General features: G+C 51.2%; 1 protein-coding gene across 2 annotated transcripts; it reads left to right on the top strand.

Annotated features, from left to right (window-relative positions):
* Positions 1-13,770: 13,770 nt before the first annotated feature.
* Positions 13,771-44,771, top strand: LOC131590716 (immunoglobulin superfamily member 1-like). Of its 2 annotated transcripts, none has more exons than XM_058860988.1 (8): positions 13,771-13,877; positions 17,146-17,173; positions 23,229-23,531; positions 30,136-30,291; positions 30,322-30,465; positions 35,212-35,520; positions 41,667-41,768; positions 44,146-44,366. In XM_058860988.1, exons 1-8 carry the CDS (start codon positions 13,848-13,850, stop codon positions 44,223-44,225), a joined length of 1,152 nt encoding a protein of 383 aa, XP_058716971.1. In that variant the 5' UTR covers positions 13,771-13,847; the 3' UTR covers positions 44,226-44,366. The 2 variants fall into 2 exon arrangements, with proteins under 2 accessions (XP_058716971.1, XP_058716970.1); XM_058860987.1 differs by having other exon boundaries at positions 13,776-13,877; positions 35,212-35,524; positions 41,672-41,768; positions 44,146-44,771.
* The last annotated feature ends 24,662 nt before the right edge of the window (positions 44,772-69,433 follow it).

Raw genomic sequence — 69,433 nt, 5'->3', positions numbered from 1 at the left:
CCAGGGTTGGGATTTGGCCACCAAGGTCAGGTTTTGGCCACCAGGATCAGTTTTTGGCCACCAGGATCAGGTTTTGGCCACCATGGCCAACATTTGGCCACCAAGGTTGGTGTTTGGCCACCAAGATCCATCTTTGGCCACCAGGGTCAGTCTTTGGCCACCAGGATCAATCTTTGGCCACCAAGCTCCGTTTTTGGCTACCAAGCTCAGTCTTTGGCCACCACAGTCACCATTTGGCCACCAGGATCAGGTTTTGGCCACCAAGGTTGGTGTTTGGCCACCAAGCTCCGTCTTTGGCTACCAGGGTTGGGATTTGGCCACCACGGTCACCATTTGGCCACCAGGGCCAACATTTGGCCACCAAGCTCCGTTTTTGGCTACCAAGCTCAGTCTTTGGCCACCACAGTCACCATTTGGCCACCAAGGTTGGAATTTGGCCACCAGGGTTGGTGTTTGGCCACCAAGCTCCGTCTTTGGCTACCAGGGTCGGGATTTGGCCACCAGGATCAGTTTTTGGCCACCAGGATCAGTGTTTGGCCACCAGGCTCAGTTCTTGGCCACCAAGCTCCGTCTTTGGCCACCAGGGTCACCATTTGGCCACCAAGGTTGGTGTTTGGCCACCAAGCTCAGTCTTTGGCCACCAAGGTCGGTGTTTGGCCACCAGGATCAGGTTTTGGCCACCAGGGTCAGGTTTTGGCCACCAAGCTCCATCTTTGGCCACCAAGGTTGGTGTTTGGCCACCGTGACCAACATTTGGCCACCAGGATCAGTTCTTGGCCACCAAGGTTGGAATTTGGCCACCAAGCTCCGTCTTTGGCTACCAGGGCTGGGATTTGGCCACCAGGGTCACCATTTGGCCACCAGGATCAGTTCTTGGCCACCAAGGTCACCATTTGGCCACCAAGGTCGGTGTTTGGCCACCAAGTTCCGTCTTTGGCCACCAGGGCTGGAATTTGGCCACCAAGGTTGGTGTTTGGCCACCAGGGTCAGGTTTTGGCCACCAAGTTCCATATTTGGCTACCAGGGTTGGGATTTGGCTACCAGGATCAGTTTTTGGCCACCAAGGTCGGGTTTTGGCCACCAAGCTCCATCTTTGGCTACCAGGGTTGGGATTTGGCCACCATGGTCACCATTTGGCCACCAGGGCCAACATTTGGCCACCAAGCTCCGTTTTTGGCTACCAAGGTCACCATTTGGCCACCAGGGTCAGGTTTTGGCCACTAAGGTTGGGATTTGGCCACCAGGGTCAGTTCTTGGCCACCAATTTCAGTTTTTGGCCACCAAGCTCGGCGTTCAACCCCTCCCCGCCCCCACCATGACGTCACCGCCCCGCCCACTCCGTGACGTCACTGCCCCGCCCCCCATGACGTCACCGCCCCTCCCAAAAATTCGCTTTTTTTTTGTTGTTTTTTCCCCATTTTTGGGGCTTTTTGGGGGGGGGAGGGGCGAGGAAGAGGAGGGGGAGGGGAGACCCCACCCCCCAGCCCCTCCCCCACCCCGTGACGTCACCGCCCCACCCCGTGACGTCACCGATCCTCCCAAAATTCGCTTTTTTTGTTGTTTTTTTCCCCCATTTTTTGGGGCTTTTTCTTGTAAAAATTCGGGGGGGGTGGGGCGAGGAAGAGGAGGGGGGGAGGGGAGACCCCACCCCGTGACGTCATCGCCCCTCCCCCACCTCGTGACGTCACCGCCCCTCCCAAAATCCGCATTTTTTGTTGTTTTTTTCCCCATTTTTTGGGGTTTTTTTCTTGTAAAAATTCGGGGGGGTGGGGGGAGGGGGAAGGTGTGGGGGAGGGGCGAGGAAGAGGAGGGGTCTCCGCCCCTCCCCCACCCCTCCCCCAGCCCCTCCCCCACCCCCCCAGCCGTGTGGGGGGGGTGTAAATAAGCTGTAAATGCCCCTCCCCCACCCCAGCTGTAAATATGTTGATATTTGGGGGGGGAGGGGGAGGGGGGGAGGGGCCGCCCCTCCCCCACCCCTCCCCCCTCTCCCCTCCCCCACCCCCTTTTTATAAAGCGGCCTCGGAGCTTTGGCAGCGGCTCGGGAGTGATGGGGGAGGGGCTGGGGGGGGAGGGGAGGGTGGGGGAGGGGCGGGGGGGGAGGGGCAGCGCCTCAGTCTCGGGAGTGATGGGGGAGGGGCTGGGGGGGTGAGGGGAGGGTGGGGGAGGGGAGGGTGGGGGAGGGGGAGTTTGGGGGTGGGGTGGGGGAGGGGCCGCGCCTCAGTCTCAGGAGTGATGGGGGAGGGGAATTTGGGGGTGGGGGAGGGGCAGCGCCTCAGTCTCGGGAGTGATGGGGGAGGGGAGGGTGGGGGTGGGGGAGGGGCGATTTGGGGGTGGGGTGGGGGAGGGGCCGCGCCTCGGCCTCGGGGAGTTGGTGGGGGAGGGGAGGGTGGGGTAGGGGCGATTTGGGGGTGGGGGAGGGGCGATTTGGGGGTGGGGGAGGGGGAGTTTGATGGTGGGTTGGGGGAGGGGCAGCGCCTCAGTCTCGGGAATGATGGGGGAGGGGCTGGGGGGGGGAGGGAAGGGGAATTTGGGGTGTCCTGGGAGGGATTTTGGGGGTGGGGGAGGGGGAGTTTGATGGTGGGGTGGGGGAGGGGCTGGGGGGGAGGGGAATTTGGGGGTGGGGGAGGGGAGATTTGGGGGTGGGGGAGGGGCGATTTGGGGGTGGGGTGGGGGAGGGGCAGCGCCTCAGTCTCGGGAGTTGGTGGGGGAGGGGAGGGAGGGGGAGGGGGAATTTGGGGGGTGGGGGAGGGGTGGGGTGGGGGATGGGTGGGATTCAGTGGGGTGGGGGAGGGGTGGGGGAGTTTGGGGGGGTCCTGGGAGGGATTTGGGGGGTGGGGGAGGGGTGGGGTGGGGGAGGGGAGGAAGGGGGAGGGGGAATTTGGGGGGTGGGGGAGAGGTTGGGGGGTCCTGGAGGGGTTTGGGGGGTGGGGGAGGGGCGGGGGAGTTTGGGTGATTTGGGAGGTGGGGGAGGGGTTGGGGGGTCCTGGAGGGATTTGTGGGGTGGGGGAGGGGCGGGGGAGTTTGGGTGATTTTGGGGGGGTGGGGGAGGGGTTTTGGGGGTGGTGGGAGTGGGTGGGGGAGGGGAGGGTGGGGGAGGGGTTTGGGGGGATGGGGGAGGTGGAATTTGGGGGGTCCTGGGAGGGATTTGGGGGATTTTTGAGGGGTCCTGGGAGGAATTTGAGGGTTTTGGGGGGGTCCTGAGGAGGTTTTGGGTATTTTGGGGGGGTCTTTGGGGGGTTTGGGGGTTTTTGGGGGGTCCTCAGAAGGATTTGGGGGATCCTTGGAGGGGTTTGGGAGTTTTGGGGGGTCCTCAAAGGAATTTGGGGGTTTTTGGGGGGTCCTCAGAGAGTTTGGGGGGTCCTCAAAGGAATTTGGGGGGTCCTCGGACAGGTTTGGGGGTTTTGGGGGGTCCTGGGAGGAATTTGGGGGTTTTTGGGGGGTCCTTAGAGGGATTTGGGGGATCCTTGGAGAAGTTTGAGGGTTTTGGGGGGGGTCCTGAGGAGGTTTTGGGTATTTTGGGGGGGTCTTTGGGGGGGTCCTCAGAGAGTTTGGGGGGTGCTCAAAGAATTTGGGGGTTTTGGGGGGTCCTCAGAGGGATTTGGGGGTTTTTGGGGGGGTCCTGGGAGGGATTTGGGTATTTTGGGGGGTCCTCAGAAGGATTTGGGGTTTTTGGGGGGTCCTCAGGGAGTTTGGGGGGTCCTCAGAAGGATTTGGGGGGTCCTTGGAGGGGTTTGGGTGTTTGGGGGGGTCCTCAAAGGAATTTGGGGGTTTTTGGGGGGGTCCTCAGAGGGGTTTTGGGGGGTCCTGAGGAGGTTTTGGGTATTTTGGGGGGTCCTCAAAGGGGTTTTGGGGGGTCCTCAGAGAGGTTTGGGGGTTTCGGGGGAGTCCTCAAAGGGATTTGGGGGGTCCTCGGAGGGGTTTGGGGGTTTTTGGGGGGTCCTGAGGAGGTTTGGGGTATTTTGGGGGGGGATTTGGGGGTTTTGGGGGGATCCTCAGAGAGTTTGGGGGGTCCTCAGAAGGATTTGGGGGGTCCTTGGAGGGGTTTGGGTTTTTGGGGGGTCCTCAAAGGAATTTTGGGGGTTTTTGGGGGGTCCTGAGGAGGTTTTGGGAGTTTTGGGGGGGTCCTCAGAGGAATTTGGGGTTTTTGGGGGGGTCCTCAGAGGGATTTTGGGGTTTTTGGGGGGGTCCTGAGGAGGTGTTGGGTATTTTGGGGGGGTCCTCAGAGGGATTTTGGGGTTTTGGGGGGGTCCTGAGGAGGTTTTGGGCATTTTGGGGGGCGTCCTGGGAGGGATTTGGGGGTTTCTGGGGGGTCCTCAGAGAGTTTGGGGGGTCCTGGGAGGGATTTGGGGGGTCCTCAGAGGGGTTTGGGTGTTTGGGGGGTCCTCAGAGGGATTTTGGGGGTTTTTGGGGGGGTCCTGAGGAGGTTTGGGGTATTTTGGGGGGGTCCTCAGAGGGATTTTGGGGGTCCTTGGAGGAATTTGGGTGTTTTTTGGGGGGGTTCTCAGAGGGATTTGGGGTTTTTGGGGGGTCCTGAGGAGGTTTTGGGTATTTTTGGGGGGTCCTCAGAGGAATTTTGGGGCGTCCTCATCTGAATCTGGAACAGCAGAAGGTTCCAGAACAGCAGAAGGTTCTGGAACACCTGAGGGTTCTGGAGCACCTGAGGGTTCTGGAACAGCAGAAGGTTCTGGAGCTCCTGAAGGTTCCAGAACACCGGAAGGTTCCGGAACACCGGAGGGTTCTGGGTCACCTGAGGGTTCTGGAACAGTGGAAGGTTCCAGAACAACAGAAGGTTCTGGAAGAAGAGCGGATTCTGGAACAACAGAAGGTTCTGGAACACCGGAAGGTTCTGGAACACCTGAGGGTTCTGGAACAGCAGAAGGTTCTGGAGCTCCTGAAGGTTCTGGATCACCAGAAGGTTCTGGAACAGGAGAAGATTCTGGAACACCTGAAGTTTTTTGGAATTCGTCCATTTTTTGTGGATTTTTGGGAACATTTGTGGTTTTTTGGGATTGGGGCTGGATTTGGGGCACCGAGAGATGAATTTTGGGGCTGGGGGGAGTCGGGTGACCCAACCCCCACCCCACACCTGACCTGACCCAAAAAAAGCCCTAAAACCACCCAAAAAAAACGCCCTAAAACCACCCAAAAACCACCCTAAAACCACCCCAAAAACCGCCCTAAAACCACCCAAAAACCACCCAAAAAACCGCCCTAAAACCACCCAAAAAACCGCCCTAAAACAACCCAAAAACCGCCCTAAAACCTCCTTAAATCTACTCTAAAAACCACCCTAAAACTGCCCTAAACCCGACCTAAAACTGCCCTGAAACTGCCCTAAAACTGCCTTAAAAACTGCCCTAAAACCTCCTTAAATCTGCTCTAAAATACACCTTAAAACTGCCTTAAAACCCGACCTAAAACTGACCTAAAAACCGCCTTAGAAACCACCCTAAAACTGCTCTAAACCCGACCTAAAACTGCCCTAAAACCCGACCTAAAACTGCCTTAAAACCCGACCTAAAACTGCCTTAGAACCACCCTAAAACGGCCCTAAAAAGTGCCCTAAAACTGCCCTAAAACCCGACTTAAAACTGCCCAAAAAACTGCCCTAAAACCTCCTTAAATCTGCTCTAAAACTGCCCTAAAACCCGACCTAAAACCTGACCTAAAACTGACCTAAAACTGTCCTAAGATGGCCCTAAAAACCGCCTTAAAAACCACCCTAAAACCACCCTAAACCTGACCTAAAACCGCCCTAAAACCTCCTTAAATCTACTTTAAAAAACACCTTAAAACTGCCCTAAACCCGACCTAAAACTGCCTTAAAAACTGCCCTAAAACCTCCTTAAATCTGCTCCAAAAAACACCTTAAAACTGCCCTAAAACTGCCCTAAAAACCTGACCTAAAACTGCCCTAAAACCTCCTTAAAAACTGTCCTAAAACCACCTTAAAACTGCCCTAAAACCACCCTAAAACCTCCTTAAATCTGCTCTAAAAACCACCTTAAAAATGCCCTAAAACCACCTTAAAGCTGCCCTAAACCCGACCTAAAACTGCCCTAAAACCGCCCTAAAACTGCCTTAAAAACTGCCCTAAAACCACCCAAAAAACCGCCCTAAAACCACCCAAAAAACTGCCCTAAAACCTCCTTAAAACTGCCCTAAAACCACCCAAAAAACCGCCCTAAAACCACCCAAAAAACCGCCCTAAAACCACCCAAAAACCACCCTAAAACCACCCAAAAAACCGCCCTAAAACCTCCTTCATCTGCTCTAAAAACCACCTTAAAACTGCCCTAAAACCGCCCTAAAACCACCCAAAAAACTGCCCAAAAACCACCCAAAAACTGCCCTAAAACCACCCAAAAAACCGCCCTAAAACCACCCAAAAAACTGCCCTAAAACCACCCAAAAATAGCCATAAAAACCGCCCTAAAACTGCCCTAAAACCGCCCTAAAACCACCCTAAAACAGCCCTAAAACCACCCTAAAACTGCCCTAAAAACCGCCCTAAAACTGCCCTAAAACCGCCCTAAAACTGCCTTAAAAACTTCCCTAAAACCTCCTTAAATCTGCTCTAAAACCACCCTAAAACCCGACCTAAAACTGCCTTAAAACCTGACCTAAAACCACCCAAAAAACCGCCCTAAAACCTCCTTAAATCTGCTCTAAAAACCACCCTAAAACCCGACCTAAAACTGCCTTAAAACCTGACCTAAAACCACCCAAAAAACCGCCCTAAAACCTCCTTAAATCTGCTCTAAAAACCACCTTAAAACTGCCCTAAAACCACCCTAAAAACATCTTAAATTCACCCTAGAACTGTCTTAAAAACCGCCCTAAAACCCGACTTAAAACTGCCCTAAAAACTGCCCTAAAACGTCCTTAAATCTGCTCTAAAAACCACCTTAAAACTGCCTTAAAACCCGACCTAAAACTGACCTAAAACTGCCCTAAAAACCGCCTTAGAAACCACCCTAAAACTGCTCTAAACCCGACCTAAAACTGCCCTAAAACCCGACCTAAAACTGCCTTAAAACCCGACCTAAAACTGCCTTAAAACCACCCTAAAACCGCCCTAAAAAGTGCCCTAAAACTGCCCTAAAACCCGACTTAAAACTGCCCAAAAAACTGCCCTAAAACCTCCTTAAATCTGCTCTAAAACCGCCCTAAACCCGCCCTAAAACCTGGCCTAAAACTGACCTAAAACTGTCCTAAGATGGCCCTAAAAACCGCCTTAGAAACCACCCTAAAACTGCCCTAAAACTGCCCTAAAACCTCCTTAAATCTGCTCTAAAAACCACCCTAAAACCACCCTAAAAAAAATCTTAAATTCACCCTAAAACCGCCTTAAAAACCGCCCTAAACCTGACCTAAAAGTGCCCTGAAACCGACTTAAATCTGCTCTAAAAACCACCTTAAAACTGCCCTAAAACCACCTTAAAGCTGCCCTAAACCCGACCTAAAACTGCCCTAAAACCGCCCTAAAACCTCCTTAAATCTGCTCTAAAACCTCCCTAAAACTGCCCTAAAACCGACTTAAAACTGCCCAAAAAATGGCCCTAAAACCTCCTTAAATCTGCTCTAAAAACCACCCTAAAACTGCCCTAAAACCTGACCTAAAACTGCCCTAAAACCGACTTAAAACTGCCCAAAAAACTGCCCTAAAACATCCTTAAATCTGCTCTAAAACTGCCCTAAAACTGACTTTATGCCACCCTAAAACTGCCTTAAAACCCGACCTAAAACTGCCCTACAATGGCCCTAAAGACCACCTTAAAAAACGCCCTAAAACTGCCCTAAACCCGACCTAAAACTGCCCTAAAACCTCCTTAAATCTGCTCTAAAAACCAACCTTAAAACTGCCCTAAAACTGCCTTAAAAACTGTCCTAAAACCACCTTAAATCTGCTCTAAAAACCACCCTAAAACTGCCTTAAAAACTGCCCTAAAACCTCCTTAAATCTGCTCTAAAAACCACCCTAAAACTGACTTAAAACCCGACCTAAAACTGACCAAAAACCATCCTCAAACGGCCCTAAAAAGTGCCCTAAAACTGCCCTAAAACCCGACTTAAAACTGCCCAAAAAACTTCCCTAAAACCTCCTTAAATCTGCTCTAAAACTGCCCTAAAACCCGACCTAAAACTGCCTTAAAACCGCCCTAAAACCACCCAAAAAACTTCCCTAAAACCTCCTTAAATCTGCTCTAAAACCGCCCTAAAACTGCCCTAAAACCACCCTAAAAACATCTTAAATTCACCCTAGAACTGTCTTAAAAAACACCCTAAAACTGCCTAAAATGGCCTTAAAAACTGCCCTAAAACCTCCTTAAATCTGCTCTAAAACTGCCCTAAAAGTGACTTAAAGCCACCCTAAAACTACCCTAAACCCGCCCTAAAACTGCTGTAAAACCGCCCTAAAACTGCCCTAAAACCCGACTTAAAACTGCCCAAAAAACTGCCCTAAAACCTCCTTAAATCTGCTCTAAAAACCACCCTAAAACTGCCCTAAAACCTGACCTAAAACTGCCCTAAAACCTCCTTAAATCTGCTCTAAAACTGCCCTAAAACTGCCCTAAAACCTGACCTAAAACTGCCTTAAAACCCGACCTAAAACTGCCCTAAAACTGCCCTAAAATGGCCTTAAAACCACCTTAAAAAAATCTTAAATTCACCCTAAAACCGCCTTAAAAACCGCCCTAAACCCAACCTAAAACTGCCCTAAAACCTCCCTAAAACTGCCCTAAAATTCCCCTAAAACCACCCTAAAACCACCCTGAAACTGCCTTAAAAACCGCCTTAAAACTGCCCTAAACTCACCTTAAAACCGCCCTAAACCCGACCTAAAAGCCACCCTAAAACCACCCTAAAAACCGCCCTAAAACCGCCCTAAAATTCCCCTAAACTCACCCTAAAACTGCCTTAAAAACTGACCTAAAACCTCTTTAAAACCTGACCTAAAACCGCCCTAAACCCACCCTAAATTCACCTTAAAACCACCCTAAACCCGACCTAAAACCCAACCTACAATTGGGCCTAAAAACCACCCTAAAACTGACTTGAAACCACCCTAAAACCGCCCTAAAACTGCCCTAAAACCACGCTAAAACCAACCTAAAACCGTCCTAAAAACCTCCCTAAAAACTGTCTTAAAACCACCTTAAAACTGTCCAAAACTCACCCTAAAACCGCCTTAAAAACACATTAAAAACCACCTTAAAACCGCCCTAAAATTCCCCTAAACTCACCCTAAAACTGCCTTAAAAACTGACCTAAAACCGCCCTAAAACCTCTTTAAAACCTGACCTAAAACCTCCCTAAACCCACTCTAAACCTGCCCTAAAACCGCCCTAAAATTGCCTTAAAACCAGCCCTAAACTCACCCTAAACTCACTTTAAAATCGCCCTAAACCCGCCCTAAATGAGCCCTAAAACCCGACCTAAAACTGCCCTGAAACCGCCCTAAAATTGCCCTAAACCCGACCTAAAACCCGACCTAAAACCCGCCCTGAAACCGCCTTAAACTCACCCAAAAACCGCCCTAAAACCACCTTGAAACTGCCCTAAAACCCAACCTAAAACCTGACCTAAAACCACCCTAAAACCCCTTTAAAACCCAACCTAAAACCACCCTAAACCCAGTCTAAAACTGCCCTAAAACCGCCCAAAAACTGCCCTAAACTCACCCTAAACTCACATTAAAACCATCCTAAAACCACCCTAAAAACCTGACCTAAAACCCAACCTACACCTCGACCTAAAACCGGTCTCTAAACCATCCTAAAACCGTCCTAAAACCCGACCTAAAACTGCCCTAAAACCACCCCAAACCTGAACTAAACCCAAGCTAAAACCACCCTAAAATTGCCCTAAAACCACCCTAAAACACGAATTAAAACTGCCCTAAACTCACCCTAAACTCACCTCAAAACTGCCATAAACCCGACCTAAAACCCAACCTACAACTCGACCTAAAACCACCCTAAAACCAACCTAAAACCACCCTAAAACCTGACCTAAAACCGCCCTAAACCTGCCCTAAACCTGCCCTAAAAACCACCCTAAAACCAACTTAAAATCTCTTTAAAACCAGACCTAAAACCACCCTAAACCCACTCTAAAACTGCCCTAAAGCCGCCCTAAACTCACCCTAAAACCACCCTAAAAGTGCCCTAAAACTGCCCAGAAACCCAACTTTAAACTGCCCTAAACTCACCCTAAACTCACCTTAAAACTGCCCTAAAACCTGACCTAAAACCTGACCTAAAACCCAACCTACAACTCGACCTAAAAACCGCCCTAAAACCTCTTTAAAACCCGACTTAAACCACCCTAAACCCACCAAAAAACTGCCCTAAACCTGCCCTAAACCCGCCCTAAAACCCGACATTAAACTGCTCTAAACTGACCCAAAACTCACCTTAAAACTGCCCTAAAACTGCCCTAAACCCAACCTAAAACCCAACCTGCAACTGGACCTAAAATCGGTCCCTCAAACCGACTTAAAACCGCCTTAAAAACTGCCCTAAAACCACCCTAAAACCTGACCTAAAACTGCCCTAAAACCACCCAAAAACCCGACCTAAAACCCGACTTAAAACCTCCTTAAAACAGCCCTAAAGCTGCCCTGAAACCGCTCTAAACCCGACCTAAAAACCGCCTTAAAACTGGCCTAAACTCACCGTAAACTCACCTTAAAACCATCCTAAAACCACAACTAAAACCCAACCTACAACTCGACCTAAAACCCGACCTGAAACCACCCTGAAACCGCCCTAAAACCTGACCTAAAACCACCTTAAAACCGCCCTAAAACCCGACCTAAAACCACCTTAAAACCGCCCTAAAACCCGACCTAAAACCACCTTAAAACCGCCCTAAAACCTGACCTAAAACCGCCTTAAAACCGCCCTAAAACCTGACCTAAAACCACCTTAAAACCGCCATAAAACCTGACCTAAAACCACCTTAAAACCGCCCTAAAACCTGACCTAAAACCACCTTAAAACCGCCCTAAAACCTGACCTAAAACCACCTTAAAACCGCCATAAAACCTGACCTAAAACCACCTTAAAACCGCCCTAAAACCTGACCTAAAACCACCTTAAAACTGCCCTAAAACCTGACCTAAAACCACCTTAAAACCGCCCTAAAACCTGACCTAAAACTGCTCTAAAACCGCCTTAAAACCTGACCTAAAACCACCTTAAAACCGCCCTAAAACCTGACCTAAAACCGCTCTAAAACCGCCTTAAAAACCATCCTAAAACCATCCTAAATGCGCCCTAAAACCCGACCTAAACTCACCTTAAAACCACCCTAAAACTGCCCTAAAACCCGACCTAAACTCACCTTAAAACCACCCTAAACCTGCCCTAAAACCCGACCTAAACTCACCTTAAAACCACCCTAAACCTGCCCTAAAACCCAACCTAAACTCACCTTAAAACCACCCTAAAACTGCCCTAAAACCCGACCTAAACTCATCTTAAAACCACCCTAAACCTGACCTAAAACCCGACCTAAACTCATCTTAAAACCACCCTAAACCTGCCCTAAAACCCGACCTAAACTCACCTTAAAACCACCCTAAAACTGCCCTAAAACCCGACCTAAACTCACCTTAAAACCACCCTAAAACTGCCCTAAAACCCGACCTAAACTCACCTTAAAACCACCCTAAAACTGCCCTAAAACCCGACCTAAACTCATCTTAAAACCACCCTAAACCTGACCTAAAACCCGACCTAAACTCATCTTAAAACCACCCTAAACCTGCCCTAAAACCCGACCTAAACTCACCTTAAAACCACCCTAAAACTGCCCTAAAACCCGACCTAAACTCACCTTAAAACCACCCTAAAACTGCCCTAAAACCCGACCTAAAACCTCCTTAAAACTGCCCTGAAACCGCCCTAAAACCGACTTAAAACCACCCTAAAACTGCCCTAAAACCCGACCTAAACTCACCTTAAAACCACCCTAAAACTGCCCTAAAACCCGACCTAAACTCACCTTAAAACCTCCCTAAACCTGCCCTAAAACCCGACCTAAACTCACCTTAAGACCACCCTAAAACTGCCCTAAAACCCGACCTAAAACCTCCTTAAAACTGCCCTGAAACCGCCCTAAAACCGACTTAAAACCACCCTAAAACTGCCCTAAAACCCGACCTAAACTCACCTTAAAACCACCCTAAAACTGCCCTAAAACCCGACCTAAACTCATCTTAAAACCACCCTAAAACTGCCCTAAAACCCGACCTAAACTCACCTTAAAACCTCCCTAAACCTGACCTAAAACCCGACCTAAACTCACCTTAAAACCACCCTAAAACTGCCCTAAAACCCGACCTAAACTCACCTTAAGACCACCCTAAAACTGCCCTAAAACCCGACCTAAAACCTCCTTAAAACTGCCCTGAAACCACCCTAAAACCGACTTAAAACCGCCCTAAAACTGGACCTAAACCCCACTGTCCCCAACCCTGGTGCCACCCTCACCCTGGTGTCACCTTCATTGGTGTCACCTCCTTGGTGTCACCCTCACCTCAGTGTCCCCAGGCCTGGTGCCACCCTCACCCTGGTGCCACCTTCATTGGTGTCACCTTCTCAGTGTCCCCAACCCTGGTGTCACCTTCTCCTTGGTGCCACCCTCACCTTGGTGTCACCTTCATTGGTGTCACCTCCTTGGTGTCACCTTCACCTCAATGTCCCCAACCCTGGTGTCACCCTCACCCTGGTGCCACCTTCACTGGTGTCACCTCCTTGGCGCCACTCTGACCTTGGTGTCACCTTCTCAGTGTCCCCAACCCTGGTGCCACCCTCACCTTGGTGTCACTCTGACCTCAGTGTCCCCAACCCTGGTGCCACCTTCATCAGTGTCACCTTCTCAGTGTCCCCACCCCTGGTGTCACCTTCCCCTCGGTGTCACCTTCTCAGTGTCCCCAGCCCTGGTGCCACCCTCACCTCGGTGTCACCTCATTGTCCCCAACCCTGGTGTCACCTTCTCCTTGGTGCCACCCTCACCTTGGTGCCACCTTCATTGGTGTCACCTCCTTGGTGTCACCTTCACCTCAGTGTCCCCAACCCTGGTGTCACCTTCTCCTCGGTGTCACCTTTAGTGTCACCTCCTTGGTGTCACCCTCACCCTGGTGCCACCTTCATTGGTGTCACCTCCTTGGTGGCACCTTCATTGGTGTCACCTCCTGGGTGCCACCTTCACCTCAGTGTCCCCAACCCTGGTGCCACCCTCACCTCGGTGTCACCTTTAGTGTCACCTCCTTGGTGTCACCCTCACCCTGGTGCCACCTTCATTGGTGTCACCTTCTCAGTGTCACCTTCTCAGTGTCCCCAACCCTGGTGCCACCTTCACCTCCACCACCCCCAATGTCCCCAAATGTCCCCAAATGTCCCCAAATGTCCCCAAATGTCCCCAAAATGTCTCCAAATGTCCCCAAATGTCCCAAAATGTCCCCAAAATGTCCCCAAATGTCCCCAAATGTCCCAAAATGTCCCCAAATGTCCCAAAATGTCCCCAAAATGTCCCCAAATGTTCCAAAATGTCCAAAAATGGCCCCAAATGTCCCCAAATGTCCCCAAATGTCACAAAATGTCACAAAATGTCCCCAAAATGTCCCCAAATGTCCCAAAATGTCCCCAAAATGTCCCAAAATGTCCCCAAATGTCCCCAAATGTCCCCAAATGTCCCCAGAGGCCACCCCTGAGTCACCTCCGGCCGATGACGTCATCGTTGCGCAATTTCCATCGGATTTTGGGGCCGCTTCCCCTTTTCCCGCGACTTTCGGGGGTCACGTGACCGGGAGGGGACAGGGAGGGGCCGCGGCCATGGAGCTGCCGACCTTCATCGCTCTCCTCCTCGGTGAGGCCTCCTCATCTTCCTCCTCCTCTTCCTCCTCTTTTATCCCCGATTTTCCCTTTTCCTTCCTCGTCCTCCCCGGTTTTCCCAAATTTAGTTTTTTTCCACCCATTTTTGTGTCCTTCATCCCAGCTTCTCTTCTTCCTTCTCTTCCTCTTCCTCCATCTCATTTTTCCCCAATTTTTCCCCATTTCCCGTCAAATTCCCTCCCCATTTTCCCAACTCTTCCTCCTCCTCTTCCTCCTCCATCCATTTTTCCCAATTTTTCCCCAATTTTTCTCATTTTTCCCCAAATTCCCTCTCCATTTTCCCAACTCCTCTTCCTCCTCCTCCTCCTCCTCTTTTATCCCGATTTTTCCTTTTCCTTCCTCGTCCTCCCCGGTTTTCCCAAATTTCCTTTTTTTCCACCCATTTTCGTGTCCTTCATCCCAACGTCTCTTCTTCCTCTTCCTCCTCCTCTTCCTCTTCCTCCTCCATTCCCATTTTTCCCCAAAATTTCCCTTTTTTTCCCATTTTTTCCCAATTTCTCTCAATTTTTCCCCATTTTCCCCCATTTTTCCCCATTTTTCCCAATTTTTTCCCATTTTCCCCCATTTTTCCCCAATTTTTCCCAATTTTTCTCAATTTTTCCCCATTTTCCCCCATTTTTCCTCATTTTTTCCCTTTTTCACAATTTTTCCCCAATTTTTTCCCAATTTTTTCCCCAATTTTTCCCCTTTATTCCAATTTTCCCCAATTTTCCCTGATTTTCCCCATTTTTCCCCATTTCCCATCAAATTCCCTCCCCATTTTCCCAACTCTTCCTCCTCCTCTTCCTCCTCCATCCATTTTTCCCCATTTTCCCCATTTTCCTCATTTTTCCCCAAATTTTCCCCAATTTTTCCCAATTTTTCCCAATTTTTCCCCAAATTCCCTCCCAATTTTCCCAACTCTTTCTTCTCCTCTTCCTCCTCCATCCATTTTTCCCCATTTTCCCCATTTTCCTCATTTTTCCCCAATTTTTCCCCATTTTTCCCAATTTTTCCCCAATTTTTCCCCAAATTCCCTCCTCATTTTCCCGACTCCTCTTCCTCCTTCCCTTCCTCTTCCTCCAAATCCCCATTTTCCCCAACTTTTCTTCATTTTCCCCAATTTTTCCCCATTTTTCCCCAAATTTTCCCCTCATTTGATCCCAATTTCCCCCATTTTTCTCATTTTTCCCCATTTTCCCCCAAATTCCCCCCCCCATTTTCCCAACTCTTCCTCCTCCTCTTCCTCCCCACCCCATTTTTCCCCATTTTTCCCCATTTTTCTCAGTTTTTCCCCATTTTTCCGATTTTTCCCCAATTTTTCCCCATTTTCCCCAATTTTTTCCCATTTTTCCCCAAATTCCCTCCCCATTTTCCCAACTCCTCCTCTTCCTCCTCCTCCTCTTCCTCCCAATCTCCAATTTTTCCAATTTTTCCCAATTTTCCCCAATTTTTCCCCAAATTCCCTCTCCATTTTCCCAACTCCTCCTCCTCCTCCTCCTCCTCCTCTTTTATCCCCGATTTTCCCTTTTCCTTCCTCGTCCTCCCCGGTTTTCCCAAATTTCCTTTTTTTTCCACCCATTTTCGTGTCCTTCATCCCAACGTCTCTTCTTCCTCTTCCTCCTCTTCCTCCTCTTCCTCCTCCATTCCCATTTTTCCCCAAAATTTCCCTTTTTTTCCCATTTTTTACCAATTTCTCTCAATTTTTCCCCATTTTTCCTCTCCATTTTCCCAACTCTTCCTCCTCCTCTTCCTCCCCATCCCATTTTTCCCCAATTTTCCCAATTTTTCCCCATTTTTCCCCATTTTTCTCAGTTTTTCCCCATTTTCCCGATTTTTCCCCAATTTTTTCCCCTTTTCCCAATTTTTCTCATTTTTTCTCAAATTTTCCCCATTTTCCCCAATTTTGCCCCATTTTTCCCCAAATTCCCTCCCAATTTTCCCAACTCCTCTTCCTCCTTCCCTTCCTCTTCCTCCAAATCCCCATTTTTCCCAATTTTTCCCCATTTATCCCCAATTTTTCCATATTTTCCCCAAATTTTCCTCTCATTTTATCCCAATTTCCCCCATTTTTCCCATTTTTCCCCATTTTCCCCCAAATTCCCTCTCCATTTTCCCAACTCTTCCTCCTCCTCTTCCTCCTCCATTCCCATTTTTCCCCAAATTTTCCCTTTTTTTCCCATTTTTTCCCAATTTCTCTCAATTTTTCCCAATTTTTCCCATTTTTTTCTCAATTTTCCCCAATTTTAACCCATTTTTCCCCAAATTCCCTCCCCATTTTCTCAACTCCTCTTCTTCCTCCTCCTCCTCTTCCTCCTCATCCTATTTCCCCCAATTTTTCCCAATTTTCCCCCATTTTTCCCATTTTTCCCCATTTTTCCTTTCCCATTTTCCGCATTTTTCCCCAATTTTTCCCATTTTTTCCAATATTTCCTTTCCCCATTTTTCCCATTTTTCCCAATTTTCCCATTTTTCCTCTCTTATTTTTCTCATTTTTTCCAATTTTTCCCAATTTTTCCCAATTTTTCCCATTTTTCCCATTTTCCCATTTTCCCCATTTTCCCCATTTTTCCCAATTTTTCCCATTTTCCCAAATTTTCCCCATTTTCCCCATTTTTCCCATTTTTTCCCAATTTTTCCCATTTTCCCACAATTTTCCCCATTTTCCCCAATTTTTCCCCATTTTCCCCATTTTACCAAATTTTTCCCATTTTTCCCCAATTTTCCCCATTTTTCCCCAATTTTCCCCATTTTCCCAAATTTCCCCAATTTTCCCCAATTTTCCCCAATTTTCCCCATTTTCCCCATTTTCCCCAATTTTCCCCAATTTTCCCAATTTTCCCCATTTTTCCCATTTTTCCCCAATTTTCCCCAATTTTCCCAATTTTCCCCATTTTTCCCATTTTTCCTCCTTTTTCCCAATTTTTCCCATTTTTCCCCATTTTTCCCTTTTTTTCCCCATTTTTCCTTTCCCATTTTTTTCCCATTTTTCCCAATTTTCCCCAATTTTCTCAAATTTTCCCCATTTTCCCCAATTTTCCCCAATTTTTCCCCATTTTAACTTCCCCATTTTTCCCAATTTTTCCCATTTGTCCCAATTTTCCCAATTTCCCCATTTTCCCCCAATTTTTCCCAATTTTCCCCAATTTTTCCCCATTTCCCCAATTTATCCCCATTTTTCCCATTTTTCCCATTTTTCCCAATTTTCCCTTTTTCCCCCCATTTTTTTTCACCATTTCCATTTTTCCCATTTTTTCCAGCTTTTCTCCCGATGTCGACACCTTCAGGTAACAAAAATTCCCCCAAAAATTCGGGATTTTGGGAAAAACCCGGAAGTTTTGATCAATTTTCTCCATTTCCACCTCCAAAAAATTCCATTTTTGGCTCATTTTTAACCTTTTTTGGGTCATTTTAAAGCAAATCCAACCCCAAACTTCTCCCCTGGCTTGGTGGAACCTCCAGGAGCTTCTGGGTGGTTCCAAATCTTCTCCAGACACACAAAAAATTTGGGGATTTTGGGCAAAATTGGGTGGTTCTTCATGTTCTCCATCATCTTCTCCATTCCCACCTCCAAAAAATGGAATTTTGAGCCATTTTGGGGCTTTTTTGACCCAATCCAGACCCCAAAATCTCCCCTGGCTTGGTGGAACCTCCAGGAGCTTCTGGGTGGTTCCAAAACTTCTCCAGACTCACAAAAATTGGGATTTTGGGAAAAATTGAGATGTTCTTCATCATCATCTTCATCTTCTCCATTCCCACCTTCTCCAACCACTCCAAACATGGAATTTTTGGGTCATTTTTTGGGGTTTTTGGACCCGAACATCTCAGTGATTCCAAATCTTCTCCAGACACACAAAAAAATTGGGATTTTGGGCAAAATTGGGTGGTTCTTCATGTTCTCCATCATCTTCTCCATTCCCACCTCCAAAAACCACATTTTTTTGCCGTTTTCACCCATTTTAGACCCAGATCTTCTTCCCACGACCGCCAACATCTCGGTGACTCCAAACCTTCTCTAAACTAAAAAAAATTGGGATTTTTGGTGAAAACTGAGATGTTCTTCATCATCATCTTCATCTTCTCCATTCCCACCTCAAAAAAATGGATTTTTTTGCCGTTTTCACCCTTTTTAGACCCAGATCTCCCTCCCACCACCCCAAACATCTCAGTGGTTCCAAATCTTCTCCAGACACACAAAAAAAATGGGATTTTGGGCAAAATTGGGTGGTTCTTCATGTTCTCCATCATCTTCTCCATTCCCACCTCCAAAAAATGGAAATTTGGGCCATTTTTGGGCTTTTTTGACCCAATCCAGACCCCAAAATCTCCCCTGGCTTGGTGGAACCTCCAGGAGCTTCTGGGTGGTTCCAAATCTTCTCCAGACACAAAAATTTGGGGATTTTGGGCAAAATTGGGTGGTTCTTCATGTTCTCCATCATCTTCTCCATTCCCACCTCCAAAAAATGGAATTTTTGGGTCGTTTTTGGGCTTTTTTGACCCAATCCAGAGCCCAAAATCTCCTCTGGCTTGGTGGAACCTCCAGAAGCTTCTGGGGGATTCCAAATCTTCTCCAGATGACAAAAATTGGGGATTTTGGACAAAACTGAGATGTTCTTCATCATCATCTTCATCTTCTCCATTCCCACCTCCAAAAAATGGAATTTTGGGCCATTTTTGGGCTTTTTTGACCCAATCCAGAGCCCAAAATCTCCCCTGGCTTGGTGGAACCTCCAGGAGCTTCTGGGGGATTCCAAATCTTCTCCAGACACACAAAAAATTGGGGATTTTGGGCAAAATTGGGCGGTTCTTCATGTTCTCCATCATCTTCTTCATTCCCATCTTCAAAAAATGGAATTTTTGGCCATTTTTGGGCTTTTTTGACCCAATCCAGACCCCAAAATCTCCCCTGGCTTGGTGGAACCTCCAGGAGCTTCTGGGTGGTTCCAAACCTTCTCCAGACACACAAAAATTTGGGGATTTTGGGCAAAATTGAGATGTTCTTCATCATCATCTTCATCTTCATCATTCCCACCTTCAAAAAATGGAATTTTGAGCCATTTTTAGGCTTTTTTGACCCAATCCAGACTCCAAAATCTCCCCCGGCTTGGTGGAACCTCCAGGAGCTTCTGGGTGATTCCAAACCTTCTCCAGACACACAAAAATTGGGGATTTTGGGCAAAATTGAGATGTTCTTCATCATCATCTTCATCTTCTCCATTCCAACCTTCTCCAACCACTCCAAACATGGAATTTTTGGGTCATTTTTTGGGGTTTTTTGCCCCAAACATCTCAGTGATTCCAAATCTTCTCCAGACACACAAAAAATGTGGGGATTTTGGGCAAAATTGGGTGGTTCTTCATGTTCTCCATCATCTTCTCCATTCCCACCTCCAAAAAATGGAATTTTGAGCCATTTTGGGGCTTTTTGGACCCAATCCAGACCCCAAAATCTCCCCTGGCTTGGTGGAACCTCCAGGAGCTTCTGGGGGATTCCAAATCTTCTCCAGATGACAAAAATCGGGATTTTTGGTGAAAACTGAGATGTTCTTCATCATCATCTTCATCTTCTCCATTCCCACCTTCTCCAACCACTCCAAACATGGAATTTTTGGGTCATTTTTTGGGGTTTTTGGACCCAAACATCTCAGTGATTCCAAATCTTCTCCAGACACACAAAAATTTGGGATTTTGGGCAAATCTGAGATGTTCTTCATCATCATCTTCATCTTCTCCATTCCCACCTCAAAAAAATGGATTTTTTTGCCATTTTCGCCCATTTTTGACCCATTTTTCTTCCCCAGATCTCCTTCCCACCACCCCAAACATCTCAATGACTCCAAACCTTCTCCAGTCGACAAAAATTTGGGATTTTGGGCAAAACTGGGTGGTTCTTCTCCATCTTCTCCATTCTTACCTCCAAATAACGCAATTTTTGGCCGTTTTCACCCATTTTAGACCCAGATCTCCCTCCCACCGCCCCCAACATCTCGGTGGTTCCAAATCTTCTCCAGACACACAAAAAAATCGGGATTTTGGGCAAAATTGAGGTGTTCTTCACCATCATCTTCATCTTCTCCATTTCCATCTTCTCCAACCACTCCAAACATGGAATTTTTGGGTCATTTTGGGGCTTTTTTTTGCCCCAATCCATGTCCAACCTAGAAAAAATTTGGGATTTTGGGCAAAATTGGGTGGTTCTTCATGTTCTCCATCATCTTCTCCATTCCCACCTCCAAAAAACGCAATTTTTTTGCCGTTTTCACCCTTTTTAGACCCAGATCTCCCTCCCACCGCCCCCAACATCTCGGTGATCCCAAATCTTCTCCAGAGTCAAAAAAATTTGGGATTTTTGGTGAAAACTGAGATGTTCTTCATCATCTTCTCCATCTTCTCCATTCCCACCTCCAAAAAATGGAATTTTGAGCCATTTTTGGGCTTTTTTGACCCAATCCAGACCCCAAAATCTCCCCTGGCTTGGTGGAACCTCCAGGAGCTTCTGGGGGATTCCAAATCTTCTCCAGATGACAAAAATTTGGGATTTTGGGCAAAATTGGGTGGTTCTTCATGTTCTCCATCATCTTCTCCATTCCCACCTCCAAAAAATGGAATTTTGAGCCATTTTTGGCTTTTTTGGACCCATTTTTCTTCCCCAGATCTCCTTCCCACCACCCCAAACATCTCGGTGACTCGAAATCTTCTCCAGACACACAAAAAATTTGGGATTTTGGGAAAAATTGAGATGTTCTTCATCATCATCTTCATCTTCTCCATTCCCACCTCCAAAAAATGGAATTTTGGGCCATTTTTGGGCTTTTTTGACCCAATCCAGACCCCAAAATCTCCCCTGGCTTGGTGGAACCTCCAGGACCTTCTGGGTGGTTCCAAACCTTCTCCAGATGACAAAAATTTGGGATTTTGGGCAAAACTGGGTGGTTCTTCATCATCATCTTCATCTTCTCCATTCCCACCTCCAAAAAACGGAATTTTGGGCCATTTTTGGCTTTTTTGGACCCATTTTTCTTCCCCAGATCTCCTTCCCACCACCTGAAACATCTCAATGACTCCAAACCTTCTCCAGTCAAAAAAATTTGGGATTTTGGGCAAAATTGGGTGGTTCTTCATGTTCTCCATCATCTTCTCCATTCCCACCTCCAAAAAATGGAATTTTTGGGTCGTTTTTGGGCTTTTTTGACCCAATCCAGACCCCAAAATCTCCCCTGGCTTGGTGGAACCTCCAGGACCTTCTGGGGGATTCCAAATCTTCTCCAGACACACAAAATTTGGGGATTTTGGGCAAAACTGGGTGGTTCTTCATGTTCTCCATCATCTTCTCCATTCCCACCTCCAAAAAATGGAATTTTGGGCCATTTTTAGGCTTTTTTGACCCAATCCAGACCCCAAAATCTCCCCTGGCTTGGTGGAACCTCCAGGAGCTTCTGGGGGATTCCAAATCTTCTCCAGAAACACAAAAAATTTGGGATTTTGGGGAAAACTGAGATGTTCTTCACCATCATCTTCATCTTCTCCATTTCCATCTTCTCCAACCACTCCAAACATGGAATTTTTGGGTCATTTTTTGGGGTTTTTGGACCCAAACATCTCAGTGATTCCAAATCTTCTCCAGACACACAAAAATTTGGGATTTTGAGGAAAACTGAGATGTTCTTCATCATCATCTTCATCTTCTCCATTCCCACCTCCAAAAAATGGAATTTTGAGCCATTTTTGGGCTTTTTTGACCCAATCCAGACCCCAAAATCTCCCCTGGCTTGGTGGAACCTCCAGGAGCTTCTGGGGGATTCCAAATCTTCTCCAGATGACAAAATTTGGGGATTTTGGGCAAAACTGAGATGTTCTTCATCATCATCTTCATCTTCTCCATTCCCACCTTCTCCAACCACTCCAAACATGGAATTTTTGGGTCATTTTTTGGGGTTTTTGGACCCGAACATCTCGGTGATTCCAAAACTTCTCCAGACACACAAAAAATTGGGGATTTTGGGCAAAATTTGGTGGTTCTTCATGTTCTCCATCATCTTCTTCATTCCCACCTCCAAAAAATGGAAATTTTGGCCATTTTTGGCTTTTTTGGACCCATTTTTCTTCCCCAGATCTCCTTTTCACCACCTGAAACATCTCAATGACTCCAAACCTTCTCCAGATGACAAAAATTGGGGATTTTGAGGAAATTTTGGGTGGTTCTTCATGTTCTCCATCATCTTCTCCATTCCCAGCTCCAAAAAATGGAATTTTGGGCCATTTTTGGGTTTTTTTGACCCAATCCAGACCCCAAAATCTCCCCTGGCTTGGTGGAACCTCCAGGAGCTTCTGGGTGACTCCAAATCTTCTCCAGATGACAAAAAAAATTGGGGATTTTTGGTGAAAACTGAGATGTTCTTCACCATCATCTTCATCTTCTCCATTCCCACCTTCTCCAACCACTCCAAACATGGAATTTTTGGGTCATTTTTTGGGGTTTTTGGTCCCAAACATCTCAGTGATTCCAAATCTTCTCCAGACACACAAAAAATTGGGGATTTTGGGCAAAATTGGGTGGTTCTTCATGTTCTCCATCATCTTCTCCATTCCCACCTCCAAAAAATGGAATTTTGGGCCATTTTTGGGCTTTTTTGACCCAATCCAGACCCCAAAATCTCCCCTGGCTTGGTGGAACCTCCAGGAGCTTCTGGGGGATTCCAAATCTTCTCCAGACACACAGAAAATTGGGGATTTTGGGCAAAATTGGGTGGTTCTTCATGTTCTCCATCATCTTCTCCATTCCCACCTCCAAAAAATGGATTTTTTTGCCGTTTTCACCCTTTTTGGACCCAGATCTCCCTCCCACCACCCCAAACATCTCAATGATTCCAAACCTTCTCCAGATGACAAAAATTGGGGATTTTGGGCAAAACTGGGTGGTTCCTCTCCATCTTCTCCATCTTCTCCATTCCCACCTCCAAAAATCGCAATTTTTGGCCCTTTTTTGACCCAGATCTCCCTCCCACCACCCCAAACATCTCGGTGGTTCTAAACCATCTCCAGACTCACAAAAAAATCGGGATTTTGGGCAAAATTGGGTGGTTCTTCATGTTCTCCATCATCTTCTTCATTCCCACCTCCAAAAAATGGAAATTTTGGCCATTTTTGGCTTTTTTGGACCCATTTTTCTTCCCCAGATCTCCTTCCCACCACCCCAAACATCTCAGTGATTCCAAAACTTCTCCAGACACACAAAAAATTGGGGATTTTGGGCAAAATTGGGTGGTTCTTCATGTTCTCCATCATCTTCTTCATTCCCACCTCAAAAAAACGGAATTTTTTGACCGTTTTCACCCATTTTAGACCCAGATCTCCCTCCCACCCCCCCCAACATCTCGGTGACGCCCCCCAAGGCCGAGTTCCTGATCGGCGACGCCGTGTCCCTCACCTGCACGGCGCCGGGCGGCCGCGTGCGCGGTTTCCGTTTCTCCGGGAGCTCCGGGTGGGTTCTGGACGTCAGGAGCTCCAGGAGGAGCTTCAGCCACACCTTCAACATCTCCGGGACCATGGACGGAGGATTCCACAGCTGCTCCTACACCCTGCTCCGCCCGGGACGCGCCGACGTCCACTCGCCGCCCAGCCGCGCCGTGGTCATCAACGTCCGCGGTGGGAATTTTGGGGGGTTTGGGGGCAAATTCTGAGAAATTTTGGGGGTTTTGGGGGGGTTGGTAGCAAAGTTTGGCTCAAATTGACCAAAATTTGGGATTTTGTGTCCAATTTGGGGCATTTTTATCCCAAAATTTGGCCTTGTTGACCAAAATTTTGGGTTTTGTGTCCAATTTGGGCTTTTTGATCCCAAAATTCATCTCAAATTGACCGAAATTTGGGGTTTTGAGAGGTTTTTATCCCAAAATTTATCCCAAATTGACCAAATTTTGGGTTTTGATCCCAAAATTTGTCCCAGTTGGCCAAAATTTTGGGAATTGGGGGGGGGGGGTTTATCCCAAAATTTATCTGAAATTGACCAAAATTTTGGGATTTGAGCTTTTTTAATTCCAAAATTTAACTCAGATTGACCAAAATTTTGGAATTTTGGTTCAATTTGAGACTTTTGAACCCAAAATTTGTCTCAAATTGACCAAAATATTGGATTTTTGGTTCAATTTGGGAGTTTTTATCCCAAAATTTATCTCAAATTGACCAAAATTTTGGGTTTTGTGTCCAATTTGGGCATTTTTATCCCAAAATTTGTCTCAAATTGACCAAAATTTGGGTTTTTGGGTCATTTTTATCCAAAAATTTGTCCCTTTTGACCAAAATTTTGGGGTTTTGGGGGGTTTTGGTACCAAAGTTTGGCTCAAATTGACCAAAATTTGGGGTTTTGGGGGGTTTTTGTTACCAAAGTTTGGCTCAAATTGACCAAAATTTGGGGTTTTGGGGGTTTGATCACAAAATTTGGCTCAAATTGATCAAAATTTTGGGGGTTTTGGGGGGGTTTGGTGCCAAAATTTATCTCAAATTGACCAAAATTTTGGGATTTGGGTCATTTTTATCCAAAAATTTGTCCCTTTTGACCAAAATTTGGGGATTTGGGTGTTTTGGTACCAAAATTTGGCTCAAATTGACCAAAATTTGGGGATTTGGGGGGTTTGATCACAAAATTTGGCTCAAATTGACCAAAATTTGGGGTTTTGGGGGGTTTGATCACAAAGTTTGGCTCAAATTGACCAAAATTTTGGGGGTTTGGGGGGTTTTTATCCCAAAATTTATCTCAAATTGGCCAAAATGTTGGATTTTGTGTCCAATTTGGGAGTTTTTATCCCAAAATTTATCTCAAATTGACCAAAATTTTGGGATTTGGGTCATTTTTATCCAAAAATTTGTCCCTTTTGACCAAAATGTTGGGATTTGGGGGGTTTTTGGTACCAAAGTTTGGCTCAAATTGACCAAAATTTGGGGTTTTGGGTGGTTTTGGTACCAAAGTTTGGCTCAAATTGACCAAAATTTGGGGTTTTGGGGGGGTTTGGTACCAAAGTTTGGCTCAAATTGACCAAAATTTGGGGTTTGGAACTTTTTATCCCAAAATTTATCTCAAATTGACCGAAACTTTGGGATTTAGGACGTTTTGATCCCAAAATTTGTCTCAAATTGACCAAAATTTGGGATTTTGTGCACAATTTGGGCTTTTTGATCCCAAAATTCATCTCAAATTGACCAAAATTTTGGGATTTCAGGCGTTTTTATCCCAAAATTTATCCCAAATTGACCAAAATTTTGGGATTTCGGGGAATTTTGATCCCAAAATTTATCTCAAATTGACCAAAATTTTGGGTTTTGGGTCATTTTTATCCAAAAATTTGTCCCTTTTGACCAAAATTTTGGGGTTTTGGGGGGTTTTGGTACCAAAGTTTGGCTCAAATTGACCAAAATTTGGGGTTTGGAACTTTTTATCCCAAAATTTATCTCAAATTGACCGAAACTTTGGGATTTAGAATGTTTTGATCCCAAAATTTGTATCAAATTGACCAAAATTTGGGGTTTTGGGGGGTTTTATCCCAAAATTTGTCTCAAATTGACCAAAATTTTGGGGTTTTGGGGGGTTTGGTACCAAAGTTTGGCTCAAATTGACCAAAATTTGGGGTTTGGAACTTTTTATCCCAAAATTTATCTCAAATTGACCAAAATTTTGGGTTTTGTGCCCAATTTGGTGTTTTTATCCCAAAAATTTGTCCTTGTTAACCAAAATTTTGGGTTTTGTGTCCAATTTGGGCGTTTTTATCCCAAAATTTGGCTCAAATTGACCAAAATTTTGGGATTTGGGGGGTTTTATCCCAAAATTTGTCCCGGTTGGCCACAATGTTGGGATTTGGGGGGTTTTGATCCCAAAATTTATCTCAAATTGACCAAAATTTGGGGTTTTGGGGGGTTTGATCACAAAGTTTGGCTCAAATTGACCAAAATTTTGGGATTTGGGTCATTTTTATCCAAAAATTTGTCCCTTTTGACCAAAATTTTGGGGTTTTGGGGGGTTTTTGGTACCAAAGTTTGGCTCAAATTGACCAAAATTTGGGGTTTTGGGGGGTTTGATCACAAAATTTGGCTCAAATTGACCAAAATTTGGGGTTTTGTGCCAAATTTGGGCATTTTTATCCCAAAATCTATCTCAAATTGACCAAAATTTGGGGTTTGGAACTTTTTATCCCAAAATTTGTCTCAAATTGGCCAAAATTTTGGGATTTGGGGGGTTTTATCCCAAAATTTGTCTCAAATTGACCAAGATTTTGGATTTTTGGTTCAATTTGGAGTTTTTGATCGCAGAATTTATCTCAAATTGACCAAAATTTTGGGTTTTGTGTCTAATTTGGGCGTTTTTATCCCAAAATTTGTCTCAAATTGACCAAAATTTTGGGATTTGGGGGGTTTTCATCCCAAAATTTGTCCCTTTTGACCAAAATTTTGGATTTTGTGCCAAATTTGGGAGTTTTGATCCCAAAATCTATCTCAAATTGACCAAAATTTGGGGTTTTGGGGGGTTTTGGTACCAAAATTTATCTCAAATTGACCAAAATTTGGGGTTTGGAACTTTTTATCCCAAAATTTATCTCAAATTGACCAAAATTTTGGGTTTTGTGCCCAATTTGGTGTTTTTATCCCAAAAATTTGTCCTTGTTAACCAAAATTTTGGGTTTTGTGTCTAATTTGGGCGTTTTTATCCCAAAATTTGTCTCAAATTGACCAAAATTTTGGGATTTGGGGGGTTTTCATCCCAAAATTTGTCCCTTTTGACCAAAATGTTGGATTTTGTGCCAAATCTGGGCGTTTTTATCCCAAAATTTGTCTCAAATTGACCAAAATTTTGGGATTTGGGTCATTTTTATCCCAAAATTTGTCCCGGTTGGCCACAATGTTGGGATTTGGGGGGTTTTGATCCCAAAATTTGTCTCAAATTGATCAAAATTTGGGGTTTTGGGGGGGTTTTGGTACCAAAGTTTGGCTCAAATTGACCAAAATTTGGGGTTTTGGGGGGTTTTGGTACCAAAGTTTGGCTCAAATTGGCCAAAATGTTGGATTTTGTGTCCAATTTGGGCGTTTTTATCCCAAAATTTGTCTCAAATTGACCAAAATTTTGGGATTTTGGGGGGTTTTAATCCCAAAATTTGTCTCAAATTGACCAAAATTTGGGATTTTGGGGGGGTTTTATCCCAAAATTTGTCCCTTTTGACCAAAATTTTGGGGTTTTGGGGGGTTTTTGGTACCAAAGTTTGGCTCAAATGGACCAAAATTTTGGATTTTTGGTTCAATTTGGGAGTTTTTATCCCAAAATTTATCTCAAATTGACCAAAATTTTGGGTTTTGTGTCCAATTTGGGCATTTTTATCCCAAAATTTGTCCCTTTTGACCAAAATTTTGGGGTTTTGGGGGGTTTTTGGTACCAAAGTTTGGCTCAAATTGACCAAAATTTGGGGTTTTGGGGGGTTTTTGGTACCAAAATTTGGCTCAAATTGACCAAAATTTGGGGTTTTGGGGGGTTTTGGTACCAAAGTTTGGCTCAAATTGACCAAAATTTGGGGTTTTGGGGGGGTTTTATCCTAAAATTTGTCCCTTTTGACCAAAATGTTGGATTTTGTGCCAAATTTGGGCGTTTTCATCCCAAAATTTATCTCAAATTGACCAAAATTTTGGGATTTGAGGGGTTTTGATCCCAAAATTTGTCTCAAATTGACCAAAATTTTGGATTTTTTGGTTCAATTTGGAGTTTTTGATCCCAAAATTTGTCTCAAATTGGCCAAAATGTTGGATTTTGTGCCCAATTTGGACTTTTTTTATCCCAAAATTTATCTCAAATTGACCAAAATTTGGGGTTTTGGGGGGTTTTATCCCAAAATTTGTCCTAGTTGACCAAAATGTTGCGATTTGGGACGTTTTTACCCCAAAATTTGTCCTTTTTGACCAAAATGTTGGGATTTTGGGCGTTTTGATCCCAAAATTTGGCTCAAATTGACCAAAATTTTGGGTTTTGTGTCCAATTTGGGCATTTTTATCCCAAAATTTGTCTCAAATTGACCAAAATTTTAGGATTTGGGTCATTTTTATCCAAAAATTTGTCCCTTTTGACCAAAATTTTGGGGTTTTGGGGGGTTTTTGGTACCAAAGTTTGGCTCAAATTGACCAAAATTTGGGGTTTTTTGTTCAATTTGGGTGTTTTTATCACAAAATTTGTCTCAAATTGACCAAAATTTTGGGATTTTGGGGGGTTTTAATCCCAAAATTTGTCTCAAATTGACCAAAATTTGGGATTTTGGGGGGGTTTTATCCCAAAATTTGTCCCTTTTGACCAAAATTTTGGGGTTTTGGGGGGTTTTTGGTACCAAAGTTTGGCTCAAATTGACCAAAATTTGGGGTTTTGGGGGGTTTTATCCCAAAATTTGTCCCTTTTGACCAAAATTTTGGGGTTTTGGGGGGGTTTTGGTACCAAAGTTTGGCTCAAATTGACCAAAATTTGGGGTTTTGGGGGGGTTTGGTACCAAAGTTTGGCTCAAATTGACCAAAATTTGGGGTTTGGAACTTTCTATCCCAAAATTTGTCTCAAATTGACCGAAACTTTGGGATTTAGGACGTTTTGATCCCAAAATTTATCTCAAATTGACCAAAATGTTGGATTTGGTTTCCAATTTGGGCTTTTTTTATCTCAAAATTTGTCCCTGTTGACCAAAATTTTGGGTTTTGTGTCCAATTTGGTGTCTTTATCCCAAAATTTATCTCAAATTGACCGAAATTTTGGATTTTTGGTTCAATTTGGGCATCTTTATCCCAAAATTTATCCCAAATTGACCAAAATTTGGGGTTTTGGCGTGGTTTTATCCCAAAATTTGTCTCAAATTGACCAAAATTCTGGATTTTTGGATCAATTTGGGCTTTTTTATCCCAAAATTTGTCCCTTTTGACAAAAATGTTGGATTTTGTGCCAAATTTGGGCGTTTTTATCCCAAAATTTATCTCAAATTGACCAAAATTTGAGGTTTTGGGGGGTTTTATCACCAAATTTGTCCCTTTTGACCAAAATTTTGGGGTTTTGGGGTGGTTTTATCCCAAAATTTGTCTCAAATTGGCCAAAATTTTGGGGTTTTGGGGGGTTTTATCCCAAAATTTGTTCCAGTTGGCCAAAATTTTGGGGTTTTGGGGCATTTTTACCCCAAAATTTGTCCCAAATTGACCAAAATTTTGGGGTTTTGGGGGGTTTTTGTACCAAAATTTGTCTCAAATTGACCAAAATTTGGGGTTTGGAACTTTTGATCCCAAAATTTATCTCAAATTGACCGAAACTTTGGGATTTAGGACGTTTTGATCCCAAAATTTATCTCAAATTGACCAAAATGTTGGATTTTGGGACTTTTGATCCCAAAATTTGTATCAAATTGACCAAAATTTTGGGATTTTGGGACGTTTTGATCCCAAAATTTGGCTCAAATTGGCCAAAATTTTGGATTTTTGGTTCAATTTGGGCGTTTTTATCACAAAATTTGTCTCAAATTGACCAAAATTTGGGGTTTTGGGTCATTTTTATCCAAAAATTTGTCCCTTTTGACCAAAATTTGGGGTTTTGGGGGGTTTTTGGTACCAAAGTTTGGCTCAAATTGACCAAAATTTTGGATTTTTTGGTTCAATTTGGGCGTTTTTATCACAAAATTTGTCTCAAATTGACCAAAATTTGGGGTTTTTGGTTCAATTTGGGCGTTTTTCTCCCCAAAACTCCTCCCCGTGGAGATCCAACCTCGGCTTCGTGTCTTCTCCTCCCACCAGATCGTCCAAGCCAATTTATCTCAAATTGACCAAAATTTTGGGATTTCAGGCGTTTTTATCCCAAAATTTGTCCCAGTTGGCCAAAATGTTGGGATTTTGGGACGTTTTGATCCCAAAATTTTTCTCAAATTGGCCAAAATTTTGGATTTTTGGTTCAATTTGGGCATTTTTATCACAAAATTTGTCCCTGTTGACCAAAATTTTGGATTTTGTGCCAAATTTGGGGATTTTTATCCCAAAATTTATCTCAAATTGGCCAAAATTTTGGGATTTGCGGCGTTTTCATCCCAAAATTTATCTCAAATTGGCCAAAATTTGGGGTTTTGTGTCCAATTTGGGCTTTTTTATCCCAAAATTTGGCTCAAATTGACCAAAATTTGGGGTTTTTGGTTCAATTTGGGTGTTTTTCTCCCCAAAACTCCTCCCCGTGGAGATCCAACCTCGTCTTCGTGTCTTCTCCTCCCACCAGATCGTCCATCCCAACCCATCCTGGTGGTGACGCCCTCCAGCGTCACCGTGGAAGGGCAGCCCTTGGTCTTCTCCTGCCAGGCCCCGCCCGGCGCCGCCCAGAGGAGATTTGGGATCTTCCAGGAGGAGCTGGAGGTCACCGCCGGGATCTGGGAAGGTTCTGGAAGTTCTGGTGGGATCTGGGAAGGTTCTGGAAGTTCTGGTGTCCGGCTGAGGGTGGAGAGGAGCGGCCGGAACCAGACCGGGAACTTCAGCTGCCGCTACGAGGAGATGACCCAGGGCCGGTGGATCGCGTCCTACCCCAGCGACGCCGTCCAGGTCATCGTCAAAGGTGATTTTGGGGGGAAAATCCACGATTTTGGGGCATGGAGAAACATCAGGGAAGGGTTTGGAGGAGGTGGAGGAGATGCCAAGGTTGGATTTGGTTGGGTTTGGTTGGGTTTGGTTGGGTTTGATTGGGTCATGGTTGGGTTTGGTTGGGTTTGGTGGGGTTTGGTTGGGTTTGGTTGGGTTTGGTTGGGTTTGGTTGGGTTTGGTTGGGTTTGGTTGGGTTTGGTTGGGTTTGGTTGGGTTTGGTTGGGTCATGGTTGGGTTTGGTGGGGTCATGGTTGGGTTTGGTTGGGTTTGGTTGGGTTTGGTTGGGTTTGGTTGGGTTTGGTTGGGTCATGGTTGGGTTTGGTTGGGTTTGGTTGGGTTTGGTTGGGTTTGGTGGGGTCATGGTTGGGTTTGGTTGGGTTGGGTTTGGTTGGGTTTGGTTGGGTTTGGTTGGGTTTGGTTGGGTTTGGTTGGGTTTGGTGAGGTCATGGTTGGGTTTGGTTGGGTTTGGTTGGGTTTGGTTGGGTTTGGTTGGGTTTGGTTGGGTTTGGTGAGGTCATGGTTGGGTTTGGTGGGGTCATGGTTGGGTTTGGTGGGGTCATGGTTGGGTTTGGTGGGGTCATGGTTGGGTTTGGTTGGGTTTGGTGGGGTCATGGTTGGGTTTGGTGGGGTCATGGTTGGGTTTGGTTGGGTTTGGTTGGGTTTGGTTGGGTTTCGTGGGGTCATGGTGGGGTTTGGTTGGGTTTGGTTGGGTCATGGTTGGGTTTGGTTGGGTTTGGTTGGGTTTGGTTGGGTCATGGTTGGGTTTGGTGGGGTTTGGTTGGGTTTGGTTGGGTTTGGTTGGGTCATGGTTGGGTTTGGTGGGGTCATGGTTGGGTTTGGTGGGGTTTGGTTGGGTTTGGTTGGGTTTGGTGGGGTCATGGTTGGGTTTGGTGGGGTCATGGTTGGGTTTGGTTGGGTTTGGTTGGGTTTGGTTGGGTTTGGTTGGGTTTGGTTGGGTTTGGTTGGGTTTGGTTGGGTTTGGTGGGGTCATGGTTGGGTTTGGTGGGGTTGGGTTGGGTTTGGTTGGGTTTGGTTGGGTTTGGTGGGGTCATGGTTGGGTTTGGTTGGGTTTGGTTGGGTTTGGTTGGGTTTGGTTGGGTTTGGTGGGGTCATGGTTGGGTTTGGTTGGGTTTGGTTGGGTTTGGTTGGGTTTGGTTGGGTTTGGTTGGGTTTGGTTGGGTTTGGTGGGGTTTGGTTGGGTTTGGTGGGGTCATGGTTGGGTTTGGTTGGGTTTGGTTGGGTTTGGTTGGGTTTGGTTGGGTTTGGTGGGGTTTGGTTGGGTTTGGTTGAGTTTGGTTGGGTTTGGTTGGGTCATGGTTGGGTTTGGTTGGGTTTGGTTGGGTTTGGTTGGGTTTGGTTTGGTTTGGTTGGGTTTGGTTGGGTTTGGTTGGGTTTGGTTGGGTTTGGTTTGGTTTGGTTGGGTTTGGTTGGGTTTGGTTGTGTTTGGTTGGGTTTGGTTGGGTCATGGTTGGGTTTGGTTGGGTTTGGTTGGGTTTGGTGGGGTCATGGTTGGGTTTGGTTGGGTCATGGTTGGGTTTGGTGGGGTCATGGTTGGGTTTGGTTGGGTTTGGTGGGGTCATGGTTGGGTTTGGTTGGGTTTGGTGGGGTCATGGTTGGGTTTGGTTGGGTTTGGTTGGGTTTGGTTGGGTTTGGTTGGGTTTGGTTGGGTTTGGTTGGGTTTGGTTGGGTTTGGTGGGGTTTGGTTGGGTTTGGTTGGGTTTGGTTGGGTTTGGTTGGGTTTGGTTGGGTTTGGTGGGGTCATGGTTGGGTTTGGTTGGGTTTGGTTGGGTTTGGTTGGGTTTGGTGGGGTCATGGTTGGGTTTGGTTGGGTTTGGTTGGGTTTGGTGGGGTCATGACCCCAAATCTCCTCCTGAATGTCCAAAAAATCCAGATTTCAAGGAGTTTTCCCCATTTTTTCCAAAATATTGAGATTTCAGGGTCCATTTTTAAGCCTTTTTTGACCCAATCCAAACCCAACCTGACCAGGATCACGGTGGCACCTCCAGAACCTTCTGGATGGTTCCTAATGTCCTCTGGCCAAAAGAAATCGGGATTTTGGGTAAAACCGGGTGGTTCTTCTCCATCTTCTCCATTTCCACCTCATCCAGTCCCAAAAATGTTGATTTTTGGACCATTTTTAGCCCTTTTTGACCCAATCCAAGCCCAACCCAAACAGAACCATGGTGGCACCTCCAGAACCTTCTGGGTGGTTCCAAACATCCTCCAGCCGAAAAGAAATCGGGATTTTGGGGAAATCTGGGTTTTTTTGTCCATCTTCTCCATTTCCACCTCATCCAGTCCCAAAAATGTTGATTTTTGGACCATTTTTAGCCCTTTTTGACCCAATCCAAGCCCAACCTGACCAGGACCATGGAGGAACCTCCAGAACCTTCTGGGTGGTTCCTAATGTCATCTTGGCCAAAAGAAATCGGGATTTTGGGTAAAACCGGGTGGTTCTTCTTCATCTTCTCCATTTCCACCTCATCCAGTCCCAAAAATGTTGATTTTTGGACCATTTTTAGCCCTTTTTGACCCAATCCAAGCCCAACCCAAACAGGACCATGGAGGAACCTCCTTTGGTTAAAAAAATTGGAATTTTGGGAGGAACTGGGTGGTTCTTCATGTTCTCCATCATCTTCTCCATTCCCATCTCCAAAATATTGAATTTTTGGACCATTTTTAGGCTTTTTTGACCCAATCCAAGCCCAACCTGACCAGGATCATGGTGGCACCTCCAGAACCTTCTGGGTGGTTCCAAACATCCTCCAGCTGAAAAAAAATCGGGATTTTGGGAAAATCTGGGGTGTTTTTGTCCATCTTCTCCATTTCCACCTCTTCCAGTCCCAAAAATGTTGATTTTTGGACCATTTTTTGCCCTTTTTTGACCCAATCCAAGCCCAGCCTCATCAGGGTCATGGTAGAACCTCCTCTGGTCAAAAAAATTGGGATTTTGGGAGGAACTGGGTGGTTCTTCATGTTCTCCATCATCTTCTCCATTCCCATCTCCAAAATATTGAATTTTTGGACCATTTTTAGGCTTTTTTGACCCAATCCAAGCCCAACCTGACCAGGATCGTGGTGGTACCTCCAGAACCTTCTGGGTGGTTCCAAACATCCTCCAGCTGAAAAAAAATCGGGATTTTGGGGAAATCTGGGGGTTTTTTGTCCATCTTCTCCATTTTTACCTCTTCCAGTCCCAAAAATGTTCATTTTTGGACCATTTTTATCCCTTTTTGACCCAATCCAAGCCCAACCCAAACAGGACCATGGAGGAACCTCCTTTGGTTAAAAAAAATGGGATTTTGGGAGGAACTGGGTGGTTCTTCATGTTCTCCATCATCTTCTCCATTCCCATCTCCAGAACATTGAATTTTTGGGTCATTTTTAGGCTTTTTTGACCCAATCCAAGCCCAATTTGACCAGGATCATGGAGGAACCTCCAGGACCATCTGGGTGGTTCCAAACATCCTCCAGCTGAAAAAAAATCGGGATTTTGGGAAAATCTGGGGGTTCTTCTCCATCTTCTCCATTTCCACCTCATCCAGTCCCAAAAATGTTGATTTTTTGGACCATTTTTTGCCCTTTTTGACCCAATCCAAGCCCAGCCCCATCAGGGTCATGGTAGAACCTCCTCTGGTCAAAAAAATTGGGATTTTGGGAGGAACTGGGTGGTTCTTCATGTTCTCCATCATCTTCTCCATTCCCATCTCCAAAATATTGAATTTTTGGGTCATTTTTAGGCCTTTTTGACCCAATCCAAGCCCAACCTGACCAGGATCATGGTGGCACCTCCAGAACCTTCTGGGTGGTTCCAAACATCCTCCAGCTGAAAAAAAATCGGGATTTTGGGAAAATCTGGGTGGTTCTTCTTCATCTTCTCCATTTCCACCTCATCCAGTCCCAAAAATGTTGATTTTTGGACCATTTTTTGCCCTTTTTGACCCAATCCAAGCCCAACCCAAACAGGGTCATGGTGGCACCTCCTCTGGTCAAAAAAATTGGGATTTTGGGAGGAACTGGGTGGTTCTTCATGTTCTCCATCATCTTCTCCATTCCCATCTCCAGAACATTGAATTTTGGGGTCATTTTTAGGCCTTTTTGACCCAATCCAAGCCCAACCTGACCAGGATCATGGTGGCACCTCCAGAACCTTCTGGGTGGTTCCCAATGTCCTCTTGGCCAAAAGAAATCGGGATTTTGGGAAAATCTGGGTGGTTCTTCTCCATCTTCTCCATTTCCACCTCATCCAGTCCCAAAAATGTTGATTTTTGGACCATTTTTAGCCCTTTTTTGACCCAATCCAAGCCCAGCCCCATCAGGGTCATGGTGGAACCTCCTCTGGTCAAAAAAATTGGGATTTTGGGAGGAACTGGGTGGTTCTTCATGTTCTCCATCATCTTCTCCATTCCAATCTCCAGAACATTGAAGTTTTGGACCATTTTTAGGCTTTTTTGACCCAATCCAAGCCCAACCTGACCAGGATCATGGTGGCACCTCCAGAACCTTCTGGGTGGTTCCAAACATCCTCCAGCTGAAAAAAAATCTGGATTTTGGGGAAATCTGGGTGTTTTTGTTCATCTTCTCCATTCCCACCTCCAAAACATCGAATTTTTGGGTCGTTTTTAGTCCTTTTTCCCACAAATCCCACCCAGGTGGTGAAAAAATCGTCGATTCCAAGGATTTTTCCCAAATCTTTTTTTGTTTTCCCTCCCCATCCCAGATCCGTGTCCTCCTCCCGTCCTCTCCGTGGAGCCGCTCTCGGGCGTGGTGGCCACCGGCCACCGGCTGCGCCTGAGCTGCGCCGCGCCCCGGCGCCACTTCCGGCGCCGCTTCCGCTTCTTCCGCGACGGCGCCGAGGTGACGCCGGGCGCCGGTGACGTCATCGGCGGCGCCGGGGAGGGCTCCGAGCTGCTCTTCCCGAGGATTTCCCGGGAATTCGCCGGGAATTTCAGCTGCCGGGTGGAGGAGGAGGTGGGCGGGGCCTGGCTGGAGGCTCCGCCCAGCCGGGGCGTGGCTGTGGAGGTCAGGGGTAGGTGGGGGATTTTGGGGGGAAAATGGGGGATTTTGGGAAAAAAATGGGGGATTTTGGGGGGAAAATGAGGGATTTTGGGAAAAAAATGGGGGATTTTGGGGGGAAAATGGGGGATTTTGGGGGGAAAATGGGGGATTTTGGGGAAAAAATGGGGGATTTTGGGGGGAAAATGGGGGATTTTGGGAAAAAAATGGGGGATTTTGGGAAAAAAATGGGGGATTTTGGGGGGAAAATGGGGGATTTTGGGAAAAAAATGGGGGATTTTGGGGGGAAAATGGGGGATTTTGGGGGGAAAATGGGGGATTTTGGAAAAAAAATGGGGGATTTTGTGAAAAAAATGGGGGATTTTGGGAAAAAAATGGGGGATTTTGGGAAAAAAATGGGGGATTTTGGGGGGAAAATGGGGGATTTTGGGGGGAAAATGGGGGATTTTGGGGGGAAATGGGGGATTTTGGGGGGAAAATGGAGGATTTTGGGGGGAAAATGGAGGGGGGGATGGTGGGGATTGATTGGGGGTGGCCACGCCCATAAAGCCACGCTCACCTGATTGGCCACGCCCCCAAAATGGCCACGCCCCAAATTGGCCACGCCCACCCAAATTGGCCACGCCCACCCAAAAATGGCCACGCCCCAAAGTGGCCACACCCCAAAATGGCCACAGCCACCCAAATGGTCACACTCCCAAATGGCCACACCCCAAAATAGCCACGCCCACCCCAGTGACCTCACCCCAAAATGGCCACGCCCACCCCAACGATTACACCCTTAAATGGCCACACCCCAAAATGGCCACACCCATCCCAATGGCCACACCCCAAAAGTGGCCACGCCCACCCCAAAGTGGCCACGCCCCAATAATGGCCACACCCCCAAAATAGCCACGCCCAAAAATGGCCACACCCACCCCAATGGCCACACCCCTGAAAGGCCACGCCCACCCCACTGACCACACCCCAAAATGGCCACACCCCAAAATGGCCACACCCCAAAATGGCCACACCCCCAAATGGCCACAACCCAAAATGGCCGCACCCAAAATTGGCCACGCCCATCCCAATGACGTCACCAAAAATGGCTGCGCCCTGAGATGACCACGCCCACCCTAAAATGGCCACACCCACCCCGATGACCTCACCCCAAAATGGCCACACCCTCAATTGTCCACGCCCACCCCAAAATGGCCACACCGCAAAATGGCCACACCCCAATGACCACACCCCCAAATGGCCACGCCCATCCCAGTGACCACACCCCAAAAATGTCCAGGCTTACCCCAATGGCCACACCCCAAAATGGCCACACCCACCCCGATGGTCACACCCCCAAAATGGCCACACCCACCCCAAATGGCCACGCCCACTCCAATGACCACGCCCCAAAAGGGCCACGCCCATCCCAATGGCCACACCCACTCTAAAATGACCACGCCCACTTCAGTGACCACACCCCAAATGGCCACACCCCAAAATGGCCACACCCACCCCAAAATGGCCACACCCACCCAAATGGCCACACCCAAAAATGGCCACACCCAAAAATGGCCACGCCCATCCCAATGACATCACCAAAAATGGTCGCGGCCTGAGATGACCACGCCCACCCTAAAATGGCCACGCCCACCCCGATGACCTCACCCCAAAATGGCCACGCCCACCCAAAATGGCCACACCCCAAAGTGGCCACGCCCCAAAAATGGCCACACACACCCCAATGACCTCACCCCAAAATGGCCACGCCCACCCCAATGTGGCCACACCCCAAAATGGCCACACCCACCCCAATGACCTCACCCATCCAATGACCACGCCCCCCAAAATGGCCACACACAAAATTTGGGGTGTGGGGATTTTGGGGAGCTCCAAAATTTGGGTGGTTTTGGGGTTTTTGGGGTGGTTTTGGGGTTTTTTGGGGTGGTTTTGGGGTTTTTGGGGTGGTTTTGGGGTTTTGTGGGGTGGTTTTGGGGTTTTTGGGGTGGTTTTGGGGTTTTTGGGGTGGTTTTGGGGTTTTTTGAGGTGGTTTTGGGGTTTTTGGGGTGGTTTTGGAATTTTTGGGGTGGTTTTGGGGTTTTTGGGGTGGTTTTGGGTTTTTGGGGTGGTTTTGGGGTTTTTTTAAGGTAGTTTTGGGTTTTTTTGGGGTGGTTTTGGGGTTTTTTAAGGTGGTTTTGGTGTTTTTGGGGTGGTTTTGGGGTTTTTGCTGACCCTAGGGTTGGTTTTTGGGGTGGTTTTGGGGTTTTTGGGGTATTCATTGACCCAGAGGAGTTTCTTGGGGTGGTTTTGGGGTTTTTGCTGACCCAGAGGAATTTTTGGGGTGGTTTTGGGGTTTTTCTGGGGTGATTTTGGGGTTTTTTGGGGGTTTGGTGACCCAGAGGGTTTTTGGGGGGTTTTGGGGTTTTTGGGGTGGTTTTGGTTTTTTTTGGGGTGGTTTTGGGGTTTTTGGGGTGGTTTTGGGGTTTTTTTGGGGTGGTTTTTGGGTTTTTTTGGGGTGGTTTTGGGGTTTTTTTGGGGTGGTTTTGGGTTTTTTGGGGTGGTTTTGGGGCTTTTGGTGTGGTTTTGGATATTTTGGGGTGGTTTTGGGGTTTTTGGGGTGGTTTTGGGGTTTTTGGGGTGGTTTTGGGGTTTTTGGGGTGGTTTTGGGTTTTTTGGTGTGGTTTTGGGGTTTTGGGGTGGTTTTGGGGTTTTTGGGGAGGTTTTGGGTTTTTGGGGTGGTTTTGGGTTTTTTTGGGGTGGTTTTGGGTTTTTGGGGTGGTTTTGGGTTTTTGGGTTGGTTTTGGGTTTTTTTGGGGTGGTTTTGGGGTTTTTTTGAGGTGGTTTTGGGTTTTTTTGGGGTGGTTTTGGGTTTTTTTGGGTGGTTTTGGGTTTTTTGGGGTGGTTTTGGGGGTTTTGGGGTGGTTTTGGGGTTTTTGGGGTGGTTTTGGGTTTTTGGGGTGGGTTTGGGGTTTTTTTTGGGTGGTTTTGAGTTTTTTTGGGTGGTTTTGGGTTTTTTGGTGTGATTTTGGGGTTTTTGGGGTGGTTTTGGGTTTTTTTGGGGTGATTTTGGGGTTTTTGGTGTGGTTTTGGGGTTTTTGGGTTGGTTTTGGGTTTTTTTGGGGTGGTTTTGGGTTTTTGGGGTGGTTTTGGGTTTTTGGGTTGGTTTTGGGTTTTTTTGGGGTGGTTTTGGGGTTTTTGGGTTGGTTTTGGGTTTTTTTGGGGTGGTTTTGGGGTTTTTGGGGTGGTTTTGGGGTTTTGGGGGGGTTTGGTGACCCACAGGGGTTTTTGGGGTGGTTTTAGGTTTTTTGGGGTGTTTGCTGACCTTGGGTTTGGTTTTTGGGGTGGTTTTGGGTTTTTTGGGGTGGTTTTGGGGTTTTTGGGGTGGTTTTGGGGTTTTTGGGGTGGTTTGGGGTTTTTTGGGGTGGTTTGGGGTTTTTTGGGGTGGTTTTGGGGTTTTTTTGGGGTGGTTTTGGGGTTTTTGGGGGGCTTGGTGACCCAGAGGGTTTTTTTGGGGTGGTTTTGGGGTTTTTGGGGTTTTTGCTGACCCTAGGGTTGGTTTTTGGGGTGGTTTTGGGGTTTTTGGGGTATTCATTGACCCAGAGGAGTTTCTTGGGGTGGTTTTGGGGTTTTTCTGGGGTGATTTTGGGGTTTTTTGGGGGTTTGGTGACCCAGAGGGTTTTTGGGGGGTTTTGGGGTTTTTGGGGTGGTTTTGGTTTTTTTTGGGGTGGTTTTGGGGTTTTTGGGGTGGTTTTGGGGTTTTTTGGGGTGGTTTTGGTTTTTTTTGGGGTGGTTTTGGGGTTTTTGGGGTGGTTTTGGGGTTTTTTTGGGGTGGTTTTGGGGTTTTTTTGGGGTGGTTTTGGGGTTTTTTTGGGGTGGTTTTGGGTTTTTTGGGGTGGTTTTGGGGCTTTTGGTGTGGTTTTGGATATTTTGGGGTGGTTTTGGGGTTTTTGGGGTGGTTTTGGGGTTTTTGGGGTGGTTTTGGGGTTTTTGGGGTGGTTTTGGGTTTTTTGGTGTGGTTTTGGGGTTTTTGGGGTGGTTTTGGGTTTTTTTGGGGTGGTTTTGGGTTTTTGGGGTGGTTTTGGGTTTTTGGGTTGGTTTTGGGATTTTTAGGGTGGTTTTGGGGTTTTTGGGGTGGTTTTGGGGTTTTTGGTGTGGTTTTGGGGTTTTTGGGGTGGTTTTGGGTTTTTGGAGTGGTTTTGGGTTTTTTGGGGTGGTTTTGGGGTTTTTGGGGTGGTTTTGGGGTTTTTTTAGGGTGGTTTTGGGGTTTTTGGGGTGGTTTTGGGGTTTTTGGGGTGGTTTTGGGGTTTTTGGGGTGGTTTTGAGATTTTTGGGGTGGATTTGGGGTTTTTTGGGGTGGTTTTGGGTTTTTTTGGGGTGGTTTTGGGGTTTTTGGGGTGGTTTTGGGGTTTTGGGGGTGGTTTTGGGTTTTTTGGGGTGGTTTTGGGTTTTTGGGGTGGTTTTGGGGTTTTTGGGGTGGTTTTGGGGTTTTTGGGGTGGTTTTGGGGTTTTTAGGGTGGTTTTGGGGTTTTTGAGGTGGTTTTGGGGTTTTTAGGGTGGTTTTGGGGTTTTTTTGGGGTGGTTTTGGGGTTTTTGAGGTGGTTTTGGGGTTTTTGGGGTGGTTTTGGGGTTTTTTGGGGTGGTTTTGGGGTTTTTGGGGTGGTTTTGAGATTTTTGGGGTGGTTTTGGGTTTTTGGGGTGGTTTTGGGGTTTTTTGGGGTGGTTTTGGGTTCTTTTGGGGTGGTTTTGGGTTTTTTGGGGTGGTTTTGGGTTTTTTGGGGTGGTTTTGGGGTTTTTGGGGTGGTTTTGGGGTTTTTTGGGGTGATTTTGGGGTTTTTGGGGTGGTTTTGGGGTTTTTGGGGTGGTTTTGGGTTTTTTTGGGGTGGTTTTGGGGTTTTTTGGGGTGGTTTTGGGTTTTTTGGGGTGGTTTTGGGGTTTTTTGGGGTGGTTTTGGGGTTTTTGGGGTGGTTTTGAGATTTTTGGGGTGGTTTTGGGGTTTTTGGGGTGGTTTTGGGTTTTTTGGGGTGGTTTTGGGGTTTTTTTGGGGGGTGTTGGTTTTTGGGGTGGTTTTGGGTTTTTTTGGGGTGGTTTTGGGGTTTTTGGGGTGTTTTTGGGGTTTTTGGGGTGTTTGCAGACCCTGGAGGTTTTTTTGGGGTGGTTTTGGGGTTTTTGGGGTTTTTGCTGACCCTGGGTTTGGTTTTTGGGGTGGTTTTGGGGTTTTTGGGGTGTTTTTGGGGTTTTTGGGGTGTTTGCAGATCCTGGAGGTTTTTTTGGGGTGGTTTTGGGGTTTTTGGGGTGGTTTTGGGTTTTTGGGGTGTTTTTGGGGTGATTTTGGGGTGTTTGCAGACCCTGGAGGTTTTTTTGGGGTGGTTTTGGGGTTTTGGGGTTTTTGCTGACCCAGGGTGGTTTTTGGTGTGGTTTTGGGTTTTGGGGGTTTTTGCTGACCCAGAGGGATTTTTGGGGTGGTTTTGGGGTTTTTCTGGGGTGATTTTGGGGTTTTGGGGGGGTTTGGTGACCCAGAGGGTTTTTTGGGGCAGTTTTGGGGTTTTTGGGGTGTTTGCAGACTTTGGGGTTGGTTTTTGGGGTGGTTTTGGGGTTTTTGGGGTGGTTTGGGGTTTTTGGGGTTTTTGCTGAACCTGGGGTGGGTTTTTTGGGTGGTTTTGGGGTTTTTGGGGTTTTTTGGGGCTTTTGCAGACACTGGGGTTGGTTTTTGGTGTGGTTTTGGAGTTTTTGGGGTGGTTTTGGGTATTTGCTGACCCAGAGGGTTTATTTGGGGTGGTTTTGGGGTTTTTAGGGTGGTTTGGGGGTTTTGGGGGTTTTTGCTGACCCTGGGGTTGGTTTTTGGGGTGGTTTTGGGGTTCTTCTGGGGTGATTTTGGGGTTTTTGGGGGGTTTGGTGACCCAGAGGAGTTTTTTTTGGGGTGGTTTTGGGGTTTTTGCTGACCCAGAGGGTTTTTTGGGGCAGTTTTGGGGTTTTTTGGGTATTTCCTGACCCAAGGTATTTTTTTGGGTAGAAAATTCAGATTTTTGGGGAATTCGCTGAACCCGGGTGATTTTTTTGAGTAAATTTTTGGGGATTTTGGGTTTTTTGCTGACCCAGGTGGATTTTGGGGGCATTTTTGGGGTTTTTTGGGTATTTCCTGACCAGGGTTTGGGTTTTTTTTGGGTTTCTCACCCTCAGCTCAGCTCGAGCTCCTCCCATTGGTCATCGGCACCGCGGTGGGCGTGGCCTCGCTGCTCCTCGGGCTCCTATTGGCTGCTTGTCTGTGCCGGAAGAGGCGGGGTCAGTGGGGGAGGGGAGGAATTTGACCCCACCCCCAAAATCGCCCATTTTAACCCTAAAATTTCCCTGTCAGTCCAAAAATACAAAATTCTGCCCCCAAACCACCAAATTTAACCCAAATTTCTCTATTTTAGTCCAAAACTTTGGGTTTTGATCCCAAATTTCCCACTTTGATCGCAAAACTGCCTTCAAATTTCCCATTTTAACCCAAATTTTCCCATTTTAACCCAAAATTTCCCATTTTAACCCAAATTTTCCCATTTTAATCCCGAATTCCCCACTTTGATCCCAAAACTGCCTTCAAATTTCCCATTTTAACCCAAATTTTCCCATTTTCATCCCGAATTCCCCACTTTGATCCCAAAACTGCCTTCAAATTTCCCATTCTAACCCAAATTTTCCCATTTTAGCCCAAAAAAAGGCCCTTTTGTCCCCATATTGTCCATTTTGACCCAAAGTTTTGAATTTTATTCTGGAATTCACTTTTTTTTGGCCCAAATTTGCCAATTTGACCCCAAAACTGTCCCCAAAGTTCCCGTTTTGACCCAAACTTCTCTGGTTAAGTTCAAAAATAGAAAATTCTGCCCCCAAATTTAACCCAAATTTCTCTATTTTAGTCCAAAACTTTTGGTTTTGACCCCAAATTTCCCACTTTGATCCCAAAACTGCCTTCAAATTTCCCATTTTAACCCAAATTTTCCCATTTTAACCCAAAATTTCCCATTTTAATCCCAAATTCCCCACTTTAATCCCAAAACTGCCTTCAAATTTCCCATTTTAACCCAGATTTTCCCATTTTAGACCAAAAAAAGGCCCTTTTGTCCCCAAATTGTCCATTTTGACCCAAAGTTTTGAATTTTATTCCGGAATTCACTTTTTTTGCCCCAAATTTGCCAATTTGACCCCAAAACTGTCCCCAAAGTTCCTGTTTTGACCCAAATTTCCCCAGTTCAGTTCAAAAATTGATCATTCTGCCCCAAATTCACCCATTTTAATCCCCAAATTCCCCCAAATCTCCTGTTTTAAAACCAATTTTACCCCAAATTCCTCATTTTGACCCCAAAATCGAATTTTGATCCCCAAACCCTCCCTTTTAGTCCCAAAATTGACCCTTTTGCCCACAAATTTCCCATTTTTACCTCAAATTATCTTTTTTTTTTTACCCAAATTTGTCCCTTTTGCTCTTAAATTAATTTTGATCTCTGAATTCCCCCCAAATTCCCCATTTTAGTCCAAAAACCGACTTTTTTACCCACAAATTGCCCATTTTAGTAAAAAAAGATACTTTTTTACCCCCAAATTGCCCATTCTGACTCCAAATTTTCCCAAAAAAAACCATTTCTGACACCAAAATCGTCCCTTTCTGCCCAAAACTTCACCCTTTTACCCCAAAATTCCCCTTTTTGACTTAAAATCTTCCCCTAATCTCCCCTTTTAACCCAAATTTGTCCATTTTTACCCCCGAATTACCCATTTCGATACTAAAATTGTCACTTTTAGCCAAAAAAATTAAACATTTTGCCCTAAATTACACATTTGGATCCCAAATCGCCCATTTTGTCCCCAAATTTCCTTGAAATCTCTGATTTTAACCCAAATCTGCCCATTTCACCCCAGAATTGGCATTTTTGCCCCATTTTGATGCCAATTTTCCCATTCCAGTTCAAAAATTTACATTTTTCCCCCAAAATTGTCGATTTTGACCCTCCAATTGTCCCCCTTTTGTCCAAAACTCGGCCATTTTGCCCCAAATTCCCCCAAATTTCAAAATTTCTCACATTTTTTCTCTTATTTTCCCTTAAAATGCCCCTTTAAACCCCAAAATTGGGCTCTTCTCACCCCAATTTTCTCATTTTTGACTAAAATTTCATTTTTTGCCCCAAAATTTTGCCCCTGAATTGCCCATTTTGATCACAAATTTCCCAAATCCCCAATTTTTCCCCCCAAATCCCCAATTTCACCCCAAATTTCCCATTTTCCTCCCAAACTCAACCCCTCCACCCCCACATTCCTGATTTTCACCCCCAAATTCCCTTTTTTTGCCCCAAAATTCCCTTTTTCTGCCCCAAACTCCCCATTTTCAGCCCAAACCTTCGATTTTGCCTCACCCAAATCCTCATTTTACCCCCAAATTCCGATTTTGCCCCAAAATCGCCGTTTTTGTCCCAAATTCCCCATTTCCCCCCAAATTATTTTATTTTATCACCAAACCTCTCTTGCCCCAATGCCAAAATCCCCAATTTAGCTCCAAAATCTCCATTTTTCACCCCAAAAATCCTCAATTAACTCCAGATCCCTTTTTCCACCCCCAAATCCCGTTTTTTTCCTCCAAAATTGATTTTTTTGCCCAAAATGTTGGATTTTCACCCCATTCCAGGAGGTTCTCGCTGGCGGGGGCTGCGCCCGGGGGAAGACACCGGAACTTTCTCCATGGGGGACCTGGAGGTGGCTTCCTGAGACAGGCCACGCCCACCAAGATGGCGGACAAGGCGCAGACCACGCCCACCAAGATGGCCGACAGTACGCAGACCACGCTCCCCGGAATGATGCTGAAACCACGCTCCCAAAATGGCCGCCTTCAAAATGGCTGCCAGCTTAAAAGCCACGCCCTCAAAATGGCCGCCAGCTCAAGCCACGCCCCCAAGATGGCGGTCGGCTTAAAAGCCACGCCCACAAAATGGCCGCCAGCTCAAGCCACGCCCCCAAGATGGCCACCAGATCAAAAGCCACGCCCACAAAATGGCCGCCATTTTAAAAGCCATGCCCCCAATATGGCCGCTGAAATAAAGGCCACGCCCCCAAAATGGCTGCCAGGTCAAAGGCCACGCCCCCAAGATGGCTGCCATCTTAAAAGCCACGCCCACAAAATGGCCCCCAATCCAAGATGGCCACTGAAATAAAGGCCACGCCCCCAAAATGGCCGCCATTTAAGAAGCCACGCCCCTAAAATGATCGACATTTTAAAAGCCACGCCCACAAAATGGCTGCCAGCGCAAAAGCCACGCCCACAAAATGGCTGCCACTTCAAAGGCCACACCCCAAAGATGGCCGCCATTTAAAAGCCACGCGCCAAAATGGCCGCCAGCGCAAAAGCCACGCCCACAAAATGGCGGCCAGCGCAAAAGCCACGCCCACAAAATGGCGGCCAGCGCAAAAGCCACGCCCACAAAATGGCCGCCAGCGCAAAAGCCACGCCCACAAATGGCCGCCAGCGCAAAAGCCACGCCCACAAAATGGCTGCCATTTTAAAAGCCACGCCCCCAAGATGGCCGCCTTTTAAAAGCCACTCCCACAAAATGGCCGCCACTTCAAAGGCCACGCCCCCAAGATGGCCGCCGAAATAAAGGCCACGCCCCCAAGATGGCCGCCATTTAAAAGCCACGCCCACAAAATGGCCGCCATTTAAAAGCCACGCCCCTAAAATGATCACAACTTTAAAAGCCACGCCCACAAAATGGCCACCAGGTCTAAAGCCACGCCCACAAAATGGCCGCCACTTCAAAAGCCACGCCCCCAAGATGGCTGCCATCTCAAAAGCCACGCCTTCAAAATGGCCACCAACCCAAGATGGCCACTGCAATAAAGGCCACGCCCCCAAAATGGCCACCATTTTAAAAGCCACGCCCCCAAGATGGCCGCCATTTAAAAGCCACGCCCACAAAATGGCCACCAGCCCTAAAGCCACGCTCCCAAGATGGCCACCATTTAAAAGGCCACTCCCCCAAGATGGCTGCCGAAATAAAGGCCACACCAACAAAATGGCCACCATTTAAAAAGCCACGCCCTCAAAATGGCCGCCAGCTCAAGCCACGCCCCAAAAATGGCCACCATTTTAAAAGCCACATCCCCAAGATGGCTTCCAGCTCAAGCCACGCCCACAAAATGGCTGCCACTTCAAAGGCCACGCCCCCAAAATGGCCGCTGAAATAAAGGCCACGCCCCCAATATGGCTGCCAGGTCAAAGGCCATGCCCCCAAGATGGCTGCCATCTTAAAAGCCACGCCCACAAAATGGCCCCCAACCCAAGATGGCCACTGAAATAAAGGCCACGCCCCCAAAATGGCCACCAGCTCAAGCCATGCCCCCAAGATGGCTGCCAGATCAAAAGCCACGCGCCAAAATGGCCGCCAGCGCAAAAGCCACGCCCACAAAATGGCGGCCACTTCAAAAGCCACGCCCCAAGATGGCCGCCAGCTCAGAAGCCACGCCCCCAAGATGGCGGCCACTTCAAAGGCCACGCCCCCAAGATGGCGGCCATTTAAAAGCCACGCCCCCAAGATGGCGGCCATTTAAAAGCCACGCCCCCAAGATGGCGGCCGAAATAAAGGCCACGCCCCAAAATGGCCGCCGGTGCCGAGGCCACGCCCCCAAGATGGCGGCGGTGGGCGGGGCCAGGCCCAGCGGCCAATGGGGATTGGTGGAGCCGATGGTGCCGGGTCCTGATTGGTCGGTTGGGATTTGGGGGGGGCTGGATGCAAATGAGATGCAAATGAGGGGGTGGAGATGGACTCTGCAGGGGCCCTGGGAGGATCTGGAGGGATTTATGCAAATGAGATGCAAATGAGGGGCACTGAGAGGTTTCTTCAGGGACCCCCCGAGGATGATTAAGGAGAATTTATGTAAATGAGATGCAAATGAGGGGCTGTCGATGGTCTCTGCAGGGGTCCTTGGAGGAATGTGGGTGATTTATGCAAATGAGATGCAAATGAGTGGCACTGGGTGGTTTCTTCAGGGGCCCTGGGAGGATCTGGGGATGATCAAGGAGAATTTATGCAAATGAGATGCAAATGAGGGGTACAGGGAGGGTCTTGGGGCAGTATTGGGGGGAGAATTAAGACACTCTTATGCAAATGAGATGCAAATGAGGGGATGAAGATGGCCTCTGCAGGGGCCCTGGGTGGATCTGGAGGGGTTTATGCAAATGAGATGCAAATGAGGGGGTGTAGGTGATCTCTGCAGGGATCCTGAGAGGATTCTGGGTGATTTATGCAAATGAGATGCAAATGAGGGGGTCGTTGGGGGCGGGGCAGAGCTGGGACCTGCGGGATCAGGGAGCTGCAGCCGGGCCAGGAGCCCTGGGGATCAACGGGATCGGCTGGGAGGGGAACGGCTGGGATCCACTGGGATCCGCTGGGATCCACTGGGATTCACCGGGATGGGCTGGGATGAGCTGGGATCCGCTGGGATCAACTGGGATGACCTGGGATGGGCTGGGACCGGCTGGGATCGGCTGGGATGGGCTGGGACCGGCTGGGATCCACTAGAATCGGCTGGGAGGGGATCAGTTGGGATCGGCTGGGATCGGCTGGGATCCGCCGAGATCCACTGGGATGGGCTGGGACCGGCTGGGATGGACTGGGATGGACTGGGATGGACTGGGATCGGTTGGTATCCACTGGGATCCACTGGGATCCTCTGGGATGAGCTGGGATGAGCTGGGATGAGCTGGGATGAGCTGGGATGGGCTGGAATGGGCTGGGATCCACTGGGATCAACGGGATTGACAGGATCCGCTGGGATGGGCTGGGCTGGGCTGGGCTGGGATCCACTGGGATTGGTGGGGATCCACTGGGATCGACTGGGATGGGCTGGGATCGACTGGGATGGGCTGGGATCCTCTGGGATCCACTGGGATGGGACTGAGATCAGCTGGGATCCACTGGGATGAGCTGGGATCCGCTGGGATTGACAGGATCCGCTGGGATCCACTGGGATTGGCTGGGATGGGCTGGGATGGGCTGGGCTGGGATCCACTGGGATCCACTGGGATCCACGGGATCGACGGGATCCACGGGGATGGGATGGGCTGGGATCCACTGGGATCCACTGGGATGGGCTGGGATCCACTGGGATCAGCTGGGATCCACTGGGATGGGCTGGAACGGGCTGGGATAGGCCGGGATGGCCTGGGATCGACTGGGATGGGCTGGGATCCTCTGGGATCCGCTGGGATCGGCTGGATCCGGGATCCGTGGGGACGGGATCCTCCGGAACTGGGATCGGCTGGAACTGGGATCAGCTGGGATGGGATCCACCAGAAACGGGATCCACTGGGTTCCACCGGAAATGGGATCCACTGGGATCCGCCGGGATCTGCCGGGAGGGGATCGGCTGGATCCGGGATCGGCTGGGCTGGGATCTGCCGGAAACGGGATCTTTCGGAACTGGGATCCGCTGGGTCTGGGATCCACTGGGATCTGCTGGGATGGGATCGGCTGGATCCCGGACACAAAGAGCTCGGGATCCGTTCCTGTTGGGATCCAGTGGATCTGGGAGCCCCCGGGCCCCTGAGATGTGAGGCTGGGATCCGCTGGGATCCGCTGGGGTGGGATCGAGTGGATCCAGGATCCTCTAGATCTGGGACCTGCTGGAACTGGGATCGGCTGGGTGGGGATCCACTGTGAGGGGATCCGCCGGCTCTGGGATCTTCTGGCGTGGGATCTGCTGGACCCAGGCTCTGCGGGTCTGGGATCTGCCGGATCCGGGATCCGCTGGGATGGGATCTGCTGGGGCTGGGATCCACTGAGGATCTGGAATCTTCTGGGGTTGGGAGGGGCGGGATTGGGATCTGCTGGATCTGGGATCTGCTGGGGTGGGATCTGGGATCTTCCAGCACGGGATCCACCAGGTCGGGATCTGCTGGGGTGGGATCCGCTGGGTCCAGGTTCTGCCAGGTCTGGGATCTGCTGAGTTTGGGGTTTCCTGGATCTGGGATCCACTGGATCTGGGATCCACTGGATCCGGGATCGGCTGAGGCCGGGATCTGCGGGATCCAAACCCTTCTGGATCCGGGATCTGCTGGGATGGGATCCGCTGGATCCGGGATCCATTCAGGTGGGGAGATGCAGGGCTGGGATCTCCTGGATCCGGGATCTGATGGAACTCGGATGGGATCCACCAGATCTGGAATCTGCTGGGGTTGGGAGGGGCGGGATTGGGATCTGCTGGGATCCGCCAGAACCAAGAACTGAGGCTCTGGGATCTGCTGGGTCTTGGGATCTTCTGGCAGGGGATCCACTGGATCCAGAATCTGTTGGAACTGAAATCTGCTGGATCCGAGATCGGCTGGGAGGGGATCCACTGGGAGGGGATCCACCGGAGCTGGGACCTTCAGGCGTGGGATCTGCTGGATCTGGGGATCCACTGGAATGGGATCTGCTGGAATGGGATATTCCGGGGCGGGATCCACTGGATCCAGGCTATGGCAGGTCTCTGGGTTCCTGGATCCGGGATCCGCTGGGACCTGCTGGGATCTGCTGGATCCGGGATCCACTGGAACTGGGAACCTGCTGGGAGGGGATCTACGGGAACTGGGATCTTCCGGCATGGGATCCACCAGGTCGGGATCTCCTGGGAGGGGATCCACTGGGTCTGGGATCTGCTGGATCTGGGATTCACCAGAGGCAGGAACGGAGAGCCTGGGATCTGCCAGAGCCGGGATCTGCTGGATCCAGGATCCAAAGGGGGCCGGGATGAGCTGGAGTGGGATCTGCTGGGATCTGCCCGGGCTGGGATCTGCTGAATCTGGGATCTGCTGGGGCTGCAGGGCTGGGATCAACTGGACCCAGGGGCAATGGGGCGAGCTGGGATCTGCTGGGATCTGCTGGGATCTGCTGGGATCTGCTGGGATCTGCTGGGATCTGCTGGGATGGGATCCACTGGGGCTGGGATCTGCTGGGGGGGTGATCGGCTGGAACTGGGATCGGCTGGATCCAGGATCTGTTGGGATCCACCGGGTTCGGGGGTGCCGGGATCAGCTGGGAGGGGATCGGCTGGATCTGGGATCCATTGGGATGGGATCCTCCAGAACTGGGATCCAGCGGAACTGGGATCTGCTGGGTCTGGGGATCTACGGGAACTGGGATCTTCCAGCACAGGATCCCCGAGGTCGGGATCTGATGGGAGGGGATCCACTGGATCCGGGATCTGCTGGGGTGGGATTCACTGGAACTTTGATCTGTTGGGATCTGGGATCTGCCAGAACCAAGAACTGAGGCTCTGGGATCTGCCGGAGCCGGGATCTGCTGGATCTGGGGATCTTCCAGCACAGGATCCACTGGATCTGGGATCTGCTGGGAGGGGAATACACGAGGTCGGGATCTGCTGGGAGATCCTCTGGAACTGGGATCTGCTGGAGCCGGGATCCGGAGCTCCGGGAGCCGCTGGATCTGGGATCTGCTGAGTCTGGGATCTGCTGGATTTGGGATCAGTCTCTTCTGGGGTCCTCTGGTTTTGGACCGGCAGCTGTGGGATCCACTGGATCTGGGATCCGCTGGGGCTGCAGGGCAAGGATCGACTGGATCCGGGGGCAACGGGGCGAGCTGGAGCTGGGATCTGCTGGGATCCAGGATCTGCTGGGATCTGCTGGGATCCACTGAGGATCTGCAGGGCTGGGATCCACCAGAACTGGGATCCACTGGGGTCGGGAGGGGCGGGATTGGGATCTGCTGGGATCTGGGATCTGCCAGAACTGGGATCTTCTGGCACGGGACTCTCTGGACCTGGGATCTGGGATCTGCTGGTGTGGGATCCACCGGAACTGGGATCTGCTGGGTCTGGGATCCACCGGAACTGGGATCTCCTGGGAGGGAATCTACGGGAACTGGGATCTTCTGGCATGGGATCCGCTGGATCCGGGATCTGCTGGGATGGGATCTACGGGATCCAAGATCTTCTGGCACGAGATCCACTGGATCCGGGATCTACTGGGAGAGGAAACACGAGGTCGGGAACTGCTGGGGTGGGATCCACCGGAACCGGGATCTTCCAGCGGGGGATCTGCTGGATCCAGGGTCTGCGGGTCTGGGATCTGCTGGATCCGATGAGCTCCCACCTGGGATCTGCTGGGGCCGGGATCCAAAGAGCTCGGGATCCGTTCCTGTTGGGATCCAGTGGATCTGGGATCTGCCCCCAGACCCCTGAGATGTGAGGCTGGGATCCGCTGGGATCCGCTGGGGCCAGGATCGAGTGGATCTGGGATCGACGGCTGCCGGGATGAGCTGGGATATTTGGGATCTGCCCGGGCTGGGATCCACTGGATCCGGGATCGGTTGGATCTGGGATCTGCCGGGACGGGAATCTCTGGGATCTGCTGGATCTGGGATTCACCAGAGGCAGGAACAGAGGGCCTGGGATCTGCCAGAGCCGGGATCTGCTGGATCCAGGATCCAAAGGGGGGCGGGATGAGCCCGAGTGGGAACCGCTGGGATCTGCCCGGGCTGGGATCTGCTGGATCTGGGATCTGCTGGATCCGGGATCTGATGGAATCTGGATCCACTGGGGCTGGGATCTGCTGGATCCCAGGTCTGTGGGTGCTGGGGGGGGGGGATCCTAAACTGGGATCTCTGGGATCTGTAGGGATCTGGTGATCCCAGGAAAGGCCGGCCTGGGATCCACTGGATCCGGGAGCCACCAGAGCCGGGATCCGCTGGGGCTGCAGGGCTGGGATCCGCTGGATCCGGGGGCAACGGGGTGAGCTGGGGGTGGGATCCACTGGGGCTGGGATCCACCGGATCTGGAATCTGCTAGGGCTGGGAGGGGCGGGATTGGGATCTGCTGGGATCTGGGATCTGCCAGAACCAAGAACTGAGGCTCTGGGATCTGCTGGAGCCGGGATCTGCTGGTGTGGGATCCACCGGAACTGGGATCTCCTGCCAGGGGATCATCCGGAGCTGGGATCCACCGGGAGTGGGATCTGCTGGGTCCGGGATCTGCTGGAACTGGAATCGGATGGAACGGGATCCACCGGCACTGGGATCCACTGGCACGGGATCCGCTGGCCCCAGGGTCTGCAGGTCTGGGATCTGCTGGATCCGATGAGCTCCCACCCGGGATCTGCTGGATCTGGGATCCAATCAGTTCGGGATCTGTTCCTGTTGGGATCCAGTGGATCTGGGACCTGCCCCTGGGACAAGGAGACGGGATCCGCTGGGATCCGCTGGGGCCAGGATCGAGTGGATCTGGGATTGACGGTTGCTGGGATGAGCTGGGATCTCCGGGATCTGCCAGATCTGGGATCTGGTGGGGCCCAGGAAAGAGGGGCCTGGGATCCGCTGGGGTTGGGATCCACTGGGGAGAGCTGGGCTGGATCCAGAACTGGGATCTGCTGGGCTTGGGAGCTCAGCCTGGGATCTGCTGGGTCTGGGATCGGCCCGGGGCCGGGATCTGCTGGGGTTGGGATCCACCGGATCTGGAATCTGCTGGGGTTGGGAGGGGCAGGGTTGGGATCCACTGGAACTGAGATCTGCTGGAAGGGGATCTATGGGAACTGGGACCGGCTGGATCCGGGATCGGCTGGGAGGGGACCCAGCAGAATTGGGATCTTCTGGGATCCACTGGGATCTGACAGGACTGGAATCTGCTGGGAGCGGATCCACCAGAAACTGGATCTTCTGGGATCTGCTGGGTTTGGGGAATCCGGGATCTGCTGGGAGGGGACCCACTGGAACTGGGATATTCTGAAACTGGGATCCGCCAGAACTGGGATCTGCTGGGAGGAGATCCGCTGGATCCGGGAGCTGCTTGGAGGGGATCTTCTGGATCCGGGATCCACCGGAAATGGGATCTTCTGGGATCCACCGGGTCTGGGGGTTCCAAGATCTGGCAGGGGATCCACTGGAACTGGGCTCCAGCAGGACTGGGATCTGCTGGGAGGGGATCGGCTGGATCTGGGATCAGTCTGTTCTGGGGTGCACTGGGGTTGGAGCAGCGGCCGTGGGATCCACTGGATCCGGGATCTGCTGGGGCCGGGATCTGCTGGATCCCAGGTCTGTGGGTGCTGAGGGGGATCCCAAGCTGGGATCTCTGGGATCTGCGGCAATCTGGTGATCCCGGGAAAGCCCAGGCTGGGATCCACCGGATCCGGGAGCCACCAGAGCCGGGATCTGCTGGGACTGGGATCTGCCAGAACCAAGAACTGAAGCTCCGGGATCTGCTGGGTCTGGGGATCTCCTGGCACGGGATCCACGAGGTCGGGATCTGCTGGGAGGGGATCCCCCCGGAACGAAATCTTCTGGGATCCACCAGGTCCGCGGGTGCTGGGATCTGCCGGGAGGGGATCGGCTGGATCTGGGATCCATTGGGATGGGATCCTCCGGAACTGGGATCTGCTGGGTCTGGGGATCTTCCAGCATGGGATCCACGAGGTTGGGATCTGCTGGGAGGAGATCCTCTGGAACTGGGATCTGCTGGGAGGGGATCCACTGGGGCTGGGATCTGCAGGGCTGGGATCCACCGGATCTGGAATCTGCTGGGGCTGGGAGGGGCGGGATTGGGATCTGCTGGGGCTGGGATCTGCCAGAACCAAGAACTGAGGCTCTGGGATCTGCTGGGTCCGGGATCTGCTGGAACTGGAATCGGATGGAACGGGATCCACCAGAACTGGGATTCACTGGCACGGGATCCGCTGGCCCCAGGGTCTGCGGGTCTGGGATCTCCTGGATCTGGAATCTGCTGGAATGGGATCTGCTGGGGTGGGATCCACGGGATCCAGGGTGTGCCAGGGTTTCCTGGATCCGGGATCCGCTGGGGCAGGGATCCACTGAGGATCTGCAGGGCTGGGATCCACCGGAGCTGGAATCTGCTGGAACCTGGATCTGCTGGGATTGGGATCTGCTGGGTCTGGGGATCTTCTGGCACGGGATCCACCGGAACTGGGATCTCCTGGAGCTGGGATCTGATGGGGCTGGGATCCACTGGAGATGGGATCCACGGGATCCGGGATCCGCCAGAGCCGGGATCTGCTGGGGCCAGAACCTCCCGGGGCTGGGATCTGCTGGGGCTGCAGGGCTGGGATCCACTGGATCCGGGGGCAACGGGGGCGAGCTGGAGCTGGGATCCGCTGGGATCTGCTGGGATCCGCTGGGATCCGCTGAGGATCTGCAGGGCTGGGACCCACCGGATCTGGAATCTTCTGTGGAAGGGCTGGAATTGGGATCTGCTGGGATCTGGGATCTGCTGGGTCTTGGATCCACCGGAACTGGGATCTGCTGGAAGGGGATCAGCTGGAATCCACTGGAACTGGGGTGGGATCCACCAGAAGCGGGATCTTCTGGGATCTGCCAGGATCTGCTGGGAGGGGATCGGCTGGATCTGTGATCCATCGGGATGGGATCCTCCAGAACTGGGATCCACCGGGACTGGGATCTGCTGGGATGGGATCCACCAGAAACGAGATCTTCTGGGATCCACCGGGTCCGGGGGTTCCTGGATCTGCTGGGGTGGGATCCACCAGAACCGTGATCTTCCAGCGTGAGATCTGCTGGCCCCAGGGTCTGTGGGTCTGGGATCCACTGGATCTGCGATCTGCTGGGGCCGGGATCGAGTGGATCTGGGTTCGACGGCTGCTGGGATGAGCTGGGACCTGCTGGGTCTGGGATCCCTGGGATCTCCGGGATCTGCCGGGATCTGGGATCTGGGATCTGGTGGGGCCCGGTAAAGAGGGGCCTGGGATCTGCTGGGGTTGGGATCCACTGGAGAGAGCCGGGCTGGATCCAGAGCTGGGATCTGCTGGGCTTGGGAGCTCAGCCTGGGATCCGCTGGATCTGGGATCTGCTGGATGTGGGATCCGTCTGTTCTGGGGTCTGCTGGGGTTGGATCAGTGGCTGTGGGATCCACTGGATCTGGGATCTGCTGCCTCTGGGATCTGCTGGATCCAAACCCTTCTGGATCCGGGATCTGTGGCTTGGGCCCCGCTGGATCCAGGATCCATTCAGGTCGGGAGGTGCCAGGTTGGGATCTCCTGGATCTGGGATCCACTGGAACTGGGATCTTCTGGGGTGGGATCTACGGGAACGGGAATCTTCTGGCATGGGATCCACGAGGTCGGGATCTGCTGGGAGGGGGATCTGCTGGATCCAGGATCCTTTGGGAGGGGATCCTCTGGAACTGGGATCTGCTGGGATGGGATCCAATGGATCCAGGATCGGTTGGGCTGGGATCCACTGGATGTGGGATCTGGGATCCGTCTGTTCTGGGATCTCCTGGGGTTGGATCGGCGGTCATGGGATCCACTGGATTTGGGATCTGCTGGGGCCGGGACCAGCTGGATCCAAACCCTTCTGGATCTGGGACCTGCTGGGATAGGATCCAGGATCCATTCAGGTCGGGAGGTGCAGGGTTGGGATCTCCTGGATCAGGGACCCGTCAGGATGGGATCCACTGGGGCTGGGATCTGCTGGGTCTCGGATCTCCTGGATCCTGGGATCTACCGGAACTGGAACCTGCTGGATCCAGGATCTGCTGAGGTGGGATCCACCGGAACTGGGATCTCCCAGCGTGGGATCTGCTGGACCCAGGGTCTGTGGGTCTGGGATCTGCTGGATCTGGGATCTGCTGGATCCGAGATCCACTGGGGCTGGGATCCACTGGATCCGGGAGCCGCCAGAGCCGGGATCTGCTGGATCCGGGAACCTCCCGGGGCTGGGATTGACTGGATCCGGGGGCAACGGGGCGAGCTGGAGCAGAGATCTGCTGGGATCTGGGATCCGCTGGAGCCAAGGTGGTCTCTCCGTGAGGATCTGGGGCTGGGATCCACTGGGGATCTGCTGGGCTGGGATTCACCGGAACTGAAATCTGCTGGGATGGGATCTGCTGGGATGGGATCTGCCGGATCCAGGATCTGGTGGGGCCCAGGAAAGAGGGGCCTGGGATCCGCTGGGGAGAGCTGGGCTGGATCCAGAACTGGGATCTGCTGGACCCAGGGTCTGTGGATCTGGGATCGGCTGGGGCGGGATCCACCAGAAACGGGATCTGCTGGGATCAGCTGGGATCGGCTGGGAGGGGATCCAATGGACCCGGGATCTGCTGGATCTGGAATCTGCTGGGGTTGAGGAGGGGGGTGGGGGTGGGATCTGCTGGGATCTGGGATCTGCCAGAATCAAGAACTGAGGCTCTGGGATCTGCTGGAGCCGGGATCTGCTGGGAGGGGATTGGCAGGATCCAGGATCCACCAAAACTGGGATCCACCGGGACCGGGATCCACCGGAAATGGAATCTTCTGGGATCCACCGGGTCTGGGGCGTGCCAGGATCAGCTGGAAAGGGATCGGCTGGATCTGGGATCCATTAGTATGGGATCTGCTGGGTCTGGGATCTGCTGGGTCTGGGATCTGCTGGGTCTGGGATCCACTGGAACTGGGACCAGTCTGTTCTGGGGCCTGCTGGGGTCGGATCAGTGGCTGTGGGATCCACTGGATCTGGGATCCACTGGGGCCATGACCTGCTGGGTCTCCTCGGGTATCCGGGATCTGGGATCTACTGGATCTGGGAATCTGCTGGGATGGGATCTCCTGGATCCTGGGATCCACCGGAACTGGGATCCGCTGGATCCGGGATCTCCTGAGGTGGGATCCACCAGAACTGGGATCTCCCAGCGTGGGATCCGCTGGACCCAGGGTCTGCGGGTCTGGGATCTGCTGGATCCGGGATCCACTGGGTCTGGGACCCACTGGGGCCGGGATCTGCTGGATCTGGGATCTGCTGGGGTTGGAACAGCGGCTGTGGGATCCACTGAATCTGGGATCTGCTGGAACTGGGATAGACTGGGATGGGATCCACCAGAAATGGGATCTTCTGGGATCCGCTGGGTCCGGGGGTGCTGGGATCCGCTGGATCCAGGATCTGCTGAGGTGGGATCCACCAGAACTGGGATCTCCCAGCGTGGGATCTGCTGGACCCAGGGTCTGTGGGTCTGGGATCCACTGGATCTGGGATCTGCTGGGATGGGATCTGCTGGATCTGGGACACAAAAAGGGTTTGGGGGCCTGGGATCTCCTGGATCCGGGATCCAAGGAGCTCGGGATCAGTTCCTGTTGGGATCCAGTGGATCTGGGATCTCCCAGGCCCCTGAGGTGTACGGCTGGGATCTGCTGGGATCCGCTTGGGCCGGGATCGAGTGGATCTGGGATCGACGGCTGCTGGGATGAGCTGGGATCTCTGGGATCTGGGATCTGGTGGGGCCCAGGAAAGAGGGGCCGGGGATCCGCTGGGGAGAGCTGGGCTGGATCCAGAGCTGGGATCTGCTGGGCTGGGGAGCTCAGCCTGGGATCTACTGGGATCTGGGATCTGCTGGATCTGGGATCTGCTGGAACTGGGATCTGCTGGAACTGGGATCTGCTGGGATGGGATCCACCAGAAACGGGATCTCCTGGGATCCGCTGGGTCTGGGGGTTCTGGGATCTGCTGGGGTGGGATCCACCGGAACTGGGATCTTCTGGTGTGGGATCCGCTGGGACCGGGATCTGCTGGATCCCAGGTCTGTGGGTGCTGGGGGGGATCCCAAACTGGGATCTCTGGGATCTGCAGGGGATCTGGTGATGCTGGGAAAGGCCGGGCTGGGATCCACTGGATCCGGGAGCCGCCAGAGCCGGGATCTGCTGGATCCGGGAACCTCCCGGGGCTGGGATCGACTGGATCCGGGGGCAACGGGGCGAGCTGGAGCCGAGATCTGCTGGGATCTGGGATCCCCTGGAGCCAAGGTGGTCTCTCCGTGAGGATCTGGGGCTGGGATCCACTGGGGATCTGCTGGGCTGGGATTCACCGGAACTGAAATATTCTGGGATGGGATCTGCTGGGATGGGATCTGCCGGATCCGGGATCTGGTGGGGCCCAGGAAAGAGGGGCCTGGGATCCGCTGGGGAGAGCTGGGCTGGATCCAGAGCTGGGATCTGCTGGACCCAGGGTCTGTGGATCTGGGATCGGCTGGGGCGGGATCCACCAGAAACGGGATCTTCTGGGATCTGCTGGGATCGGCTGGGAGGGGATCCAATGGACCCGGGATCTGCTGGATCTGGAATCTGCTGGGGTTGGGGGTGGGGTGGGGGTGGGATCTGCTGGGATCTGGGATCTACCAGAATCAAGACCTGAGGCTCTGGGATCTGCTGGAGCCGGGATCTGCTGGGAGGGGATTGGCAGGATCTGGGATCCACCAAAACTGGGATCCATTGGGACTGGGATCCACCGGAAACGGAATCTTCTGGGATCCGCCGGGTCCGGGGGTGCCAGGATCGGCTGGAAAGGGATCGGCTGGATCTGGGATCCATTAGTATGGGATCTATGGGAACTGGGATCCGCTGGGTCTGGGATCTGCTGGATCTGGGATCCACTGGAACTGGGACCAGTCTGTTCTGAGGCCTGCTGGGGTTGGATCAATGGCTGTGGGATCCACTGGATCTGGGATCCACTGGAGCCATGACCTGCTGGGTCTCCTCGGGTATCCGGGATCTGGGATCTACTGGATCTGGGAATCTGCTGGGATGGGATCTCCTGGATCCTGGGATCCACCGGAACCGGAATCTGCTGGATCCGGGATCTCCTGAGGTGGGACCCACCGGAACTGGGATCTCCCAGAGTGGGATCTGCTGGACCCAGGGTCTGTGGGTCTGGGATCCACTGGAGCTGGGATCTGCTGGGATGGGATCTGCTGGATCTGGGACACAAAAAGGGTTTGGGGGCCTGGGATCTCCCGGATCCGGGATCCAAAGATCTCGGGATCAGTTCCTGTTGGGATCCAGTGGATCTGGGAGCCCCCGGGCCCTGAGATGCGAGGCTGGGATCCGCTGGGATCCATTGGGATCCGCTGGGATCTGCTGGGGCCGGGATTGGGTGGATCTGGGATCGACGGCTGCTGGGATGAGCTGGGATCTCCGAGATCTGCCAGATCTGGGATCTGGTGGGGCCCGGTAAAGAGGGGCCTGGGATCTGCTGGGGTTGGGATCTGCTGGATCTGGGAATCTGCTGGGATCTGGGATCTCCTGAGGTGGGATCCACCGGAACTGGGATCTCCCAGCGTGGGATCTGCTGGACCCAGGGTCTGCGGGTCTGGGATCTGCCGGATCCGGGATCCACTGGATTTGGGATCTGCTGGGGCCGGGACCAGGTGGATCCAAACCCTTCTGGATCTGGGACCTGCTGGGATGGGATCCGCTGGATCCAGGATCCATTCAGGTCGGGAGGTGCCGGGTTGGGATCTCCTGGATCAGGGACCCGTCAGGATGGGATCCACTGGGGCTGGCATCTGCTGGGTCTCGGGTCTCCTGGATCCTGGGATCCACTGGGTCTCGGATATCCTGGATCCTCAGATCTACTGGAACTGGAACCTGCTGGATCCAGGATCTGCTGAGGTGGGATCCACCGGAACTGGGATCTCCCGGCGTGGGATCTGCTGGACCCAGGGTCTGCGGGTCTGGGATCTGCCGGATCCGGGAGCTGAGGAAGTGGGATCTGCTGGATCCGGGATCCACTGGGTCCGGGATCCGCTGGGGCCGGGATCTGCTGGATCTGGGATCCGTCTGTTCTGGGGTCTACTGGGGTTGGAACAGCGGCTGTGGGATCCACTGGATCTGGGATCTGCTGGAACGGGGATAGACTGGGATGGGATCCACCAGAAATGGGATCTTCTGGGATCCGCTGGGTCCGGGGGTGCTGGGATCCGCTGGGATGGGATCTGCTGGATCTGGGACACAAAAAGGGTTTGGGGGCCTGGGATCCGCTGGATCTGGGATCCAAAGAGCTCGGGATCCGTTCCACTGTTGGGATCCAGTGGATCTGGGAGCCCCCGGGCCCTGAGATGCGAGGCTGGGATCCATTGGGATCCGCTGGGATCTGCTGGGGTTGGGATCTGCTGGATCTGGGAATCTGCTGGATCTGGGATCTCCTGAGGTGGGATCCACCAGAACTGGGATCTCCCGGCGTGGGATCTGCTGGACCCAGGGTCTGCGGGTCTGGGATCTGCCGGATCCGGGAGCTGAGGAAGTGGGATCTGCCGGATCCGGGATCCACTGGGTCTGGAAATCTGCTGGGATGGGATCTCCTGGATCCTGGGATCCACCGGAACTGGGAATCTCTTGATTGAGCAGATGTGAAGAACGTGCTCTACTCTGCAGCCGGGAGCCATGGTTTGTCCTGGAGCCTTTGGCAGAAAGTGCCTGGGGAGACTCGAGGCCGACCACTGGGATTCTGGAGCCGAAGCTACAGAGGGTCCGAAGCCAACTACACTCCCACAGAGAAGGAAATCTTAGCTGCCTATGAAGGAGTCCAAGCCGCCTCAGAAGTGATTGGCACAGAAGCACAACTCCTCCTGGCACCCCGACTGCCAGTGCTGGGGTGGATGTTCAAAGCAAAGGTTCCCTCTACCCACCATGCCACCGACGCTACATGGAGCAAGTGGATCACTCTCATCACGCAGCGCGCCCGTATTGGAAACCCAAATCGCCCTGGGATTTTGGAGATAATTACAAACTGGCCTGAAGGTGAAAACTTTGGTCTCACTGATGAAGAGGAGCAGGAACAAGTGACACGGGCTGAAGAAGCTCCACCGTATAACCAGCTGCCAGCAGAAGAAGCACGCTACGCTCTGTTCACTGATGGTTCCTGTCGCATCGTAGGGATGAACCGGAAGTGGAAAGCAGCCGTATGGAGCCCCACACGACAGGTCGCAGAGGCCACTGAAGGAGAAGGTGGATCAAGCCAACTTGCTGAACTCAAAGCTGTTCAACTGGCCCTGGACATTGCTGAAAGAGAGAAGTGGCCAAAACTCTATCTCTACACTGATTCATGGATGGTAGCCAATGCTCTGTGGGAATGGCTGGAAAAGTGGAAAAAGGCCAACTGGCAACGCAGAGGAAAGCCAATCTGGGCTGCTGATGAGTGGAAAGACATCGCCACCAGGGTAGAGAAACTGTCTGTGAGGGTCCGTCATGTAGATGCCCATGTCCCCAAGAGTAGGGCTAATGAAGAGCACCGAAACAATGAGCAGGTGGATCAGGCTGCAAAGATAGAGGTGTCAAAGACAGACTTAGATTGGCAACACAAGGGAGAGTTGTTCCTGGCTCGATGGGCTCATGACGCCTCAGGTCATCAGGGTAGAGATGCCACCTATAAGTGGGCACGAGACCGAGGGGTGGATCTAACCATGGACAGTATTTCTCAGGTTATCCATGACTGTGAGACGTGTGCCACGATCAAGCAGGCCAAGCAGTTGAACCCCCTCTGGTACGGTGGGCGCTGGTCCAGATACAAGTATGGGGAGGCCTGGCAGATTGACTACATCACACTGCCCCAAACCCGCCAAGGCAAGCGCTACGTGCTCACGATGGTAGAAGCCACCACTGGATGGCTGGAAACCTACCCCGTGCCTCATGCCACTGCCCGGAACACCATCCTGGGACTTGAAAAGCAGGTCCTTTGGAGGCATGGCACCCCTGAGAGGATTGAGTCAGACAATGGGACTCATTTCAAGAAGAGCCTTATAAACAGCTGGGCTAGGGAACATGGCATTGAGTGGGTGTACCATATCCCCTACCATGCACCCGCTGCTGGAAAAGTTGAACGGTGCAATGGCCTGCTTAAAACCAGCTTGAAGGCACTGGGTGGGGGAACTTTCAAGAACTGGGAGATTAATTTAGCAAAAGCCACATGGTTAGTGAACACCCGAGGTTCCACTAACCGAGCAGGCCCTGCCCAATCTGAGCCCTTTAGAACGACAGACGGAGATAAGGTTCCAGTGGTACATATGAGAGGTATGCTGGGAAAAACTGTTTGGGTTAATTCTGCCTCCAGCAAAGACAATCCAATCCGTGGGGTTGTCTTTGCTCAAGGACCGGGTTGCACTTGGTGGGTGATGCAAAAAGATGGAGAGACCCGGTGCATACCTCAAGGGGACCTGGTTTTAGGGTGAACTACCCATGACACTGTGCTTGTATCTGTATCTGCATGTACATATGTATATAGTTAAAGTAGTATGTGTTAGTGTATAATTTAAAGGTTTAATATTTGATGTAACATTGTGGTATGGGAAGAAATTCGGGGTGGATAGTGTTGAGGGTTAGGTGTTCTTTTTTTTTGTTTTGTTTTGTGTTCTGGCCTGCCCAGGGAATTTTTACCCATTATGTGCTGGGACAACCTAACTACCGGTACTTAAGGCTGCTCACAAAGGACAAAGAGTGGCCGGGCCCAGGGTTGGGGGGGAAGTGGGCAGAAAAAAAGGGTGGGGACAGTTTTTGGGTGGCTTTCTTCGTTTTCGGGGAAGGACGTTCATGTGCTGGGTCGCAGAGCTGCTGCGGTGGAGAGAAGGGAATTTCCCCATCATCCAGATGGAGCTGCTGCTTCTTCTCCTTCTCCCCTCTTTGTTGGTGGCCTCGCACCCCCTGTCCTGCCGGGACGTGTGGCAGTGCCAGGCACCGCCGCGGAGCTGCTGATCCACCTCATCCACGAACCCAGGATCTCAGCTCATCCCTGCTGATCCACCTCATCCACCAACCCAGGATCTCAGCTCGTCCCTGCTGTTCCAGCTGACTGTTTCCTCGGAGCCCTGCAGGAGCACCGGGACTGACTGCCCGAGGGGTTTGTGAAAACAAAGCCTCTCCTCCATCCCGTCTCAGCCGAGAAAGCTGTCCCGGGGTCCCTGGTTCTGTTTTCTTGTTATTCCTATAGTTATTGTTTGTTTGTTTACCCGGTTATACTAGTAAAGAACTGTTATTCCTATCCCCAGATCTCTGCCTGAAAACCCCTTGATTTCAAAATTATAATAATTCGGAGGGAGGGGGTCTACATTCTTTCATCCCAAGGGAGGCTCCTGCTCTCCCTAGCAGACACCTGTCTTCTAGAACCAAGACAACAACAAAGAATAACAATGAGAGAAAAAAACCACAATAAAAATGGTCAGCGCAGCGCTGGGTGGACAGGGTCTACACCCGAGGTGTAGGGTTCCCAAATCCACGTCTGAGCACTCTTGGGATTGGGGTTTTATAGGATTTTTAAGTCCTAAGGCTAAAAATTCCAAGCAGACTCCATTCACCAAGTGTTCTTGATTGCTCGGTGAATAGATTTCCTGGCTTGGAAGAATAGACCTAACTTGTGTCCGGGCAGAGTCTCCTTATATGCAAAGAGACTCTGTATGTATTTTAATTTTGTGTTATCAAGGATGGAGTGATGTAATCCGGGGTTGGTGCCGATGGAAATCTCGGCAGAGTCTCCCCCCTTTGTTTTCAGTGATTGTATCTCCAACACTGGTCTGGCAGGTGGGCGATCCAAGACTAGCGGCGGATACTTTTCTGAGGCCCATCTTTGTCGACTTTGATTGTTTCACAACCGAGGTCTGCAGGGACGTTGGTCAGGTCCGGAGTTGGGTTCCTCCTCTGAGCTAGTCCTTTTGTTGTCCTTGATGGCTCCCATCCTGTCTATTTTCCGAGTAAATGTTTGTTATCTGGGTGTTGGCTACAATCCTTTTTCTTTCGGAGGAGAGCTCCCAGCCAAGCTTGGGAGGAAGGTTTCTTTCTTTTTACATACACATCTTTGGGTTTTTATTATTTCAACATATACATCTTATTTATATTTTTACGAATTTTTATTTACACAGAATTTATTACACAAGGGAGGCTCCTGCCCTCCCTGGCAGACACCTGTCTCTCAACACCGAGACATTTCCATGAGTAAATTTTACAAAGTTTTCAATAAAATTCTTACTGATAAATTTGGCTCCATTTCATTTCTAACAAGCTGCTCTTTAAGATCCCATCAGGCTGTCTTAGACACTTTGGGCAAGGGATTCCTTCCAAGCTGGGCCACTTGGGGGGGGATGGGGGCGGCCCCAGGGCGGAGGGAAGTGTGTGCAAGGGCCCTTTGTGACACGCTGCAGCACGGTCACCGTGGGATGGTGGCAACGGGAGCAGATGTCAAAGGGCCCTTTGTGACACGTGCTGACATAGGAGCTGGCGGTGACAGGGCCACGCCACAGTGCTCGGTGCACGCGACGGGACAGGACGCGCCAGAGCGGTGCTGTGAGGAGCCCCCGCACAGCGCACTCCTTTGTGTCTGACCCGGAGCCTTTCTGAGCGCTTATTCCTGCAGCTGACCTCAGGACCACACCACAGCACTTGGGGACTTGGAGCTTGTCCCAGGCATCTCCAATCCCTGCACTCACTGCCCCTGAGGCCAGACCACAACCAGGAGACTCCTGTCTTTGTGGTAGGAGCCCTCAAGAGCCGAGTGCAGGACTTGCTGTCCTGTAGTCTTGGCAGGACTTGAGTCTTACAGGTGCCTTCCAGGCACAACTGCAGCTTCTCCCAGCTCGGAGCTTCTCCCAGGCATCTCTCCTGCAGGTAGCCAGAAATCCAGGCACTGCCATGGAGCGGCGACCCCCGAGAGTGCCCAAGTTAGCCTGGGTTGAAGAGGAGGAGGAGGAAGAAATCCCTCAAACTGCCCCAGCAGTGGAAACTGAAGAGGTGCAGCCGTTCCAGCCACTGGAGGAGGGTGAGTGGCAGAGCTGGCCAACAGGGTTCTGAGTGTGGCCGACTTGGCCCCATCCCATCCTGTCCCGTCCCTTCCCCTGAAAAAGGCCACAGAAAGGATGGAAGAGAGGCCAGGGCTGCCTCTCCCCACAGTGACCATGCTGCATCCCCTGGGGCATCCCGGGACTGTCCCTGCCTGGGGAAAGCAGGGCTGGGCTGTGTTCTCCGGCCTCTCCTGCAGCCCCTCAGCTCTGGCTGCTCTTTGCCAGATGCAGCCATGGACGGGACACAAGAGCAGGACACCGCCCGTGGCCGCTTCCGCAGAGCAGCGCAGGTACCTGCAGCCATCCCCACCTGGGCTGGGCCTGCTGGCACTGCTCAGCCCAGCACCGCACTTGGAGCACTCCGTGCAACTTCCCTGCCTTCCTGCCCTTCTCCTACAGCTTCTTTACCAATTCGTCACGAGAATTGGCAAGGAAGAGCCCAGACCCATGGACACTGAGGTCAAAGCATCATCAGAGGTCTTGGAAGAACAGAGCAGCGCTGCCCAGCTGGATTCGCTTGTAGAGACGGCTCTTTTCAGTCCAGAGCAAGTAAGCAGCCTGTGGCCAGCCTTTGATCCTCCAGCAATTGCTTGGCTTTCCCAAGCCACGCCTGCTGCTCACTTGACAATTTTGAGGCCATGGCAGCGTGGTGGAAGAGAAGCACTTGTCTGGGGAAGAAGCTGGGCACATTGCTGACTCCCTCTGCTAGCATTCCAAGGCTCCCTGTGCCTTCTCCAGGTGCCCGCCGTGGTGAGGTACATCCACCAGTGGCTCATGGCCAATGAGTCTGCTGAGCACAGGATGGACTGGGCCCTGATGCAAGTGGCCGAGGCAGAGCCCGATGATGTGGCCATCACTCTCCTGCGGGTGGCCCCAACGTGTGACAGGTATGGGGCCCACCTGCCCCGAGGCCTCAGGGCTCCCCAGCCCATCACCCTGGACAGCCCGGCCCAGGGCTGTGAGCAACACAGAGTTCCAGGGCCCTCTGGCTGCTCCCTTTGCCAGCCCTGCTACAAAGTCGGCCCCCGAGCCTGCTGCCGTGCTGCCAGCCTGCCCCTCAGGGGCCTGTCCCCACAGGGCTGGGCTGCCTGGCTGCTGCTGCCGCTGAGGGGCAGTGGGCACAGGCAGAGCTGGCGGCCAGCTCAGCTCCCCGCTGCTGCCCAGCCCACGGTGCTGTGTCTGACCCCGCAGAGCTGCTATGGCCATGTGGACGACCATCTTGCTCTCGCCCTGGATTTCTGAGGAAGTGACACCGCTCCTCATCAATGTGGTGGGGAGCTGGCCGCAGAAAAACCTGGGCACCTCTGATGGGGACAAGACGGCTGTCTTTTCCCTGGCTGTGAGTTTCTGCAGCTGGCCTTTGCTCACCGCAAGGCCGGCCGCCTCTCCAGCAGCTCTCTTGCCTCCTTCCCCCACTGCATCTCCCTGCTTCAGGCACTGGGCACAAACCTGGCCTAGGGGCAGCTTCAGGGCCACCAGACCCGCTGCTCCCCCTGCGTCCCCCCCGGCCTCTCCCAGCCCCGCTCAGGCCCTGCCACACGGACGCCCCGGCACTGAGCGCTGTCTCGGGCTGCTTTGTCCTCTGCAGGCAACTCTGGTGATGTGGAAGATCCTCCAGGGGCCCTGTTGTCCACAGATCCTGACAGTCTATTTCCCCCGCCTCTTTGTGCATCTCCTCTTCCAAATGCACTTCAGTACTTTGTATATGACAGAGGACGTCCGGACCTTCTGGAAGGAATGCCAGGAGCAACACGGCCTCTCCACCAGCCCCAACAGGTGCTCCATGCCAGTCCTCCTGTCCCTGTCACTTCCCCAGCCTCGGAGCCAGTGCTCCCAGCGTCACCTGGGCTTTGCTGTGCACACAGGTTTGCAGTGCGGACCCTGAAGGCCCTGCTCTGCAGTCTCCACTTTGAGCATGTGGTGGTGGCAATGGAACGCAAGCGTGGCTGGGACACGCTGCTCTGTGCTGACACCCACCGCTATGCCGTGGGTCTGCTGGCCAGGTGAGCCCCCCTTCTCCCCACTGCCTCTGACATTTGTGCCCCCGGCCCGGGATGCCCCCCACAGTCCCCGTGGCCATGGGCCTGAGGGCCTCGTCACCGAGGGATGGGCAAGGAGACTGGAAAAGGCTGTGAGAGGAGGGTGTCCAAGGGCAGCCACATCTCAAGGGCCCACATCCCCTCACAGGGTGCTGGGGCAATATGACAACCGTGTCAGTCAGTCCTGGGAGAGGTTTTTCTCCCCCTTGCTGAGGCTCTTTGTGCCGTTTTCTGCCTTCCAGGGAAATGCGCCGTGCAGCTGTCCACTTGTGTAAAGGCATCTCAAGCTACCTGCTTGAGCTGCTCAGCAAACCGATGCCACACTGGGATGTCCCTGCCATGGCATTCCTTGTGGAGGTGAGCCTGATGGCCAGCACTACCTCGCTCAGCTCCCGGCCAGCCCTGTCCCCTTGCATAGCCACAGCTGCCTGGCACAGCACCCGCGCCCTGTGCTGCTGCCTGGGCCCAGCCCTGCGCACTTCCAGGCTCCTGCCGGCCGGCTCCCCTCTCACTGCCCTGTGCCTTTCAGCTCCTAGATTGCCTGGACTTGAGTGAATGCGGTGACAGCCTAATGGAGATCTTGTACAAGTACCTGTGGTTCAATAGCAGGAAGATGCATCACCAGGTTCTCAGGGCTCTCCTCCTGCTAAGGGACCATCCCTCCATGGTGAGAAGGGGGCAGCAGCTGAAGCCGTGTGGGCAGCATGAGGCTGGGCAATGCTGTCACTTGGCCTTGGCTGGCCTTTGCCTTGGGCGCTGAGGCAGCTCCTCCCAGCTCTCCTGCCTCCTGCTTCAGCTGCCTGAGTGCTTTGGGACAGGCCTTTGGCCTCTGGGCCCTGCCCCAGCTGCTTGGGCTTTCACACCCTTGTGTTCTGCACAGGCCGAAAGAATTCAGAGCCTGACAGGAAGACTAGTGCACCTCCTGTGGGACATTGATAATGACGTGGTCAGGATGAGCATTGTTCTCCTCGGCTACATTTTCTTGGATATAGACACCCCAATATCCTGGCTCAGGGCCCTGCAGCTGGCTGAGCCGCTCCTGAAACTCCTGGACAATGTAAGGCTCTGTGCCCCAGCCACGGCCACTGGCCACTGCCCGGACACTTTGTGCCCTCTGCATTGGAAGGGCTGTGCCAATGTGGGCCAGAAGAAGCCAATGATGAGGTCATTTTTCCTTCCTTTCTTTCATACAGCCTGATAGCCAGGTGCAGCTGCTCTCCATGTCTCTCCTTCAAAGAATAACGTCTTTGGCAGAAGAAGAAGGAAGAAAGCCCCTGAAGAAAAAAGTGTACCAGAGCCTGCTCCCACTCTTTTTCCACTGCCAAGATGAGAATCGGCATGTGGCAGAGGTGAGGACTCCTGGGCTGCTGCTGCGCCTTGGCAGGGGGCTCAGCTGCCTCCTGCCCTGACGCAGGCTTGCAGGCTGCAGCCTCCTCCAGGCCTTGGCACTGGGACACTCCTGTGCCCTGGCTTGTGGGGCCATTTGCGGCTCTCTGCTGCTCCCCAGGCCTCTCGGACAACGCTCCTTTGCGCGGCTGAATTCCTGAAGAGGCCAGACCTGGAAAAAGCTGTGAGGAAGGAGAAACTGTGGAAGTTTGCCAAGCTCCTGGTAAGGACGGCCTGGAAGTGCCAGCCTCAGGCTAGAGAAGCCCCCTGGCCCCGGTGCTCAGTGTGTGGGGCTGGCAGCTGTGCCCCTGCCCACTGCTGCACCCGGGGGCCGCACGGCTTCTTCTCCAGCCCCCTGTGGCCCCGAGCCGGGTGCCGATGGAGCCCCGGCCCAGCGGGGCTGCGGGCCGGGACGGCACCGCGGCTCCCCGGGCAGCAGCCGGCCCTCTGCCCCCTCCAGAGCCCGGCGCCCTGGAGCGGCTGCTGGCCGGGCCTCAGGGCTGGCCGGGCACGGGAGGCCGGGGCTGGCCGCAGGCAGCAGCGCCCCGCCGAGGGGCAGAGCCCGCGCCAACCCTTCCCTCCTGCCGCTCTCTCCAGCTGGCAGACAACAGGATCCCCTTGGCCGAGCACCTGCGCCGGGCCCTGCAGTACCTGCAGGACCCACAGGAGACCCTGCGAGCGGTGGCCATCAGGGTCATCGGTGAGCCACGAGCCCCGGCTCCCTCCCCGCCCCGCCGCAGCTCGGCCCCAGCCCCGGCTGCTGCCCCGGCAGCGGCACCCGGGCCCGGCGCCCTGGAGCCCCGGCTGCCCTCGGGGCTGCTGCTGCCGGCCTCTGGCAGCCGTGCCCTTGGGCTGAGTCAGGATGCGGCAAGGGCCTGGGCTGAGCCCTGCCGGGGCAGGAGGCCGTGTGGCCACAGGGCTGGCAGCGCCGCTGGCAGGGAGCTGTGCTGCTGGGACCCTGACAGGCTCTGTGTTCTCAGGGATGGCCGGGGAGCAGCTGAGGGGGCAGCAGGCAGAGCTCCAGGATTTGTGCAGAGGTGAGGCAGGGCAGCGGGCTGACAGCGGTGGCTGTCGGGGGCAGCTGCAAGGCCTGGCCTGGCTGTGGAGGGCTCTGCTCCCTGTGCCGATGAGGGACGGTGTGGGCAGAGCACAGCGAGGTTTCAGGGCCACGTGGGGCATTTGTGGCCAGCAGCTTCGGGCTGATCCCCTTGGTCCCTGCTCCCTCCTGGCCAAGGCAAGAACCGGCTGGCATGGCCCTGGCAGGGGGCTCTCACTGGGCTCCCACAGCTCTGGGGTCTGACCGTGGCTCTGTTCATCTCTCTTCCAGCCCTCGAACACCTGACAGAGGACAGAAGTAGTGCCGTGTCAGACCTGGCACTTGAAACGTTGTATGTCCTCCGGGCCATCCAGAGTGCCCGATATTCCATCTTCCAGAGGATGCAAAACCAAATCGTCACTGCATGGAGGGCACGGCCACGTCTGTCGGGCTTGGGCTGGCTGCGCTGCTGGAGCTGTGCTCAGAGCTGACCTGAGACGCTCTGTCTACTGGGGCTACCTGGGCCACCTGGAATTTTTTTGTTTCATATGGATTGTTCTTTTCTTTTTTTGTCTTCTTTTTAGTCTGTAAATAATATAGGATATTATGGGATAATAAATAATATAGGATATGTTGTAATACACAAGAATCCCAAGGCCTTTCTTTTGCTGCCCAGGGTGTGCGGGACATAGGGGAAGAGAGGGAAATGGGTGCTTGTGTTCAGCAACCTGCCGGGGCGTGCAGTGGTACAGGGGAAATGGCCAGAAGCCCCTTGGCCTTTGGTGGCTGTGCTGAAGCCACAAGCCCTGTGCCAGGCAGGAAGCGCCATGTGTGTCCTGCTGCCCGTGTGTTGCTGCCGTGATGGCTGAGGAGCTGCTGGAGCTGCTGTGGGGCTGCGGCGCTGCTGCCGGGCCAGGCTGGGGGAGCCCCTGAGG

This window comes from Poecile atricapillus, chromosome 34 (assembly GCF_030490865.1).
Source record: "Poecile atricapillus isolate bPoeAtr1 chromosome 34, bPoeAtr1.hap1, whole genome shotgun sequence".
Lineage (NCBI taxonomy): Eukaryota > Metazoa > Chordata > Aves > Passeriformes > Paridae > Poecile > Poecile atricapillus.
This window is presented reverse-complemented; position numbering and strand designations above follow the sequence as displayed.

Excerpts from the sequence above, each read along its gene's own strand:
- LOC131590716 (XM_058860987.1), top strand. The coding sequence starts at position 13,848 with ATGGAGCTGCCGACCTTCATCGCTCTCCTC. Across the intron at positions 23,532-30,135 it reads CGTGGTCATCAACGTCCGCG|ATCGTCCATCCCAACCCATC; the intron begins GTGGGAATTTTG and ends TCCTCCCACCAG. Across the intron at positions 30,466-35,211 it reads CGTCCAGGTCATCGTCAAAG|ATCCGTGTCCTCCTCCCGTC; the intron begins GTGATTTTGGGG and ends TCCCCATCCCAG.